At 36.5% G+C, this 68,481-nt stretch overlaps 4 protein-coding genes, 1 long non-coding RNA gene and 1 pseudogene across 11 annotated transcripts; 3 read left to right on the plus strand and 3 right to left on the minus strand.

Moving 5' to 3' along the window:
- The first annotated feature begins 1,219 nt into the window (after positions 1-1,219).
- Positions 1,220-11,349, plus strand: LOC120078597 (uncharacterized). 3 transcript variants are annotated; one of them, XR_016529685.1, is made up of 6 exons: positions 1,220-1,661; positions 1,741-1,824; positions 1,928-1,999; positions 2,083-2,168; positions 2,723-3,153; positions 3,265-5,321. It is a non-coding gene; the product is annotated as an uncharacterized LOC120078597 (long non-coding RNA). The 3 variants fall into 3 exon arrangements; XR_016529684.1 differs by lacking the exon at positions 3,265-5,321 and adding an exon at positions 11,059-11,349 and having other exon boundaries at positions 1,278-1,661; positions 1,905-1,999; positions 2,723-2,818; XR_016529683.1 differs by having other exon boundaries at positions 1,278-1,661; positions 1,905-1,999.
- Positions 11,350-13,208: 1,859 nt separating this feature from the next.
- Positions 13,209-13,876, minus strand: LOC150036328 (uncharacterized). Its single transcript, XM_090313634.1, has 2 exons — positions 13,699-13,876; positions 13,209-13,624 (listed from the first exon to the last, which is right to left on the minus strand). Exons 1-2 carry the CDS (start codon positions 13,874-13,876, stop codon positions 13,209-13,211), a joined length of 594 nt encoding a protein of 197 aa, XP_090169760.1.
- Positions 13,877-34,484: 20,608 nt separating this feature from the next.
- Positions 34,485-39,205, plus strand: LOC120077552 (Outer arm dynein light chain 1 protein). 4 transcript variants are annotated; one of them, XM_090313815.1, is made up of 7 exons: positions 35,446-35,613; positions 35,935-36,077; positions 36,385-36,602; positions 36,692-36,808; positions 36,905-38,114; positions 38,245-38,391; positions 38,484-39,205. In XM_090313815.1, exons 4-7 carry the CDS (start codon positions 36,758-36,760, stop codon positions 39,080-39,082), a joined length of 2,007 nt encoding a protein of 668 aa, XP_090169941.1. In that variant the 5' UTR covers positions 35,446-35,613; positions 35,935-36,077; positions 36,385-36,602; positions 36,692-36,757; the 3' UTR covers positions 39,083-39,205. The 4 variants fall into 4 exon arrangements, with proteins under 4 accessions (XP_038887400.2, XP_090169941.1, XP_038887402.2 ...); XM_039031472.2 differs by having other exon boundaries at positions 34,485-35,613; positions 36,385-36,808; XM_039031474.2 differs by lacking the exon at positions 36,692-36,808 and having other exon boundaries at positions 35,477-35,613; positions 36,865-38,114.
- A 124-nt stretch (positions 39,206-39,329) lies between these two features.
- LOC120077553 (universal stress protein PHOS32-like) lies at positions 39,330-41,719 on the minus strand (annotated as a pseudogene). Its single transcript, XR_016529686.1, has 2 exons — positions 40,524-41,719; positions 39,330-39,600 (listed from the first exon to the last, which is right to left on the minus strand). The product of XR_016529686.1 is annotated as a universal stress protein PHOS32-like (transcript).
- A 7,897-nt stretch (positions 41,720-49,616) lies between these two features.
- LOC150036329 (secreted RxLR effector protein 161-like) lies at positions 49,617-50,180 on the minus strand. Its single transcript, XM_090313635.1, has one exon. The coding sequence runs from the start codon at positions 50,178-50,180 to the stop codon at positions 49,617-49,619; it is 564 nt and encodes a 187-aa protein (XP_090169761.1).
- A 5,489-nt stretch (positions 50,181-55,669) lies between these two features.
- LOC150036330 (uncharacterized) lies at positions 55,670-60,670 on the plus strand. Its single transcript, XM_090313636.1, has 3 exons — positions 55,670-56,032; positions 56,153-56,206; positions 60,485-60,670. Exons 1-3 carry the CDS (start codon positions 55,670-55,672, stop codon positions 60,668-60,670), a joined length of 603 nt encoding a protein of 200 aa, XP_090169762.1.
- The last annotated feature ends 7,811 nt before the right edge of the window (positions 60,671-68,481 follow it).

The following is a 68,481-nucleotide window of genomic DNA, read 5'->3' on the forward strand; positions in this document are numbered from 1 at the left end:
AGACAAAAGTGCAACGCTCAACAAATGGGCAAGGACGACAGAGGGGACCCAATAAACGTCCAATATAGATTGTTCATTGTTCATTTTATATTATATAGATTATTCATATGAGACCCTCCAAACTCTGTATTATATAGATTGTTCAGTCTATAATGTAGAGACGTTCTGATAAATAATCAATACACAGTCACTCGATACTCGATACTTGTTACACGATACTCGACAATACTCGATAAACATTGACTATATAGATGGTCGATTTACATGACTATATACTCGGTGCATGTTACACGATACTCAATAATACTCGATAAACATTGACCATATGATGGTTGATTTACATGCACTATATACTCGGTATATGTTACAAGATACTCGACAATACTCAATAAATATTGACCATATAGATGGTTGATTTACATGTACTATATACTCGATGTATGTTACACGATACTTGACAATACTCGAAAAATATTGACTATATAGATGGTTGATTTACATATACTACATGCTCGGTAATATTGTCTCAGATTTACAAATAGTGTCAAAATTTACATAAATGGTATAGATTTACAAATTGTGTCAAATTTTACATGGAAAGCCCTAATAAAAAAAAATTGATCTGCCCACAACTCGGCATCTACTATATGCAGTTCAAATTCAGTTTGATTTACAAATAATGTCAAAATATTGTGTCAAATTTACAAATAATGTCAATATTTACAATGATGATATAAAAATTCACATAAATAATGTCAAAATTTACATAGAAAAATTGATATGCCCTAATAAAAAAATTGATTTGCCTATAACTCGGCACCATATTGCAACCTGAAATCATGCATCTTATTTTATCATAAGCTCTCAATACTCGATCCGATCACCAAGTACTCAAAGTACTTAGGATTGAATATCCCACAGTTTAATGTATTATCCTGTAGTACGCCTACATTGATAGCCTCAGCTTCCAAGGACCGGGTGCAAGGTCGGGCTTTGCATCATATAGGCCGCAGAATTGTGCCAGTGAAGGGAGAGTAAAGAATAGGGGCACCAAGAATTTTAGCAGATCCTTCGTTGTGATATTGTGACGCCCCCAAAGATCGTAAGGTAAAATCCGTCTTGTTCCCTTTTATTTTTGGGTTTGAAATTACATGGTAAGTAGTTAGGGGATTTTGGAGAATATATATATATATATAGTTATTTAAGAAAAGGAGAAGATAAGTTAGGGTTTAGTGGGCCAAATGGTTATAAATGTGGAGTTAATGAGCCCTCGATTTGCGTGTAGAGAAAATAAGAAAATAAATTCTTTTTTTTTTTTAATTTTTCTCTCCTTCTTCTTCCTTCCAGCCCTCGCGAGCCCTTTTCTTCCCCAACTCTTTTCTGCCAGTCACTTGAGGTTCGACAGGTCGCCACCGCCTCCTCATGCCTCAACCTAGCCACGCTTCGTCTTCGTCCGACGTCCATCGCTCGACCATTGTTCTCCTGCTTCCAGCCGCGCGAGGAATCAGTCGCAAGTCTAGCCGCGTCGTGCGACTGTTGCTTTCCACCAGCCACATCGCGCGTCGACGCTCTTCGCCAGCCGAGTTTCTTTAGTTTTTCGTTCTCGTTCTTGCGTCCGCCATTCGCCAACCTCTTTTGTTCTGCCAAGAACTTGGCTTTTGGTGAGATTTAGGTTTTTTTGGTTTTTAGTTAATGGGTTTTGAATGCTTACCGATTTTGGTCTGATTTAAGTTTACTCAGGATGCATTGTTGCTCAATTCGGGGTTTCAAGATATTTTTTCGATACTGTCCAACAACATCAAAGTTCACTTTGGGTGCCTTTTGGTAAGCTATAAAGGTTGTTCTGATTTAAATCTTGTTTTCCCCAGTTGGTTTTATGAATATTTATGTTAATTGGATTTTAGGATTGAGTTTTAGAACATTTCAGTTTGGCTTATGACCGGTTTGGATTCCGTACTTGGAGCTTAGGTGTAGTTCTGGTTAAGTCGGCATTTTTTGGGTAAGTGGTTTGGAGACTTTTGGTGCATTTTGGGTGAGTTAGGTTGTGTTTATAAGGATTGACATTAAATTGGTTTATTCTAGGGCAATTCAAGCATTTGACTCAAGTCAAAAAGGGATTTGATTGATAGTTGGAGTTTGGTTTCCTAATTGTTCAACATAAATTTGAGGTAAGTGGTTTACTACCGGTTTGCCCTCAATCCCAAGCATGTGTTACGTATTGGTTCCTTAGTTGGAATAAACTATTTTGATATGCATACTGGTCAAATGAAAATTTTGAAAGCTTACGCTTATGCCATTGTATGTCGATGTTGTATGTTGTTGCAAAGTTTGATGGGTGGATAAATTGTGAACTGTTGGATGATCTTGGCATGATTTATTATCTTGTTTGCATGCTTATGTCTGTTTAAGATTCTAGTGACTGTTAGTGTTGCCATTGGGCTATGCACATCGCATGTTGTGAGCCTTCAGGCCACACCCTATGCTTATGTACGGTGTCCCTTTTAGGACCACCACTTATGTTTATGTTAGTACCCACCGAGGTCACTACTTATGAAAGCATGCCTTCGGGTTCGCCCCCTATGCCCATGCCTATGCCTACGCCTATGATGCCCTTGTGCAATTTGGTCCAATGGAAAGACTAACAGATCACTGAGTGGGCCCAGTAGCGGCCCGCTTACTGAGTATACTTTTATGCTCATCCTTTTCTTTTCATGTTTTTTAGGTAAGAGTAAGGATAGACCGGCACATGACAAGAGAGATCCGTGAGCTGGCCATTTGGATGACCTACTGCTTCTACACTTAAGTGTCATGTATTGGAGTATGGTTTAGGAGTTAGGCGTTTTAGACTCTTATGAAATATTCAATGATTTTATTATTTGTTTATTTAATCGTTATTCATTTTATGGTTGTTCACATTTGCTTATTTGAGCATTATTTAAATTAAATAAAATTTTTATCTCTTCTATTTTATTACTCTTTGAGAAAATGTGTTGCCAAGCCTATGCATGTATAAAGTAGCATCCTAAAAACATATTAGAAACTTGGGTCGTTACAGTTGGTATTAGAGCCTAAGTTTTAGGTTCTGTAGACTGACTTACATCGTGAGTCCAACCTGCTCCTTATGGCCACAAATGGATCTTTCATCATCGCCAGGTATGTTGTTTAAAGTCCTTTAGGGAAATATATATGAAATCTTACCTGTTGTGCAGTCGTTTGATGGTTTACCCTGCTAGCGTTTATTAAAGTGTTGCGTGTGGTTACCAGGTATGGCACCACGAACTAGAGGAAGGGGCAATCGAGGTAAGAAAGTAGTTGGGGAACGAGACCCTGACATGCAAGAACCTGAGATGCGGAGCCAAGAGGTGCAGGACCCGCCACCTCATGACCCTTCTAGGTCAACTTGGCAGAAGGTTAGACCAAGAAGCGGACCTTGAGCTTCGACTGTGCCCCCGCCAGAACCGTCATCCTCAGAAATTCTAGTACAATATACGGCTATGGCTACAGCTATTGGGAATGTCATCACGTAGGCCGTAGTAGGACAGCTAAGGGGTATAGTGGCCGAGTAGATAGCTTAGCACGCTCAGTCACAACAGGCGCCATCCTCGTCAGTCCCATTACCACCACTTTAGAATCAAGATAGGGCCACGAATCGGACTGTGGCAGGCCCTTCTTTAAAGGCTGGATACCTATGGGACTTCAAGAAGTATGATCCCCCGACGTTTAATGAGTCCCTGAAAGACCCCACAAACGCAAAATTGTGGTTGTCCACTATGTAGGGGATTTTTCAGTACATGAGGTGTCAAGAGGAGCAGAAGCTGCAGTGTGACGCTTTCGTTTTCATCGATAATTCCAAGTGTTGGTGGCGCTCAGCTGAGAGAATGATAGAAGCCAGTGGAGGCCAAGCCACGTGGGACCAGTTCAAGGAATGGTTTTACGAGAAGTACTTCTCTACTCACGTGAGGTACAACAAGTAGGCTGAGTTCATGAATCTAAAGCAGGGGACCATGACAGCAGAAGAGTATGAGGAGGAGTTTGACAAATTGTCTTGTTTCACCTCTGATCTAATGTCTAATGAAGCAAAGAAGGCTGAAAGGTTTGTGCAAGGAATCCAAGACGGGGTGCAAGGTATTGTGCAAGCTATAGAGCCTCCCACTTACGCTGCAGCTTTCTGAGCGGCAGCACGCGTGGGCTATCCTTCAGGAATAGAGTTCTTGAAGTCCTTGACGGAGGAATCGGCCCCCGGTCAAAAGAGGAAAGTTGAGCAGAAAGCTCTAGGACCTCTACAGAAGGTTCAGAGTACAAACAGGTCTGTAGGGTACGCCCAACGGTAGGCTACTACTTCAAGGGGAGTTTGGAAGGAAAGACCGATGTGCAAGTCATGCGGGAAGCATCATTAGAGACGTTGTCTGATTGGCATAGGGACTTGTTTTATATGTAAGCAGACAGGGCATTGATAACGGGCAGAAATGCACGTTATTACAGCACAAAGTTATAAAACAATACAGGGTTGCGATGATAAAAATATAAAATATTGCGTCTAAAAGCATTAAGTTCACAATATGGCGATTGCATGCGTCCATCGCATTAAAACAGTTAACTTATGTATTTTTATGTAGAATATGGGTTGACACAAGGTGGAAAATGCGATCCAAAAAAATCAACGGTCGAGTGCATTAAGAGATTGCGCTAACGCAAGGCTATGCGATCATTTACGCTCACGATTATCTGCTCAAGAAGGTTGCCGCATAGAGTCGGCGCATCATGGTGGGCGCATCTGGGTGAAAAGCGTAATAAATCACGATGGGATAGAAAGCTGATGACGGTCGATTCCGAATTAAGTTGACAAACCATTAACGAACTACTGTAGCAAGTACACTCAACTTTTCGGTGACAAATATTCGGTGCATCAGATAGAGAATTAATGTCATCCCATCAGTGCAATCATAAGAGAGAAGAAGCCTTTCACCCCAAAGCTCTATAAATACCAGGGGCAACCTTCAGTGAAGGAGTTCGTCCAGTTAGAGAATTTTCCCTATAGATACTTAGCCTTGTTCATAGTTTTCTTATACTTAAAAGGTGGAGCGAGAGAAGGGAAGAGACGCCAGAAGATCGCTCAGGTCAGCTTGAGAGAGAACCTAGGAGGCATGGAAAAACAGAGAGAGGGCTGACTCTTGCGAGAGTAAGATTATCTTTTGAGCAGAGTAGAGAAGAACAGTGTAAAAGCCTTGGGAAGCAAGAGATTGCTACCAGGCTCTTTATTTTTATTCCGCATTGTCATTTTGTATTTCGATTATATATCTATAAAATGGAACTTGCTTATCTACATTTGTTCACTCTCTTTAAAACACACATGAGTAGCTAAATCTATCGAATGGGTTGAGAAGAACTTAGCTAACATGACCTAGGATTTTCATCGCATGCAATCATCTTGTCTTATGTTGCGCCCATCACCCCTTTAGAGCTACTCGAGAGAAAGTCTAAAGAAAGAAATTAAGACTTGAGGGAGTTAAGTTAGAATCTAAACTCGAGAGAGCAAGATTAGATCTGCATAAGCAAGAGATAGAGACTTAGAGATAAGCTCTATTTGTCAACATGCATCGCATGCACCCTAGAGATAGGTTATGGTATTATGCGGTCGCCTTGTATGTGTGTGTGTGTCATTCGTCATCGCATAGACAAGAATAAAGGCTTATGTGTAGGTCCTATAGACATCATCGCATATATCACATGCGTTCTAGGACTAGAAGCAGTAGCATTTGCATTGAGAGATGATTTGCTATTGTATGTGTGTAGCATGATCGCATGACATGAACGCAATCCTAGGAAGTGTTCACTGAATCCCTTCTCAACCCGTTCCCTCACATATTAATCGCATCTTCCATAATATTAACTCTTTTTTTAACTCTGCCGCATACATTTTATACTGTAAATAACAAACCGACAACTCTTTGATTTATATGTTACTGCAAAGTAATCTAAGAATTATTGTCACATATTGTTTTCCTTAGTCCCTGAGTTCTACCCTGGGCTTACCAGGAAACTCAGTAGGATTTATACTTGGGTTCTACTGAGAAAACTTGTTTCACAATGCATTTTCCATCACCACAATCCCTTTCATTATTTCACCGCATAAAATAACGCATCAGGCATACGACGGACCAATGCCCTAGTAGTGGTTCTAGAAGTGCAGAGGGTCAGCCCCCGAGTTCGCATCAAGGTAGTTCAAACCGACAGCAGCAGCAGGGTCGGGTCTATGCCATCAGTCGTTGGGAAGCTGAGCATTCAGGAACAATGGTGATAGGTACGCTCCCAATCCTAGGGCACTATGCCTTAACATTGTTTGACTCTGGCTCATCTCATTCTTTCATTTCATCGTTGTTCATAAAACATGCTATGTTAGTTTTAGAACCCTTAGGTTATGTTTTATCAGTATCTACATCGCCAGGAGAAATTATGATAGTAAGCGAAAAGATAAAAGCATGTCAGTTAGAAATAGCAAATCGTACCCTTGATATAACTCTAATAGTATTAGACATGCGTAACTTTGATGTAATTCTAGGCATGGATTGGTTGGCTGCCAACCATGTTAGTATATATTGTTCTCGTAAGGAGGTAATTTTTGCCCCCCCCCCCCCCCCCCCCTTAGGGAAGCCAGTTTTAAGTTCAAGGGGGCCGGGACAGTAGTTTCGCCCAAGGTGATTTCAGCGGTAAAGGCCAAGAGGTTTATTAACCAAGGTGTTTAGAGTATCTTGGCTAGCGTAGTTGACACAAGAGAAACCAAGATTACTGTAACCTCTGAGCCAGTTGTGAGAGACTATCCCGATGTATTTCTGGAAGAACTTCCAGGATTGTCACCACGAAGGGAGATTGATTTTGTGATCGAACTAGAGTCGGGCACTATTCTTATATCCAAAGCTTCATACAGAATGGCTCCGACAGAATTGAAAGAACTAAAGGTCTAATTGCAGGAATTGCTTGATAAAGGGTTTATATGACCCAGTGTTTCTCCATGGGGTGCACCAGTGTTGTTTGTGAAGAAAAAGGATGGATCGTTATGTTTATGCATTGACTATAGGGAGTTTAATAAGGTGACCATCAAGAACAAGTACCCACTTCCTAGGATCGATGACCTATTTGACCAACTACGGGGTGCTACTATATTTTCCAAGATTGACCTACGATCAGGTTACCATCAGTTGAGGATCATGGACAATGATATCCTAAAAACTACGTTCCGATCCAGATACGGGCATTACGAGTTCATTGTAATTTCTTTTGGTCTGACCAATGCTCCAACGGTATTCACGGATTTGATGAACCAGGTGTTTAGGGACTTCCTAGACATCTTTGTAATCGTTTTCATTGATGACATCTTGATCTTCTTTAAGACCAAGGCGGAACACGAGGAACATCTTCGGAAGGTCCTAGGAACGCTAAAGGAAAACAAACTATATGCAAAGTTTCTAAGTGCGAGTTCTGGCTTCAAAAGATATCCTTTCTTTGGCACGTGGTGTCGAAGGACGGGGTTTCAATGGATCCAGCTAAGATTGAGGTCGTTACCAATTGGCCCTGTCCTACGACGGTCAGCGAGGTGCGCAGTTTTCTGGGGTTGGCTGAGTACTATCGTAGGTTTGTAGAGAATTTCTCTAGCATAGCCATACCGCTGACTCAGCTAACCAGGAAGGGAGCTTCATTTTTTTGAAGCAAAGCTTATGAGGACAGTTTTCAGGACCTCAAGCAGAGGTTGGTTTCAGCACCAGTTCTCACCAAAGCAGACGGCTTTGGGAACTTCGTGATCTACAGTGATGCTTCTAAGAAGGGTTTAAGTTGTGTGCTTATACAACATGGTAGGGTGGTCGCCTATGCCTCCCGCCAGTTGAAAAACCATGAGCGAAACTATCCTACTCACACTTGGAATTGGCATTGGTGGTGTTTGCCCTGAAGATCTGAAGGCACTACTTGTATGAGGAAAAGATTCAAGTTTTCACCAATCACAAGACTCTGAAATACTTCTTCACCCAGAAAGAGTTAAACATGAGGCAGCGCAAGTGGCTCGAGTTAGTAAAGGATTACGATTGCTAGATCCTCTACCACCTAGGTAAGACGAATGTAGTAGCCGATGCTCTCAGTCGGAAGTTGCTCATTCACCCGCCTTGATCACTAAGCAAGTTCAATTGTGTAAGGATTTAGAGCGAGTAGAGATTACCGTGGCAGCAGGGGAAGTCACTTCACAGCTAGCTCAGTTGATGGTGCACCAACCTTGAGGCAGAGGATTATTGTTGCACAGCAAGGTGATCCGGACCTGGTTCAGAAATTTCATCAGGTAGGGTCAGGCCAGGCAAGTGAATTTTCTGTGTCGGTGGACAAGGGTCTTCTGTATCAGGGACGGTTGTGCGTTCCGGCAGATGATGGCCTGAAGGGGGAACTGTTGGCAGAAGTTCACAACTCTCCATTCTTGATGCACCCAGGTAGTACCAAAATGTACTAGGATGTGAAGTGGTATTACTGGTGGCCCAATATGAAAAGGGAAATGTCAACAGATGTTTAGTCTATCAGCAGGTGAAGGCCCGAGGCGAAAGATAGTAGGCTTGCTACAACCATTAGATATGCGAAAATGGAAATGGGAGAGCGTGGCTATGGTTTTCATTACGGGTTTGCCCAAGACATCGAAGGGTTTCTTAGTGATTTAGGTTGTGATCAGACTCACCAAGGTGGCACATTTTATTCCAGGAAAGCCCACGTACGTGGTGAGTAAGTGGGTTCAGCTATATACGAAGGAGATAGTAAGATTGCATGGTGTGCTAGTATCAATTGTGTCCGACAGGGACCCTCGTTTCACCTCCAGTTTTTGGAAGAGCCTCTAGGCAGCCTTAGCGGTTAAACTTCAGTAGAACCTTCCACCTCTAAACTAATGAGCAAACAGAATGTTTGAATCAGATGTTGGAAGACATGTTGCGCATTTGTGCATTGGAATTCTCAAGGGATTGGGACTCCCACTTGTATTTGGCAGAGTTTTCTTATAATAATAGATATCAAGCTACCATTGGCATGTCGCCATTTGAAGCTCTTTACGCTAGAGGTTGCAGGTCTCCTATTTGCAGAGGTGAGATTGGGGAGAGGAAACTGGTGGAAACTGAGTTGGTGGAGTTAATAAATGAAGCCATGCAGAAGATTAGGGATCGAATGCTAGTAGCGCAAAGTAGACAGAAAAGTTACGTTGATGTTAGGCGTGAAGATCTTGAGTTCGAGGCAGGTGACAAAGTGTTCCTGAAAGTGGTACCAATGAAGGGTGTCTTGAGATTCGGAAAGAAGGATAAGCTAAATCCGCGTTTTGTAGGGCCATTCGAGATCTTGAAGCGCATCAGCCCTGTGGCTTATCGTTTGGCCTTGCCATCGTCTCTCTCTGCAGTCCATAATGTCTTTCATGTCTCCATGCTGAGAAAGTATTTAACGGACCCGTCTCATATGGTGGACTTTGAGCCCTTGCAGCTGAATGAAAACTTGAGTTACGAGAAGAAGCCTACGCAAATTGTGGCCAGGGAGGTGAAAGTTTTGCATAGGAAGGAGGTGTCACTGGTGAAGGTTCTATGGCAGAATCATCAGTTTAAGGAAGCAACTTGGGAGTGAGAGGACGAGATGAGAGCACTGCATCCAGAGCTCTTCCAGGATTAGAACTTTTGAGAACGAAAGTTTAATAAGGGGGGAAGAATGTGACGCCTCCAAAGATCGAAAGGTAAAATCCGTCTTGTTCTCTTTTATTTTTGGGTTTGAAATTACATGGTAAGTGGTTAAGGAATTTTGGAATATATATATATATTAATTATTTAAGGAAAAGAGAGGAGGAGTTAGGATTAGTGAGGCAAATGGTTATAAATGTGGAGTTAATGAGCCATCGGTTTGCATGTAGAGAAAAGAAGAAAATAAAATTCTTTTCTTTTAATTTTTCTCTCCTTTTTCTTCCTTCCAACCCTCGCGAGCCCTTTTCTTCCCCAATGCTTTTGGTGAGATTAAGGGATTTTTGGTTTTTAGTTAATGGGTTTTGAATGCCTATCGATTTTGGTCTCATTTAAGTTTACTCAGGGGTGCATTGTTGCTCAATTCGGGGTTTCAAGATATTTTTTCGGTATTGTTCAACAGCATCAAAGTTTGCTTTGGGCGCCTTTTGGTAAGCTATAATGGTTGTTCTGATTTAAATCTTGTTTTCCCCAATTGATTTGGTGAATATTTGTGTTAATTGGATTTTAGGATTGAGTTTTGGAACATTTCGGTTTGGCTTATGACCGGTTTGGATTCCGTACTTGGAGCTCAGGTGTAGTTCTGGTTAAGTCGTCATTTTTTGGGAAGTGGTTTGGAGACTTTTGGTGCATTTTGGGTGAGTTAGGTTGTGTTTTTAAGGATTGACATTAAATTGGTTTATTCTAGGGAAATTTGAGCATTTGACTCAAGTCAAAGAGGGATTTGATTAATAGTTGGAGTTTAGTTTGCTAATTGTTTGACATAAATTCGAGGTAAGTGGTTTACTACTAGTTTGCCCTTAATCCCAAGCATGTGTTATGTTTTGGTTCCTTAGTTGGAATAAACTATTTTGATATGCATACTGGTCAGATGAAAATTTTGAAAGTTACGCTTATGCCACTGTATGTCGATGTTGTATGTCATTGCAACGTTTATGGGTGGATAAATTGTGAACTGTTGGACGATATTGGCATGATTTATGACCTTGTTTGCATGTTTATGTCTGTTTAAGATTCTAGTGACTGTTAGTGTTGCCATTGGGCTATGTACATCGCATGTTGTGAGCCTTCGGGTCACACCCTATGCTTATGTACGGTGTCCCTTTTGGGACCACAAATTTTGTTTATATTAGAACCCATTGAGGTCACTACTTATGAAAGCGTGCCTTTGGGTTCGCCCCTTATGCCTATGCCTATGCCTACGCTTATGATGCCCTTGTGCACTTTGGTCCAATGGAAAGACTAACAGATCACTGAGTGGACAGTAGCGAGCCACTTACTGAGTATAATTTTATACTCATCCTTTTCTTTTCATGTTTTTCAGGTAAGGGTAACGATAGACTGGCGCATGACAAAAGAGATCCGTGAGCTGGCCATTTGGATGACCTACTGCTTTCGCATTTTGGTGTCATGTATTGGAGTCTAGTTTAGGAGTTAGGCATTTTAGAATCTTATGAAATATTCATTGATTTTATTATTTGATTATTTAATCGTTATTCATTTTAAAGTCAGGTTAGGGATACCCCGAACGATAATTTTTTTTTATGGTTGCTCACCTTTGCTTATTTGAGCATTATTTAAATTAAATAAAATTTTTATCTCTTTTATTTTATTACTCTTTGAGAAAATCTGTTGCCAAGCCTATGCATGCATAAAGTAGCGTCATAGAAACATATTAGAAATTTGGGTCGTTATAGATGTACTTGGGCAGTGAGTCATAAAAAAGAATGCCTCTGATATTCATGTCCATGACCAACATAAACCAATATGTTTGTAATTGACTGGGCTATAGATGTAATCGACATCTGCCCATCTGAGTTGATGTTTAGGTACCAGTCTGAGCACGTAATCGATATACGTGTGCTCTTTCTCTCGTACTGTAGTAAATTCTTCCATCATTTTCCCACGTATGGCCTCGAATACTATCACGTATCAGCTCTCAAAATAACTCTTTCGTCGTGTAATTCGTTCTGAATAGGACTTCATTCCTTGGCCAGTGAGGACCTATGTCCACGCTGTCCAACCAGACCATGAACTCATTCATCAAGTCCTCTAGAATAACATGTGTCGGGTCATAGGGGACGATTTCAATCGAACGTTCACCGAGCTGAATGTATTTCTACTTTTTTCCAGTTGCCCTTACCGTGTCAACTGAAGGGTTGTATGGTTGTGTTAGCTTCCTCTTCCTACTTGTTCGTCTCTGTTCCCCCTCACAGTTCATAGGCTCCGTTGAAGGTGGAGGAATAGGGTTCTGGATCTCGGTGGCTGATGGAGGTCATATGACTCAGTGGAAGGTGGAGGAATGTGGTCACTGGTCTCGGTGGTGGGTGGAGGAAGGGGGTCTTGAAATTCTTGATCACGGGACTCAGTGGCTGAAGGAGGGGTTGGGTCACGTGTCACGGGTCTCGGTGGAATGTGGAGGAATGGGGTCAATAGTCTTGGTGGAATGTGGAGGAATGGGGTCAATAGTCTTGGTGGACTCCACACGTAAACCCTATATAATTTACGAATTATGTTAGGTCAAACACAACATGATATAGATTTATATTAGAATAAGTTTAAGATGATGTTATGTACTCGACACAATGATCGTCGTAGGCTGGTGATTGTTTGTACGTTGACCTGAAGGACACTTAAGTCAGACTTCACATCTTTCATGTCGAATAGTACATCGTCCAATTTACGCTCCATCATAGCCACTATCTGATCTATATCACGGAGCAATGTGCGAATGCCCACACCCTTCATGGGCTCAGAATGCACTGTATTCAACTGAGGCGACCCTCATTCCTCAGTTGGGGGCACATGCTCGTTAGTAGGAAGCTCGTGAAACTCGTTATGAAGAGGGTGAATCTCACGCTCATCAGTAGGGAGCTCGTGAGATTAATGCTCATTGAGTTCTGGCTCATGGGCTCGATGCTCGTGACTCTCGTAGTCATTGGAGTGACTATGAACATTCTCATCATGGTGTGATCTATGTGTCTCTGAGGAGGCTGTCTCGGCATTAATGCGCTCGTATACAGGTTGTTCATTGACCCTAGTGTCCCTATACCACCTCTCCTTATTGAACATGATCAATGGTGTGGGTGTGATCCTTGTCTATACAAAACAACGAACAATTTGTTAGTTATATGTGACATTCACCTTAAATCCAAGTAAATTGTGATGTAATACACTAACCTTAATGGACTCAAACACGTCTCACACTATTGTGTTTGGTTGGGAGTGAGTATGTACATTCCTACCTCAGGAATCGAGGTATGACACGTCCATTGAGTCAGGTTGCAACTTTTCTAGCAACCATTAAAATGACCTCGTATTCCCACACCTACCATAATTCATAAACGATTATATGAAAAGCATAAGTAGTAAGTGACATTGACACTACATTAGTAGATCTCCTATGTCCAATGAATGGATATTACCTGTAAAACATGAGGAAAAGCAGGTAGGTTGTAATTGATGATGTAGTTCTTATTGATCTTTGGCCCTTTTTTTGTAGTTCTCGGACTTGCCACTCAATTCTCTTTGTAGTCCAAGTAAGGTCCTCTCCCACAACACATTTCTCAAATCCATGGAATTGAAGTAATCTAAATCCTCCACATCAATTAATAAGTTCTTGTCGACATTGGCCCTCATCTTCTCCCTTCCCATCATAGTCAATTCAATGTAGTAAACCAATGTCATCTTCACAACGTCCATATCATTCTCAAACTCCATCTCTTTGTACATTGTCTCTAAGGTACCAATATGGATGTCCCCTATGAAATTATTCCTCAAGTACCTATTACATAGAGATTCAGTTCCTTCAGCCCTCCCCACAACTACTGGATTAGGTGACCGCCATAATCCCGTCACCAATAGGAAATCTTCTTTGGTGAATGTTACAACTGTACCATTTAAATTGACAAATCATTCCTATGGTCTTCAACCTCCCATAATAGAATGTAATAGACCAATGGACTGTTGAAGATAATGTCCATGTCCACAAATCTCCCAAGTAGAATCTTCCTGAAGAAGGCAAGCTGAGTGGGAGTAAGCTTCTCTTTCACAATCTTGTTAGTCGCCCCAATGTGAGAGGATAGGCTGGTCGCTTGGCCTAGAAAACAATCCTGGGAAGGAATCTTGAATTGTCGAGTCATACTGCATAGAATAACAAAAAACAGGATGTGCGTTCCTCGATGCACGATACAAGGTAATCGATTTTTTGATACCTGATACATGTTACATGGTGTCCCTTACTCGCTACATTACAAGTGACTAAATGGTCAATTGTTGAGAATTCGGTTTGATTTTCCACCTTCATGCATTATCCAACTCAAACCCTAAACTCCAGACGGTCCAAAATAATAAAAATATGAAAACTGAAACGAAACAAACTCGAAGTTCAGCCAAACATGCAAAACATGAAAACAGAAATGAAAACCATGTTGGTCGAGTATTGAGTAACATGATGTAGAGATAGTCGAGTTTTGAGTGAATGAAGCCAAAATACAAAAAATGAGAATAATGTTACTTGATGATAGTCGAGTTTTGAATGAATGATGCCAAACTACAAACAATGAGAAGAATGTTACCCAATGTAGAGATAGTGGAGTTTCGAATGTAGAGGTATTGTCGTCGAAGGATATACAATCGAACGAATAGAGAAAATAGCTTGAGCTCATGGGAAGTGGTGAAATAATGGACTTCAAACACCTTCAAATGGGTCATGAATTCAAAATAATCGAGTATAAAGTAATCGAGCATTGAGTATGACGTGGATATGATCGAATATACACGTCCCGATTATAGCCGTATCGAGTTACCTTCAAAGGGTTATGAATTCAAAATAATCGAGTATAAAGTAATCGAGCATCGAGTATGACGTGGATATGATCGAGTATACACGTGTCGATTGCAGCCATATCGAGTGACCATGAAGTTGGGTATCGAGTGACTGTGCATTGAGAAACGTGTGACCAGTCATCGAGGATCGAGTAAATTCGTATTGGCAGGCGCGAGGGATGCATCTCAAGGGTGAATCGGAAAAATCACATGCTTATGACATAAACAGAAGGCCATTTTCCATTACTTTCTCTACAGGTGACCATTTTTCTTTTATCCGTACAAAAAAAAAATCCTAATTTCACCAAGTAATTATGTCTCAGCATAAGGTAAAAAAGATAGGTTTTCAAAAGTTGGATCAAATATCATTTGGGCCTCTAAAAAATGGGCATTAACGCTATTTCTTAGTTAAAGTGATGATTTATTTTGAATCTCCAATCGCAGATAAAGTAGGGACAATCATTTATATTTTTAATAAGTATATTTTTATTTGTTTGAGAGGAACGAGTCCCAACAGGGCCTAAATCCCTTTGAGGATGGGCATGTCTCATTCCAACTTTAATTTCATGTCTCGATTTTTATCTAACATTCGAACGAATTTATGTTCTAAGAATAATGGTAAAACATTCATAGATGATTAATGTATTTTTACCTGTGAAAAAATACGAATGATTTTAAAATAAAGAGAAATTTTGAAGATATTTTTTAAATTTAGCCTGAGGAATATTACATGTTCTTTGTTATAATCGTAGTCAATCTATCTAAATATAGTTTAAGGGGAGAAATTTTGATTTTCGTTTATGTCCCTTTTATTTGATGTATGTATATATGAGTTAATTTTAACTATCGAGACTAAACGTTTTATAATCACCTTGATTTACCATTATTTTTATTCATTATTGTATTTTGTTTTATCATTTTTTTATATGTTTGTAGTAGTATGCACATGTACATACCCTTCAAGTATTTATATTTTAGAAAAAATGGTTAACATCAACATCATTCCCATGTTTTTGTGTTTTTCTTTTTTATTCTTCTTAAAACTTCTAAAATTTTCAACTTTAGAATTATTATTACCTCCAAATTTCGGAGAAAGTTCAAGAATATAGTTAATTTTTAAAATAATCACAAAAATGGGGTATATGGGAACAAATCTTTAAAAATAGGTAGGAATGGAAAGTATTGACAAAAATAGGGTAGTTTTGGTGGGGAAGGGAAATCGTGTACCCGGTACATGATTAAGCTTTAGTCTAGTCAGCACCACATCAGCACGGATGGTGGACTAGTCAACCATGTATTCGTGGACCAGGTCTACGATTAATTTTTTTAAAAAATTATCTATATATTTAATTGTAAATTATATATTCGTTTTTTCTTTTTTAATCAATTTAACTATTTATTTTCTAATTTTTAAGTAACAAATTCCTTCATTACTAAACTTAATCATATATTTAATCTACAATGAAAACTTAATTATTCTACACTCTTATTTAAAAAAAAATGTGACTTCACTAAGTAGTACATCTCTCTACCAAAAAAAAAAAAAAAAAAAAAAAAGATCTCATGATACTAAAGAAGATTTACAATTAGTTCTTTAATTTGAAAATAGAAGTTTAAATGAAATTTAAAGACAAACCCCTGGCCCTTACCCCATATGGGGTTGTCTTCATGTGCCTCTAAATTAGCTTCGCCCTGTTGTCGTTGTCGTCTACGACGAATACGTCTTCGATCAGAGTCAGCAATATTAAGTCGTCTTGTTTGTTGAATAATAGTTTCTATGTTGACCAATGTTTGGTCACACATTGAACCCAACTCTAGTAAATCGTGTTGTACTGAATATTGTTGTACTTCTTCGATAAAATTATTTTGTACGATGAAAAAATTAATATTAAGCGATATTCATATCATATATTTGGGAAATATCTTATTTTAAATCTCTTACCATGCAGTAATAGTAAGCGCAATCAGGTGTGATAAATTGCCTCGTGATTGAATCGTACTAGGAAAAGTAGTCATCTGATACAACTGGTCCATTTTTTATTTCTCCCTGTGCACAACGATCATGTCGTGCATGCCAGTAGGATATATATTCTATGTGAATTTGACGCTAGTCTTGGTCGTGCTTACCTTTCAAATCAATCTGGTGTAGTTCTAGGAATGTATAGCACAACAAAGGTACCATTTGTCGCAGACCGAACTATTTCAACACACGATCTGGATGATGCCACTCTACTATATGGAAGCATATAAGAGGGCTAACGGTCAACCAGATGCCTTGACCATCACGACAACAATCAGGTAGTTTTGTGTGTATGGTGTCCAATTAATCTGGAAAAAAAAATAATTATACACCCAATTAATCTGACCAAATGTTTTAAATATTCATTTATATATACATTGGTTACCTGATTGTGTATCAGTCTGTCAAATATTTTTCGGTATACTAGCAATATATTTGCTGACTGTTCAGAGACAACTAATACACCACTCCATCTAAAATTATAAAAAATACAATTAATTTATATTCTTACATAAAATGAGAATGAAATAAATATATAAATAAAATAATACCTTTGTAATGACCCGACCCCCTAGGACTTAAGTTAGGTCGTTACTAAGTACATGCATGCATGGAACTTAAAACGACACCCTTTTATGGTGAAATAAATATTAAATAAATAAGGTAAGTTCAAAAGTCCTTCATTAAATTCAAATATTAAAACAAATAATAGGGTGCCCATAAATCATAAATGATAATAATAAGTCTGAAAACAATTCTTAATAGTAAGTTTCAAACAGCAAAACTAAAAGTTAAAAAAAAATGGAAAGAAATCTAAATATCATGAGCGGAAGCATAAAACTAGTCCTAGTGGCTCGATCACGAATTTTGCTTTTCAATCGCCAGTGCATCTCTACCTTTACCTGAAACAACAACATGAGAAAGGATGAGTATAAAATACTCAGTAAGTAACCCCACTACTGGGGTCGGACTAGGCATCTACTATCCTCTAGATGCCTACCCCTGGTGGAACATAAAAACTACTCTAGTCCTCATGGGACACATACATACATGAAAAACTGATTTCTATCCTACTGTAGTTTATTATGCCCACTACCTCTGGTGAATCTCGAAGGAAACACAACCCTTGGTGAATCCCGAAGGAAACACAACCTTGCTGAATCCCGAAAGAAACACAATATCTGGTGAATCCCAAAGGAAACACAATATCTAGTGGACATCTAACTAATAAATAAAGACACTATCACAGTCTCAACATCACAATTATCACAATATGGCTTTTATAACATACATATACACCTCAACATCATGGCTATACAACATGCATATACGCTTCAATATCTTCATATCAAATACAACCTCAGTGAATCAAGTATCATCTCTTACTAGGATGTAAGTATCTACATGCACATATAAATCTTTCAGATTCTCATACATCGGTCATACTATACTATCCGTTTATCATGCTATTGTTCTGTCTTGATATTCATCTATCATGCTAGCATATATCTAGTATCTGGCCCATGGGCAGTTCCAGTAGTAAGATTACTTACCTCGATTTGGAACTCCCAAAATTAATCCAAGCAATGTATCCTTTTATACTTTTCGAAGACCAGAATCCCACCTATAATATAAATTACGATGTTTAATTTAGCCACTCCAGCCTAAACAATAAATCCAATGCTTTCAACTTATTCCTTGGGGTCTAATTGAATTTAAACAAATTACCAAAGGTCCCTAAATTAAGCTCAACAAAGTTGTGGCTTGGTTCGAAGTCAGTTCCAAAGCTCGATTTATTTGCCCAACCTGAATATACATTAAAACCAAAGTTCAATAGTAAGGGCTTCAACAATTACCTGTAACCAAAAAGGCCAAGGTACTAAAACTCACCAAAATTACCAAAGTCAAACCTTTGCAACCTTGCCCAACACGCTTCCAGGTTTTAAAATCCGCTACAACCTGAATCTATGGCCCAAACACAATGGTTTTTTTGTCAAAACTAACCCAAAATCAAACGACATTCAGTATTTTGAAAGAAACCCACAAAAATTACCAAACCTTACCCAACACAGATCCACAACAGTAGGGACTGGGCGGCGCCAGATAGCTGGCTTGACGAGGCGACGGCGGATTTGGTGAGGTGAGTGGCTGGGCAATATGAAGCTAGCAGCGGCTGTGCGACCCAATGACGGTAAGCTTCGGTGCGTGCAGAGGAGATCTAGACGAGCGGCTCGGCTGGGGAGTCGCGACTGAAGGACAACCAAGGACGGTGCTCAATGGGCTCCGACGCGAATGGCTAGGGGTGAGTCGCAACGACTGAGCGGCGTGGGTCTTCTAGAGTGGCGTGAGATTGGTGGTGACTCGGGGGTTTTAGCGAAGCGAGGGTGGAGGCTCGACGGAGACACGACGGCGGGGAGTTTGTGGCAGGTGAGAGGGTTGGGGTTTTAGGGAGCGTGAGGAAGAAGGAGAAGGAAATAAACTTTATTTTATTCTTTTCCTTATTTCACTTTATTTTATTAACTTCCTTTCTTTCCAAACAATGAAATTAATTCCTACCATTAATTTCCAAATTGAATAATTTCAATGTCAAATCCATTAATGACTCGCAATTACACTTGAAGTTCAAAATTTCAAAAAAAATGCCCTCAAATAATATAAATTACTGAAATTACATAAATAAAAAAAATGCAGGGTGTTATAACCTAGCACTAAGTGGACGATGACCTAGTCCTATAACTGGACTTGTGGTGGTATAATTGGAAATCTATCATAAACCCAGACCTGTAGTAGTATCAACGGCCTTGCTATTTCCAACGCTTGTGCATTGGTAGCCCGACAAATTTCTCTATAAAGCCATGAAAGACAGGAACCACCCTACGAGTACGTACCAACATGCTTGAAATCAGACAATAGAGGGTGAAATATGAGATGTACTAGAGTGTTCGACTTGTCAGCGAAAAAAATCCTCCAATAAACTGCATAATGTATGCTCGTGCATACCTACGTACACTAATGTCGTCGGCATCAGTAAGTAATTCTAGAAATTAGGATACCAACCACGGGATACTCAATCTCGAGCCTTTCATATCATCTGGTAGAACGCCCAAGAAACAGTTTTCCAATTATATTGTAAAGAACCTGTCAAAGGTTCTCCATCCACTCGTAACCCAAACTAAATGGCAACATCCTACAACGTAATCGTACATTCCCCATAAGGCAGGTGAAATGTGTGGGTTTCTGATCTCCAACGCTCAATTAAAGCAGTAATGAGGTGCCAATCAAGTTATATAAATCTGATCTGTGCAACCCCAAGAAAACCAATCTGTTCAATGTAGGGAATAATACATGGATCAAATGGGATAGTATGTTATGCAGATGCCTCCCTTCTCCAACAACCCAAAACTACGGTAGAAGAACTATCCTATATTGATTGTGAACGATGGGTATTTTGTTGATATAGTTGTACATAATTAGAAGGATCGAACTCCATTACCTAAGAAGTTCAAATTACATCATGTAACTGGGCTCACTTCTATTATTTCCAAATAATTCATCAAGTTCAACGTCGATATCACTATCTCCATCATTTCTAGGTTCAAGAATAACTAAATCTTCAGGACGCATCAACATATTTATTCAATTTTTTTCAACTGTTATAGTTGATAAAAAATGTGTTAATACGACAAAAAAATTGTTTCTTCTTTTTAAAGAAATCCAAATATTTTCTTAAATGAACCCAACAAATAGCCCAACAAAATCACCCAAAAAATAGCCCAACAAAATCTATAAAGTATAGATTACAAAAATTCAACAGTCCAATTACAAAAAAATAATCAACCCAAATCTATAAAGTATACATAAATCTATACATAAATCAGCCCAAATCATATAAACAAATCATCCCAAATCATACATATCTATCTATAAAGTATATATAAATCATATAAACAAATCTATACACAAATCAGCCTAATTATACAAATTTATAAACAATAATATAAAATCATATAAATAAATCTATAAATCAACCCAAATCAAGAAATCTATAAAAGCCCAAATATACAAATTCATATATTAGGAAAAAAATTAAAAAAAAAGTTTTACCAAAGGCTGATGGCGACAAAGGGTAGATCGGCTCACGGCAGCAGATGGAAGATCGACTCACGGCGGTGGCAACAATAACAAGATTGGAGACGATGGATGGCGGCGAGATGGCGACCAGCAGTAGTGAAAGAAAGAAAAGGAAAAAAAACGTTTCGAATGGGAGGAAGAAGAGGAAGGGCACGGGTTTAAGGACCACTAAGTCGTGTACCCGATACATGACTTAGGGTAATCGTGGACCCCGTCCACGATTACCTGGTCAACGCTGCATGACTATCCATGTGGCAGTATGCGCATGCGAGGTTACAGGTAGTCGTGTACCCAATTCACGATTTAGTTGTAATTGAAGGAACTCTTATCAAAGAGAACCGGTGAGCGGAAGAAAGAACGTTCTAAACACCATTGTGACAGAACATACATATTTACAATCAAACAACAGTAGTTATGCATAAACTTAAAATTATAGCATGCTTCATAAAAATAACACTAAGGATCGAATGAACATACCCTTGAAGAACTTTTCTTCTTGTTTCCCTCGATCTAACAATACAAACATTCCACAGCACGAATGCTCAACAACACAGCAATCTCCTCGAACAGCAACGAGCAACACTTAACCCTCAAACAACAAGCAAACACCACCACGAGGCTACCTTGGTATTCTCGGTGTGAGAATCCAGGAGTTGTAGACTCTGTATGGATTTGGTTGAGGGAAAGAGGAATTGAAAGATCGTATAGATGATCGAGTAAGTGGGAGAAGTCTGGAGTCTATCGTATAGACTGTGTACTCGATCGTTTAGTAATGAGTGTCTATCGTATAGCAAACTCTATGCATGATCGTTTATGCTTTCAAGCTATCGTATAGTTTTTTCCTTTTCTGCATACTATTATTGTTCGATTATCAATTGCTTATAAAAAAAATGAAAACGATTTTTATTTTAGCCATCAGTTACCATAACTGATCATAACTTCCCATTAAGTTGGTTATTAGGAGAAAAAACCAAAACTAATTATCCCATAAATGATTTAATTATAAATAAATAATATATTCATAACTTATAGATTTGATATCACATCTCATGCAATATATAAACCATATTTATTTTTCTCCTTTATGACATTTAATATTAATTCCTCCAATTAATATATCTAATACATTAAATCAATTATATCACATATAATTTAATCAATTTAATTATATCATATATAATCAAATTCCCTCTTGTTAATTTGAACACTTCAAACTAACCCAAAAATTGATTCTCAACATGAATCCATTGAGCTACCAAGGGGACCTTATGAACCTGTAGCTTGAAGCTCCAACAATACGTGAATAACTGACTACACTCTTTAATCACGATATTCACCACTCGTTAACTGTCAGGCACTCCACGAAAGACCGAAAGTTGCACTCTTCGTGCTACAGATATATTTCTGTGTCCATTGGATATAACCAATCAACAATACGATGACCCCTCACAAATCGCTCGTAAGTACAGTCGGGCCAATTTACCATTTTGCCCCTATAATTACATATATCTTCTTAAATACCACTAATTTCTCTAATGAACAATATATCATAGTCCTACTATGAGTAAACCCTTCTCTAGCCAAGAGAAGGTGTGGCACCACATTGTTCAAGCTCCGGAATCAGCCCTTAAAGGAGCAATTTATCTACTTAACCCTGATTCGAAGAAGAAGTGAATTTCGTTTTGTGTAGCTGAGTTCCCAGCTCCCCAATCAGACGAATACCCAAAATGGTAGGTTTGAGTCGGCGATCTGGCCACTCGCACCCATGTAAATCAAAGGACCGCCCTCATAGGCAAGAATTCCCAACTCACTTAGGATTAAGGTTATATTACCTTTGGTCATTCTAGTGAAATGAAAGTCTCTCTCATGAACGACATTATATAACAAGACTAAATATTTCGTGGTCCGGTCTTATACAAACTCTTTTGTATAGAGCATCTCCGCTCGCATGTCTAATATATGAATGGTCAGGATCAGACTATTTGTAGCACTTTACAACACTTGTAACATCTACAAAGCGGGTCCCACTCGTAACATCATCAGGATAAGGTTTCCCTCCTTTATCCATATACTACAGACCATTTAGGTTATCACTTAAAGCACGATCCACTTGTATGTCTTCACATACATGCTTAAATTACAACGATAACTAGGGATCTTAGTTTATTGGTTTGTGGTTAATGCAACTAAAATATCTCATATTTCAATGACTGTAGTGAATAAAATATCTCATATTATTACATCACAAAATGTTTGTTCATACAAGTGTTTACAAACTTGCAGGACCCTACAAGATTCAGGGCATCAACCCCAACTATCTCCTACTTGTCCTAAAGCTAGTGGGGTGTCCAAGAAAAAATACAAGTACAAAACAATAAACTAGGGCACAAAGGCCCAGTACAACAATACTCTCACTTGCCCTAGTCCAACCGCTGACGATCCCGTAGACCCATGCTCTGCAAGTGACTCTCAAACACTGTAGCCGTGAAAGCCTTCCTAAATGGATCAACAACATTATGCGCCGAAGCTATCTTCATGACTATCACATCCCCTTGATGCACAATCTCTTAGATAAGATGGTATTTCTGCTCTATATGCTTGTCGCGCTTGTGACACCAAGGCTCTCTAGAATTTGCCACAGCACCACTATTATCACAATAAAGAGTGATGGTTCTAGACATGTCTGGAACAACTTCCAGATCAGTCAAAAACTTCCTAAGTGAAACGGTCTCCTTAGCAGCTTCACAAGTCGCTACATACTCGGCCTTCATAGTGGAGTTAGCGATGCACCCCTGCTTAGTGCTTCGCCACACTACAGTGAAGGAAATCTAAAACAGAGATTTCCATTAGTAGCGGAAGTGGATCGTTCCAAATTCCATTCAGAATGAACACAACAATTACAGTCTAACTGGAAACTAACAAATTATGCATATACAGAAATTACAACATGCTACAAGAAGAAACAGAGGATAGAGTATGCGTACCTTTGAAGAACTATTCTTCAACTATCCCTCGATCAGTCTCCAATGCATTCAAAGCAGCACTCGAATGCAAGGAACATACCACCACCTCCACGAATGTCTGAATGCACCACGAAGCCAATCGAGTTCCATTCGATCCACGAACGGATTTAGAACACCACCACAAGTGTTACCTTGGTATTCTCAGTGTGAGAATCTAGGATTTGTGGACTCTGTATGATCTTAGATTGAGGAAGATAGGAGGTATACAATCGAGTAAGTGGGAGATATGAACACTGTCTATCGTATAGACGATGTATTCAATCATTTAGATAATGGAAGCCTATCGTATAGACTTTTCTACTCGATCGTGTAGCAATGATAAATAAGTAACTATCGTATAGTCAACTCTTAGCTGATCGTGTACACTTTCAACGCTATCGCTTAATAAAAACTCTTTTTACTTGATAGCCTTTTTCATGAGATTTTTTCGAATAAAATCAACTTCTAAATATGGAAAATCAATTTTCCTTTTATATCACGGTTACCATAAAACTTCCAATAACCTCCCACTCAATTTGGTTATTAGAGAAAAAGAATTAATTATCATATTATTAATATATTATAAATAAATATGATAACCAACTTATCATATTATATTTATAACCTTAGTTTTAATATTTCATCATATGGAACATATAGACCATAGTTCTTTTTCTATTTTATGGTACTTAATATAAATCATATTTATATTAATTCCTCCAATTAATGTCTCTCATACATCATATCAATCATATCACATTTAATTGAATTTTCTCTTATTAATTTGAACAATTTAAACTAACCCAAAATCTAATTCTCAACTTGAACCCATTGAGCTACCAAGGGGACCTCATGGATCTGTAGCTTGAAGCTCCAACGATACATGAATAACTGACTAAACTCTTTACTCTTTAGTCATAAGATCCACCACTGTTAACTGCGTTGCTCACTCCACTACAGTTGCACTCTTTGCACTACAGATATATTTCTGTGTCCATATGACCAATCAATAGTGTGATGACCCTTCACAAATCACTCGTAAGTACAACTGGGCCAATTTACCATTTTGCCTCTGTAGTTACATCTAACTCCTTAAGTACCACTGATTCCTCTAATGAACATAAGTCAAGTCATAGTTCTAATATGACTGAGTCCTCTCTTCTAAAGAGAGTATGTGGCCACTATGTTCAAGACCCAAAATAAGCCCTAAGGGAACAATTATCTACTTACCTCTGCTTTGGGGAAGGATTGAATTCCATCTTGTGTAGCTGAGTTCCCAGCTCCCCAATCAGACGAATCTCATAAAAAGGTAGGCTTGTTGAGTTGGTAATCTGGCCACTCTCACCTGTACTAATCAAAGGACCGCCCTCATAGGCAGGAGTTCCCAACTCACTCAAGATTAAGGTCATGTCACCTATAGTCATTTTAGTGAAATGTAAGTCTCAATTATCAATGACGTTATATAAAGAGACTAATCATCTCGTGGTCCGGTCTTATACAAACTCTTTATATAGGACATCCCCGCTCGCATGTCTAAACCCTAAACTCTTTGTATAGGACACAACCCCGCTCGCATGTCTCCACATGAATGGTCAGGATCAAACCATTTGTATGTTTACAAAGCGGGTCGTATCCGTAATGTCACCAGGATAAGGTATCCCTTCTTTATCCTTATACTACAGACCATTTAGGTTATTACTTAAGGCATGATCCACTTGTATGTCTCACATTCATGCTTAAGTTACATAAAATAACTTCAAATCTTAGTTTATTGGATATGAGTAAATGAAAATAAAATAACATTTATTTTATTAATAACAATGTGTGTACAAAATATTTACAAACTACGAGACCACCGGGAGAATTAGAACACAAATCCCAACATACAGCTCCTCCGTTAAGAGTGAACACTGATCTTGAAGTAGATTTCCAATAATCCTTATTAGTCTGAAAATCAAAGCTCATGTATCCTGTAAGGATCAAATCCTTAGAACCATACACCATCATGTAGTCCATTGTTTTCCAAAGATACTTAAGGGTGTTCTTGACGGCAGTCCAGTGACCCTATCCTAGATTAGACTGATATCTACTGACTATCCTCACAGCGTAGCAGATGTCAGGTCTAGTACATAACATCGCGTACATCAAACTACCAACGACAGATGCATAGGGGACCCATCTCATTTCCTCAACCTCTTGAGGTGTCTTAGAACATTGTTCCTTAGAAAATGTAACTCCATGAAGAAAAGGAAAAGACCCCGTTTGGAGTTCTGCATCGAGTACTTGATCAACATCTTGTCAATGTACGATGCTTGAAACAGTGCTAGCACTTTGTTCTTTCGATCCCGAAAGATCTGAATTCCAAGAACAAACTGAGCCTCTCCTAATATTTCATTTGGAATTGGGTCGCTAGCTAGTTCTTAACTGAAGTCAGTATACCTACATCATTCCTAATGAGTAAGATATCGTCTACATATAACACTAGGAAAACTACTGAGCTGTTGATGATTTTCTTGTAGACCCAAGGCTCATCAATGTTTTGGTCAAAGCCATAAGATTTAATCGCAATATCAAACCTTATGTTCCAAGATTGAGATGCCTATTTCAGTCCATAAATGGACTGATTCAGTTTGCAAACCTTCTGCTCCTGACCTTAGGCTATGAATCCCTCGGGTTGCACCATACAAATGGTCTCCTCAAAATTACCATTCAGAAAGGCAGTCTTGACATCCATTTGCCATATCTCATATCATAATATGAGGCAATGGATAGGAGGATGCGGATAGACTTAAGTATGGCAACAGAAAAGAAAGTTGTCTCTTCATAGTCAACTCCCTCCACCTGGGTATAACCCTTTGCCACAAGTCTAGCCTTGAAGGTTTGCACCTTCCCATCAGCACCCCATTTGCTCTTGTAGATCCATTTACAACTTATAGAGATAACTCCATCAGGTTGATCTACAAGTCTCATACTGAGTTGAAGTACATAGACTCCATCTCGAGATTCATGCCTTTAACCCATTCATCTTTGTCAACATCCTCCATTGCCTTCTTGTAAGACAATGGATCCTCAACCTTGCCATCAGCTACCATAGCCAAGATTTCAGTTAAACCCATATAGAAAACGGGTGGGTTTGCAACCCTCCCACTACGTCGAGGTTCCCTCAACTCTTGAGGTGGATTTGAGCTACTAGATGAACTCCCATCAACAACTCTTGTTGATGCAGCATGCTCTTCAACAACTCTTATTGAAGTTTCAGTAGTTTCTTTGAAAAGTTCACTCAATACAATTTTACTACGTGGACTGTGCTCCCTTATATGATCCTTCTAAAGGAAGGTAGCATTTGTCGATACAAACACCTTGTTCTCCTTAGGATCATAAAAATAACCCCCTTCTATCCTTTTGGTGTAGTCTACAAATAGGCATAGTCTCGAACGTGGTTCCAGTTTCTTAGGATGAGTCTTAAGCATATGTGCTGAGCAACCCCAGATGTGGAAGTGACGCAAACTAGCTTTACGCCCGTTCCACAACTCCAAAGTTATTCTGACAACACTCTTGGAAGGAACACAGTTGAGGATATAAGCTGCAGTCTTTACTACAAAACCCCAAAACGAGTCCAGTAAAGAAGCGTAACTCATCATCGACCAAACCATGTCCAATAGGGTTCTGTTTCTCTTCTCCGATACACGATTCTACTGAGGTGTACCAGGTGCTCAGAGTTGGGAAATGATTCCATGTTCTATCAAATAATTATGGAACTCATAATTCAAAAACTTTCCATCCCAATCAGATCGAAGTGTCTTAATTCGTTTATCTAATGCGTTTTCAACTTCAACCTTGAACTCTTTGAACTTTTCAAAGGATTCTGACTTATGCTGCATCAAATAAACATACCCATACCTCGAATAATCATCAATAAAATTGATGAAATATTCGTAACCTCCCCTACCTCGCACATTCATCAGGCCACAAAGGTCTGAATACACTAACTCTAGAGGCTCTTTGGCTCGATAATCTTTTCTAGTAAAAGGTATTTTAGTCATCTTGCCTTCAAGGCATGACTCGCACACACGTAAAGAATTTTCCTCTAACTCATTTAGAAGTCCATTCTTCACCAATCTCTCAATCCTATTGAGATTCATGTGTCCTAATTGAAGGTGCCAAAATTAGGCATTTTCTTTAAAAGAAACTTTAAGTTGTTTATTTTGAGTTACAGCAGTTTTAAACATTTCTGTGTTATGGAGGAAATTTGTTGCTGGGTCTTAGCACATACAAAGTTTTTTAACATTCTTTACCATCCGTTAACTGTGTTATGGAGAAAATTTGTTGCTAACGGTCTTAGCACATATAAATTATTTTAAACATTCTTTACCATCCGTTAACTATCGGACACTCCACTAATGATCAACGGTTGTACTTTTCGCGTTACAGATATATTTATGTGTCCATTGGATATAACCAATGAACAGTACGATGACCCTTCACAAATCGCTCGTAAGTACAGCTGAACCAATTTACCGTTTTCCCCCTGTAATTACATCTAACTTCTTGATTCCTCGAATGAACAATATATCATAGTATTACTATGAGTAAACCTTTATCGAGCCAAGAAAAGGTGTGGCACTACATTGTTCAAGCCCTAGAATCAACCCTTAAGGGAGTAAATTATGTACTTACCCCATATTTCGGAGAATGAGTGAATTTCGTCTTGTGTAGCTGAGTTCCCAGCTCCCCAATCAGACGAATCCCCAAAATGGTAGGTTTGAGTCGGCAATCTTGCCACTCGCACCCATGCAAATCAAAGAACCGCCTTCATAGACAGGAGTTCCCAACTCACTTAGGATTAAGGTCATGTTATCTTTGGTCATCCTAGTGAAGTGAAAGTCTGTGTCATGAACGACATTATATAACAAGACTAAACATTTCGTGGTCTGGTCTTATACAAACTCTTTTGTATAGAGCATCCCTGCTCGCATGTCTAATATATGAATGGTCAGGATCAGACTATTTGTAGCACTTTACAACACATGTAACATCTATAAAGCGGGCCACACTCGTAGCGTCATTAGGATAAGGTTTCCCTCCTTTATCCATATACTACAGGCCATTTAGGTTATCATTTAAAGCACGATCCACTTGTATGTCTTCACATACATGCTTAAGTTACAACGATAACTAGGGATCTTAATTTATTGGTTTGTGGTTAATGCAACTAAAATATCTCATATTTCAAAGACTGTAATGAATAAAATATCTCATATTATTACATTACAAAATGTTTGTTCTGTTGGGATTGGTGTCCTAATTCTCTAGGAGTCTCGTAGTTTGTAAACTGTACATATTGTTGATGATGAGAAATTAGATGTCAAATTATTCAACAACTAAAATCCCTTGGATGTAATATGCAATGCATGTTCTTAAGATATGCATTGATAGTCATGCGTCGATGGTCATGCATTGGAATGATTATGTGTTAACGAATGTATGCGATGACCATGCGTCCTGTCACAAGTTTTCTTGCTCACGCCAAGTATAACGTGAACGCAAGTTTCTCGGGTGATCCGAGGTTGAACATAGGGACTTGTAGCAAAATCAATGCGGTAATGTGCATGCGGCGGTTTAAATAAAAGAATGTTGGAGGGGTTTCTACACTAACACTACTCCTACTCCTAATTAACAGACAACACAATGAGAATATGAAAGAGAGGTAGATACACGACAACTCTTGACATGAAACAAATGAATAGGAAAAATAGATAAAATGTGGAGATGATTTCATTGCAACCCTTAAGAGTGACCGCAAGGGCAACCTTAGTCAACGCAAGCCATGCGATCATGCTACACACACTAAAAGCCTAAATCTAGGACGTATGCGATGTGTATGCATAAATGTTGAGATGATCGCATACAACCACCATATCCTACTTCCTGGACACAGCCATTATCCTCTCCGTAGGGTGCATACGCTGTGTAATAACAAACAGAGCTTATTCCTAAGTCTTCATTCTTGCTTATGCAAACCTAATCTAGCCCTTTCGAGCATCGATTCTAACCTAGCTCTCGTGAGTCTTAGGTTCTTTCTTTAGACTCTCTCTCGAGCAGCTCTAAAGGTGTGATGGCGCATACATAAGACAAGGTAACCGCATGAACTTTACTGACCTAAGATTATTCCTATCTCTAGTGAACAATGACTTACATTGCTTAATGCGATCAACCACTTACCCTCTCAGGCAGTTAGTTGTTGTTGACTTTACTCATAGACAAGCATTGTGTTCGCCTATAGGCAGGCATTGCTACAGCTTCACACTATGCAAATAAGGTTTTCTCACACACTCACACAACGCACACCTCTCGGTGGTTTGCTACATGCTTCATATCTCTAATCCACACGACTAAGTATGCGATACTCTAGCAATCTCACTAAGTGTTGCAATGAAAGTAAAGATGCTAAGTAAAGAAGATGGAGATGAAATCGAAGGAAACATAGAAATGTATTGAACATAAAATGTATTGATTCCTTAATCACAAAATGTATACAATACAATCTAAGAAAAGAAAGGAAAATGAAATGACCGGCTGGAAGCAAAGACTTGCCAGCGGATGTGCGTCAAGGCTGCTGGTGGTACCATGGATGGGTGGTGGAGTTGACTCTCTCGACATTTAGCTCTAGTCGAAGGCTCCGATCGTCACTCGGAATGTATGAAGGAGGTGAAGAACTCTCAAATGTCTTCTCAGGCATTTTGTCTGGATCACAAGGATCCGCCCTAGGCGAACCTCAGGCGAAAACCTTGGATAACTTGAATTTCTGCTCATTGGCTTCTATTTATAGAGCTTGGATCGCCGACAACATTAATGGACTGCTCTGAGTCTGACATTCGGCGCGTTAGTCCTTTTCTGAATCTCTGCCGCTAACGGCATGGTAGGTGAAATGTCAACATCATCTTTTGATTTTTCCAAGGTAGATGCATTGATGCATTCATTCCACCAACCTTGCATTGATCCCTTTATCATGCGTTATCGTGTAGCCACAATCATTCAGTGACCGCATTCGCTAAATACCGCAACTCTACAAGATGACTGTAATCGCTTGATGAGCGCAACTCCCATGCGATGGACGCATACGGCTGATTACCGCAACATCCATGCATTGATCGACGTGTTCACTTTTGCGATGGAGTGTTTCTCCACATGCGGTCGTCTATGCGGTGGTCCGGTTTTCGCGTTTGCGTCCACTTCCTGTGTCAGCTACAAAAATAGAACATTGAACGCATAATAATGGGTTAGCCGAGATTCATCATGTTGATCGACGCAAGCTCACTTTCTTGTGAATTCCTAGCATAATTGCCACATATACTACTTAACAACCTTCATAATTCTAAGTAAAAGGCCTAAGAAGACATGCATTCCTGCATGTCATCACACCCCCAAACTTAAAATCATGCTTGTCCTCAAGCATGCGTTATACTCAAGAAATTCTAACTCACCTTCATGCTTTCCTTTACGATAACCAGCTTCTCAGAATATAATTTACACACACCTCTGACCATCACCGCAATGCTCTCTTCCACTTTGGTTGCTTCTTCAAAAAGATCTTTTCTAAGTTTAAATCCGGCAAGCCTTTGCTAAAAAAACTTTTTATTCATTCACCGCAACTTTGCGTTTAGCTTCCGAGAATGCGTTCATTCAAAATACTTCAAAAATTTGCGATGACTTATTCAAATGACATTGAACCATGGTTACGCCTTTGTTTTGGCTTACCCCCACGTATGTTATGCGGGCATCCAACTTTGGTTGCATTCCGTGTTCAACTTAACTCTTGTCTCGTTTGCTTTGGCTTGCGCCGGACAGAGGAGTTTCGCTTATGCGTTGATCCTGGCGACTTACCTTCGTTTTGGCTTACCCCCACGTGTGTCATGCGGACATCCAACTACTGATAAGTGCCTTTCACAGGTTAACTCTTATCAACATGGGTTTCCCCATTGCATTGACGGTGGAGTTATTATTCTCAAAACTCGCTTCATTTTTTTTTTCATTTTTTTTAACAAATGATCGCAATGTAATGAACGCAATTCTCCGAGACCACTGCCACCCCTGACTTAGAGGTTGGCAGCGTTCTCACCGCAAAGCTAAAAACAAAATTACAAAAATGTGGTAATAAATGTTTGAGCAGAGGTTTGCATAAAATAAGCCTTAAGACTTTCAAAATTTGAAGAAGCTAATAAAAGTAAAGAACGTCTTGCGTTGATTAGTTAGAAGATGCAGTGATACGTACCATCATAGAAACATCGCAAAACAATGCGATCGGGAAAGAAAGAATTTCAAAAGGATAAGGCATACAAGATAATAGGAAAAGACCTTAGGCGGAACAACACATGCGATCATGCGTTGGAATTCACGCGATTGAAGCCATGCATTGAAGGATGAAAGGAATTCTTCCATTGAATTGCGTACTGAGGAGACTTATTGTTGCACCTACAAGGAACAATCGCACCACAACCAAGGAAGCAACCATATATCTAAAATAACAATAAAAATAAAAATAACCTAAACTAAGAAAGCAAGGTAAAGATAGAGTAGAAGACGTCCTTGGAAAAATAGGAGTGTTGTCACCGCAAGGATTCTTCTATGCAGGAGATGGTTCTCAACTGCTTGGGTTAAGTTGCCTTGACCATTGGAACTTCCAGCAATTGTTGGGCGCATGCGGCCGCCAAGTGCTTAGAATTACCTTCGGCTCTTTTGCGACTGATTGCCCTTCTACCTTGGGGTCAATACTGGCTTTCGGCGCATCGCCTACACTTCAATATTGTTTGTAACCTGGTCGCACAAGTTGCAATACTCCCAAGATAGAAAGTTTGCCTGCAGAGATACAAAACTCAACAAACAATTAGCTGCCAAGTCCCCGGCAACGGCACCAAAAACTTGATGAATAAAATAAGAGTTATTTTATTTGGCATTTACTCATATCCAATAAACAAAGCTCCATGGTTATTGTATGAAAACTTAAGCATGTCTATGAGATATACAAGTGGATCATGCCTTAAGTGATAACCTAAAAATGTTTGTAGTATAAGGATTAAGGAGGAATACCTGATCCTGGTGACACTACGGATACGATCCACTTTGTAGAGGTTTACAAGTGCTGTAAACTACTACGATGGTAGATCTTGACCATTCATGTGGAGACATGTGAGCGGGGGTATCCTATACAAAGAGTTTGTATAAGACCGGACTTTGAGACGAATAGTCTCTTTATATAACATCGTTAATACTTGAGACTTACATCTCACCTAAACGACCATAGGTGACATGACCTTAATCCTGAGTGTTTTGGGAACTCCGGCCTTTGAGGGCGGTCCTTTGATTAGTATGGGTGAGAGTGGCCAGATTGCCAACTCAACAAGCCTACCTTTTTGAGGTTTTGTCTGATTTGGGAGATGAGAACTCAGTTACACAAGATGGAATTCACTCCTTCCCCGAAGTATAGGTAAGTAGATAGATTACTCCCTTAAGGGTTGATTACAGGTCTTGAACATAGTGGTCATAGCTTCTCTTTGGAAGAGAGGACTCAGTCATAGTAGGACTATGACTTATGTTCATTAGAGGGATCAATGGTACTTAAGAAGTTAGATGTAACTACAGGGGCATAACAGTTATTGGCCCAGCTATACTTACGAGCGATCTGTGAAGGGTTATCATACTGTTGATTGGTTGATATGGACACAAAATATATCTGTAGTAAGGAGAGTGTAGCTGTCGGTCTTTTGTGGAGTGCTCGACAATTAATGGATGGTGGATCCCATGACTAAAGAGTTTAGTCAGTTATTCACGCACCGTTGGAGTTCAAGCTACAGATCCATAAGGTTCTCTCAGTAGCTCAATGGATTCAAGTTGAGAATCAGTTCTTGGGGTTGATTTGAAATGTTCAAATTGACAAGAGGAAATTAGATTATATATGATATGATCGGTGTGATGTATGAGATACATCAAGTGGATAAAATAAAAAAAGAGCTATGGTTTATATGTTTCATGAGATGAAATATTAAAACTATAGGTTATAAATATAATATGGTAAGTTGGTTATTATATATATTTATAATAATATTAATTATTAGATAATTATCTCTTTTTCTCTAATTATCAAGTGTAGGATTAATGTAAATGAGATTTACATTAAGTACCATAAATTAGAAAAAGAGTCATGGTTTATATGTTTCATGAGATGAAATATTAAAACTATAGTTTATAAATATGATATGGTAAGTTGGTTATCATATATATTTATAATAATATTAATTATTGGATAATTATCTCTTTTTCTCTAATAACCAATTGAGTGGAAGGTTATTGGTGGTTTTATAGTAATCGTGAGATAAAAAGGAAAAATATTTTCCTAAATTGAGGAGAGTTTCTATTCTCGGAAGGAACTCACGGATTGCTGTCAAGTGAAAATTGTTTTCACTAAACGATAGCTGAAAGAGAGACTAAACGATCGTGGAGTGACACTATACGATAGTTCACTCAGTTTGTCATAGCTACACGATTGTAGGACATTCTCTATACGATATGTTGCCTTCTTCTAAATGTTTGAGCATTTATCTATACGATAGACACTTCTCATCTCCCATTTGCTCAATAGTCTACACAATTGTTATTCCTCCGATCTCTTCCTCTAACTAAGTCCACACAGAGCCCACACTTCTAGATTCTCATATCGAGAATACCAAGGTAACCATTGTGGTGGTGTCCTTACTCAACTCGATTGAATTCGAGGTTTTGGAGGCCGTTCGTTGGGTTCGTGATCTTGGAGATCGTTGAGTTGTTATTGATCGTGTTGTGCTGCCGTCGTTGTGTTCGAACATTCTTGTGTTGCTGTCTTGGAGACTGAACGAGCGTTCGTGATTGAGAGAGTTTGAAGCATGAGTCTTCAAAGGTATGTATAATCTTTCCTTTGATCTTATTGTTAAGCATGTTGAAATTTCGTATTGTGCATGATCTGTAAGTTTTCGTTTCGTGACTGTAATTGTTATTGTTTAATATCGAATGGAATTTGGAACGATCATTCCGCTGCTCATGAAAATCCTCATGTCTGATTTCCTTCATGTTCATACAGGTGTTTACAAACAATAGGATCCTATGAGAATTAGGGCATCAACCCCAATAGTAATCGTGTACCGGATACACGATTAAATGGTAATCGTGCACTGGGTACACGATTACAACACCTATTTTTTTACAATATTTTCCACCTAACCCTATTTTTGTTAATAATTAATAAAATAACATTATTTTAAAAAAATCCCAAATTTTCCACTTTTCTGTAGTGCAATAATTATAGAGATGGGGATCAAACTTCCAACCTCTATATCAATTATCGTTGACCTAAACTCACTTTAACTCTAATTTTTCTACTTAAGATATGCTTTTCTTTTCATTTTTTTTTTTTTATTATTTTTTTAAGAAATAGAAATAGGTATCACCCCCATTTTTTAAAGGTATATATGCCCTCCTTTTATTAATTATTATTTTTCTCGACTTTTTACAACTTATGGGTAGACATCCCCTTCAAGTTTTCATCTCATCTTAGAGCATTAACAAACCAACCATCCATATTTTTTCCTTTCATTTTCCACAAAAAAACTCCCGTGGCTATGGTAAGCCTGAAGAACTGATATCATCATCATCTGGGACCATTAAAAATTTGATATAAATTTTGTATTTTTTTATCGGCCACACGATTGAAAAAAGATAATATTTGAGGGGGAAATGGTGATAAAGAAAAATAATAGGTAAATATAATCAATCGTATAAGATGCTGGTGGAGCAACAAACTTTGCGGCTAATACAAGGTAAGGAGGAGGACCATCAAATCAAATCAAATTAAGGAGAAAAGGAGACAAAGGTATAGTTCTTAATTCTTATGGCTCTTTTAGACTTGTGGACTAGAATTTGCTTTGTTTTGGGAATAATTAAAGTTAATTACATGGGTTAGTGATGAATTAGAATTGCCGACAAGAATCAAATTCCAATTCTTTTGAAACAAATTAAATTCCCAATTTATTATTTCCTACTGATTGTTTTATTCCCTCTAATTTTGTCCTTAATTCTTATCTGATTTTCTGTTATTCTTACTGAATTATTTCCCAGAAAAAAATGATTGAAAATCTGTGGCCGTCGATTTTTGCTCTTAAATCATGGTTGAAAGTTTAGGGTTATCGTTCAGGTACTGTCAGTCTGGCGTTGAATGCAACGATATAAAGCTAAAGAGGGGCCTTTATTTTCGTATTCATTGCCAGAAAAACAGGAGAAAGGGCTTCTCTCTTCCATGAGATTGAAGTTTTTACGTAACTATGTTGGATGAGAAAGGTTAGATCATCGATTCTTCCATTTGTTTTGTGTTTTTTTTGTAATTGCAACTCGTTTTCCTTAATGGGTTTCTCGTTTCATTGAAGATTAAGTCATCTCTGGATTTTGTCGGATTGTAACTCTTCATTTGAGCTGAATCTCTGCCATAGAAGTTGCTGAAATCTTGTTCTTGTTATTGCCTGAATTGTTAGATAGGATTTAGAAACATAACCATTTGCTGTATGCATCTTCTTTAGATTATTTTATCCTATGGATGGTTGTTTGTTTTATGAATCTGTATTTATGTTTTCTCTTGGTTGTTTATCAGGTCTGCATCTCTTCTACATGTATTGGTTCAGGTTCCCCTAGTGGGCAAAAGAACTCTCTTCACTCTGGCAGCTGCAACTAGCTTGAATCCTTCTCGCACCTACAAATGGGTGTGGGATAATGGAGTGATTTCTCTTGGTGTTTTGAGGAAATCAAGATCATCACACATTTGGCGATTGTGTCGTGTTTTAGAGGGTCGGTCGCTCGATTATGGTTAAGGTTATTATTGGCAAAAACTGTTGAAACTATCTATATAATTGCCTATTGTTCATCCCCTTCGTCTTGTAAGGATTAGACCTTTGTTTTAGGCTTGTCATTAAACGAGCAAGTTGATTGCCGTGGATGTAGTTTTCAGTTGGTTCTCCTTCTCCACAATGGTTATATTTTCTTGTTTCCATGCTCACATCCATAACCACAAACTAAAGGTAAATGGGAAGACTCACTTCTGGACATTGACGTATATCACCTTCTATTAATACAGGTTGTGTATAATTGATTTCGTCTGTCCGTGTCATATACAGAAAACGGGCCAACCATCAACCGAGGCAATGCAGAAATCACTCCAAGATCTTTCTCCAAGTAATGTCTCAAAGGATGCTCCTCAGAGTACAACTCCTAATCAATTATTGATAAAGACAGGGAATGCTAAACAAGATACCAACAGAGCAGATCACATGGCTTCCATAATTGAGAATAGCAGAATGGCTTTTGAGACGTGTGGCCTTAAGAAAAGTCAGTCCCTAGGAAGCATGCCATATGGGGATGGTTCAGCTGCTGCAGACAACACCACCGAAGATGGAAGAGTATTTTCCTGTAACAGTTCCCAATGTAGGCTTGAGATTTCAGATTCTGGAAAGGCTCGAGGATCAGGCATCTCTGCTCGGTTTAAAGACGTTGTAGATTCAGACTCTATTCGTGCAAGTTCTGGTCCTGTTATTACAGAAGAAATCTTCCCTACTGATGACCCTCCATTTAGAGAAAGGGAAGGTGCGGAAAATGCTGGTTCTGTGTTATCTTGTGATGATGATGATAGAAATTATACACCGAGTACCACACAAATGATCGTAAAATCATGTTCGATGCCAAACTTTGATGCCTCATCACCTGTTTCTGATGGTTGTTCACCCTGTAATGATTTCCTACTGCCATCGAGATCTTCTGAGGATCTCCAACACTTAGTTCCAAGGCATGGAGAGATCTCACTTAAGGAGATGGAAGTGCAGGTAAATGGATCCCAATCAAGAGAAGATATTATGGATGAGACCGAGAAAATTTATTATGAAAATTTTTCGGATGATGGAAAAGATTCTTACTGCAATGTAGTGCGGGACTGGAGAACATCAGTTGTAGATGATATAAACCCAAGGGAAACTCTACAAGAAGAATCCATGGTACAACATGTCAATGAATTGCCAAGCAATGATTTCAAGATTAAGCGTATTGAGGAGTGGGTCAGTGATCTTCAACTTTGTCATCCATCTGATGAAACAACTGAAGTATATGAATCTGCTGCTAACGAAGTGAAAAGAGTTTCTGGTATTGAAACTAGTTCCAGTGTTGGACGAATCGATTCCAAAGCAACTGCAGGCATGGAAGCTGCTAAGAGATATATATCTTCAATGAATGCAGCAGCCTCTACTGCACAATTGGCAAACCATGGATTGGTTGTGATTCCATTCCTTAGTGCATTCGGAAGCTTAAAGGTTCTCAATCTATCAGCAAACTCCATAGGTTTGTAAGTTTAAGCTCTACTGTTGAGAATTGATTTCTTTCTTGACATTTTCATTATTATGTTGATCAACAGATGAAAACATTAGGATAATGCAGTCCTCTAATAGTTGTATAATACATTATCTTGTAGGAAAAATTACTGCAGGTGCCCTACCACGAGGTTTACATAGCCTGAATTTGTCTAAAAATAACATTGCAACCATTGAAGGCTTACGGGAACTGACACGACTACGTGTGCTGGATTTGAGCTATAACCGGATAGTTCGAATTGGACATGGTATGTTTCCCGAATTCCGAACTTCTTTTGTTTTAAGACCGAAAAAGTTGAGGTAGTCTTGCCTCTGATCTCTCCTTTTAATCTTGATGAAGGCCTGGCTTCTTGCTCATCGTTGAAGGAGTTGTATTTAGCTGGAAATAAAATTAGTGAGGTTGAAGGTCTTCACCGACTCTTAAAATTGTGCATACTCGACCTGCGCTTTAACAAGATCTCGACAACCAAGAGTCTCGGCCAACTCGCTGCCAATTACAATTCTTTGCAAGCCATCAGCTTGGAAGGCAACCCAGCACAGAAGAATGTTGGAGACGACCAATTGAAGAAACAGCTGCAGGGTCTTCTTCCACATCTGGTTTACTATAATCGACAGCCCACCAAAGGCAGTACCTTGAAGGACGGTGCCGACCGGTCAGTTCGCCTAGGTATAAGTGGCCATCAGCTCGAGCATGGCACTAGACCAGATCACAAGAACATGAGGAAGACTGCTCAGAGCCATAGAAGTCAGGGATTAGACTCGCCTAGACGATCCAAACATCGCTATGGAAATGTCCCTGCCCTGCCCCCTACTGGAACTAAAATAAATGGTAGTAATCGACACCACCATCGTTTTGACATCAACAGCAAGCAATTCGAGTATAAATCGAACTCCCATATGCGACGGAGTCGAAGTGAGGGAACCTTGGCAGATCTTTGAGTTAATTAGTTATTTACTGTACTTATCGAATGAGTTGAGTTGTCTGGACTACTCTTTTGAACTGTTATGTTGTTTAGCGTTCAATAATCTCTCAATATGACATCAATATTCAAATTTTCTTCATGCATTTACTTCACTTCGAGTTTTCAGAATGTGATTTTAACTCCGTGAAAATCAATACATTAAAATTGAACAACTTTATTTTAGAGAATTGCTCAAAACCTTAATAGGTACAAAAACACAAGAATGAATACGTAACATGTGTGTACTATACGAAAACATGAAAAGTAGTGTGAGAAGCACACAAATAGAAACTAATATCAGAGAATACAGTTTTTTGTTCTTCAAACAGCGGATATGAAATGTTTTTCACCATGTACAAATGGAAATCTCTAATCATAAAGGTTTTTGTTCTTCCAACAAAGGATATGAAATATTTTCATCATGTACAAACGCCAAACTCTTCAAGTCAACTCAATTCACTCAGCAGTCTTCTCTACCTTTGTCGTGTACAATTTCTGCATTAAAAGTTCCAAGCATGTCAGAGTTTCTAGTGGTTATTGCCAAAAAAAGCAGAATTTTAGGCATAAAAACAGAATATAATCCAATCAAACGCAAAACATTGTTAGCAAAGCATATATTCAGAGCCAGCCTATACATGTACTATATCATATCAAAAACAAATTACAACCATTTAGATGTCAAACAGTAAAATGCGACTGAAGCTTGGCTTACATGGGCAGACTACCGGCCACAACATCATTCACCTCATTTAACCATCTGCCCAAGAGGAAAGACAATAGAAGAATCTTATTATACAGTGCCATGGAACATTTATAAGAACTGCAAACTACCATTACAATAAACTACAAGCCAAAGAAAATATACTTCAAACTTTCAATCTGATCTTGTAAGGAAAGTTAAATGAACAAACAAACCATACTTTACATCTAAGTTTCTAATAGAAAAGACAAAGCTAAATTCATAAGTGACAAATGACAAATCCCAGTTACATCGAGAAGTCTCTAAAACAATGACCAAAAATGGAAGTCTAATATTAGCTGTACTATAATTCCCCTGATTTTCCTCTCAACTCTGCTTAGAACAACATCATAACACAAAATGAGATGCTATCTGATGTTCCAAATTCCAAGCAAACTAGTCCATCGCAGTCCAAAATTATGGACAGACCCACTTAAGAAATGGCGATTGAAAAGACTGCAACACATCGCCCTCACCACCCAGAAATCTAATAAATAGATACAATCTACTTCACAAAAGAAAAGGAAGAGAATCCAATGATGAACAGAAAAGATGGAAAGATCCAATCTCAGGGGAAAAGCTTCCTAAAAAATCAAGAAATTGATGAACACAAAATATTTACCCGATCACAAACATAACACAAATAAGATTAAGGTAAAGAATATTCAAGAACTCGAACCTTTGACCTCCTCGTCAGCATCATGATACTCCTGCTCATCTTCAGGCACAGGATCAAGTTCCACTTCCTCCCCAATAATACTCTTCACCGAGCCGCCAGTATTAGAATCTCCACCACCAGAACCATCCTTTTCATCCGGATACCTAACCACCACCACCGGACACACACAATGGTGAACGCAGTAGTCGCTAACACTTCCAAGTCGGCCCTTCGTAATTCGCTTTGAGGCGCCAAAGCCTCTGCTCCCCATGATAACAGCACTAAGCCCTAATCGTTCAACTTCGAGGCAGAGTCTTTCCTTCATGTCGTGGTCTTTGACTATGTGAATCTTGAATGGAATATTAGCTTCCACTAGAGGTTGAGCCAAGTCACTAGCCTTGGTCGTCGTGAAGTTGTCGAAATCATCTTCCATCTTTCGTTGCGATTCTTCAGCGCTAACCTCATCGCTGCTGCTGTTCCTTTGATGAAGGTCAACTGATCCCCAATCAGCTCCATAAAGAACGCTAGTAGGTCGCACGTGAAGAAAAAACACCAAATCTCCGGGACGGAGGTAGTTCTGAACAGCCCAGCGGACAGCGTATGCGCTTTCATCGCTTAAATCAACAGCAATTGCAATTCTCCGCTGGGAATCCAATGAATGACGCGGTGATAAAAAGGACCCCGGAGACCACGGTTGGATTTGACCGGCGGCATTAGGATTCACGCCGTCGATAACAGTAGACTCCGACTCCGATCGTGAGGGTTGAAGACTCATACTGGGAAATTTGGAATTATGGTGTGATCGCCGGTTGATGGAAGTGAAATTCGATCGGAAACAGATTTTATACACCAGAAAATGGGAAATGAAGAACGGGAACTCGAAATGCAGAGGGAAAATGGAGAATTGAAGGAGGAGGAAGATGGGAAAATGAAGTGCAAACTGGAATTGGTTAAGAAAGCGTTAGAGAATTGACCGACGATTCCTTTTACAACCAAACCCTAACGGTACTTAATTAATTTAATTTCTTCCCTAATCTTTATCATTATCAGTCGCATTAGTTCCTTCTAACACGAAATTTACTTTCTTTTTTCTTTCTTTTTTCCTTTTCTTTCACTGCTTATGGGTTATGAGGTGTTTTTGTGGTTCAGGAGTTATATTTAGATGTACTTAATAAAGACTCTTGTTCCAAAAGAAAAAAGAAGAAGAAGAAGAAAAAAAAAAAACTTAATGAAGATTATCGCATGAAATCCATATTAGAATCCTTCTCCAAAAAAGCAACATTTATATGGAGAATTTGGTAATAAATTAGGAGTTAATTATAGTTATTTAATTCAAATATTACCGTTTTCGGTTGAATTTTTCTCCTACTTTATATCGTTGGATTTTATTTTCATTTCATTTTTTTTAGAATTATAGACTTATGATGTCATAAATCAATTAACTATTCTTATGTAAACAATATCACTGAAGCGAATAGGTGGAAAGTAGTTCAGAGGAGAATGAGTTATTAATTAATTCTAAATTATTATTTTTCTGTATTTTTCTCTTCCAGCATTTTTTTTTTCCTTTTATGGGTCTTTTAGTGTAGTGTCTATTTATTATCTATTTTATTGTATCAAAATAAAGCTAATTATTCAATAATATTATTGACAGCTATGATATCAGTACATAATAAACATACAAGTGTGCTTTGCTTAGAGACTTAAATATGCCTTTTGTTTTCATGTACTAAAGAAAAAATTTCATTTATTTTTCATTCTCATATCATATTCTTTATTCATTACTCGTTTGTTGCTTAATGTTTTATAAATTTTTAAAAGATTTTATATAAAGTTTTAAATATTATATAGTAATACTTTATAAATTTTAAACCATAAATGTTTAAAAATAAACTTTCTAGTTTATACATGTGGGCTTAAAGACATGGACATTAATTTTTTTTTATTTTTAATTTAGATAATGTGATTCACCATTCGACCTATCTAAATTATTGGAAAAGTCTAATTTCAAAAAAAATCTCATAAATTTTGTTTTTAGTACAACAACTATTTCCTTTAAAAAAAAAGTCATGTCAATTATTATTGAATTAAATTTATTTTAACTTTTCATAAATAAAAATATTTGTTCAAAATGACCTATGCAATGGATTGTATCAAATAGACGAACATCATTTTCACAACAATATCATGAAATATATAAAAAAAATAAAAATTTAAAAACAATATATTCACACATCTTGAATCCAAAATTTAGAGAGATAAAATGACGACACGTATGATTTGAATAAATATCATAACTTAAAAAATTAAATTTCATGAAAATTTCCATGATTGATGCACAAAAAAATTTGCACTCATTTGACGGGAAACATTGTAATAAGAACACCTATATATAAAACATTTGACAATGACATTTTTTTTTTCTCTATGGTGGAAAGAAAAAGAAATAACTACATTTGATTTTTGTGTGGGGTACTCAAACATGTGTTGCCTACATTAATCATCATCCATGTAATCCAAACATTTTCCTTTCCTTCTCATTATCATAGTGTTTGACTACTTATTCTAAACTTAATATATATCTACGTACAATTCCATATTTTTCAATTTGTATAATTTTTAAGGTCTCATTTGATAATCATTTAATTTTTTATTTTCATTTTTAAAAATGAAGTCTATTTCATCCATATTTCTTACAATAATTTGTATCTTATGTACCATGGTTGAATTCTTAGCAAAATTCCAAAAATAAAAACAAGTTTTTAAGAAAGCTATTTTATTTAGTTATCAAAATTTTGCTTGGTTTTTTAAACAATTGATAAAAAGTAGATAACAAAGTAATAAATTTAGATGTGGAAGTAGTGTATATAAGCTTAATTTTTTTTAAAAAAAATAAAAGACAAAATTATTACTAAACAGATATAAATAATAATTATTTTTTTTAAATATGGTTTTTAATTCATCTCAACATGTCAATTAAAGATAAATATGTACGTGTGGTAAATTTTTTTAATGAACCTTTTATATTTGTTTTTTTTTCTTCCAAATATCCATCAATATCGATAATTTATTAAATTTTTTTTATCGATATTCTTATAAAATCGAGAGCACGATATTTACACAAACTTCAATATTTAAAATACTTTGGTATGTGCAATGTTCAAAATGTCGATGTTGACGAAAATATGAGGTCTTAATTTTACGAAAATACCGATCGAAGTATCGATAAAATTTCGATTTCGATGGATATTTCAAAAAAAAATATAAAAAATAAATTTAAATCAGGAAATAAACATTTTATGATTTTAATCAAGTTTACATATTTATTATTTTTTTCTATTAATAATATTTTGTTTCTTAATTATTATGTTTTGTGAAATGTTTTTTATGATATAATGGAAATATTAATTTACACCTCTCATGTGGATATCAAACCTATAAAAATATAGAAATATCGATGAAAATTTTGACATATGAATGAAAATTTTATATTAGGTAGGTAGTAGTTAATTTGGACATAAAAATTAATAGGACAAAAAATATTGTGAAGAAAATCATTGTGAAAAGAGTACAAAAAGTGAAATGAGGGCCAAAATTCGGTGGCAGCAGAGCATTCACTTGAAACTGAAAAAGAAGAAAAAACAAATTGGAAAAGGAGGATTGAAGTGACAGAAGATGAAGGACAAATGGGCAAAATTAAAGGGAGTATACAAAATCCATAATCCAACACCAATATAGTAAAGTTAAGAACGTGTTTGGTAATCGCTAAAATGGCTTTTGAAACATTTTAAGTGTATTTTAAATCGATTTTATGAAAAAAAAAACTTAGATAAAATAATTATTAAAATCTTTTTTTCTATAGTCGATTCAAATTTAATTGATTTATAGTTTCTACTATCAATTTTACAATGAGAGATAAAAGAATTCAATTATGTATAATATATTCATGAAGTTCTAAAATATCTAAATTTTCGAATTTTTATTCAATAAGTCATTGGCTCATTTTTTTAAAAAATGACTCACTCAACATTTTTAAAAATGCACAATATATGGTAATGAATAAGAGATTAATCTTGTAATTATATGTCTAATAAAGTCATACCTTTCAATTTAATCAGACATAAAAAAGTTGTGAAACTAAGATTAATTCAACGATAATTTACATGATCTTCCATCTTTTACAATTGTATTGAACAAAAAAAAAGTAAGTTAATAACATATTAGACAAAATTGAATATTAAAAAAATAAATTAAATATGTACAACTATATGAATATGTGAGTTTTAATTAGAAATAGTTATAAATATAACAAAACTTTTTTTTAGATATTGAACGTGAATTAAATTTCTCTTTCTATGCGAATAGTTTGGCATAAATTTTACAGCAGATTAATGTCATATTAGACACACAATTGAATATTAAAAGAAATCTAATTAATTACAACTATGTGATTATGTGATTTTTTATTAGAAGTAGTTATAAATAATAACAAAACTTTTTTTAGATATTCAATGTGAATTAAATTTTTCTTTCCATGCAGATATTTTGGTATAAATTTTATTTCTTAATATGAAAATTCTCTAAATTTGAATATAAAGAATCTCTATCTTCAAATGTTGATTTGAATTTTCAAATCTCACATTATATTACGTTTCTTAAACACATAGGACATGTTTGGATTGACTAGAGAAAAAATATTTTCAAAAAAATTATATTTATTTAAACTCTTTTGATAAAAAAAAATGTTTAAAATATAATTTGAAAGTGTTTCAAATGCTATTTTAAGTGGTTATCGAACACTTAATTTTTTTTTTGACTTATTTTTAAAATTAACACTTGAAAAGTTAAATCAAACACACTTAGAGGCTGTTTAGTTGGCAGACTTTCTACCTGGGAATTGACATAGGTATCTAATTCCTATGTTTGTTTCACAGTTTTCACCCAAAAAAAACTATGGGTTTTCTCATTTCCCATATATAATTTCATTTTCAATAATAGTAATTTATTACTTTATTGTTTTTTTAATAATCAAGTAATTTATGAAGAATAATTTTAATTTGATCTTTCATTATGAACATATAATTATCACTGGTTATTTATAAGAAGTTAATTATTTATTGTGATTATTTTTTATTACTCCATTCATTATAAACATATCATATTTACAAAATACTTTTTAGTATTCTTTATTAATATATCATATTTTTATTTCATTTTCTTCACCTTTTATATAATATATTGTCCATTTAAATATATTTTTTTATATTATTTAATTAAAAATAAAATTACTAATGTTGAACTTAATTAACAATAAAAATGATTAAGTGTTAGATTATAATTAGTATGACGTTCATAAAATGAATTAACTGGTTAATTTTAATTATCAAATTATAAAATTATTAATAGTTATAATTAAAATATTTATATTTATTCTTTAAATTATTAATCTATTACAATTATAATAAGATTTTCATGTTTAATTTCATAAATTAAACACAAACACAATTTATATTCAATAAATTATTAATCTATTACAATTATAATAAGATTTTCATGCTTAATTTTATAAACTAAACACAAATACAATTCTTGTTCATAAAATTCTGATAGTATTATCAAGCACAACCAAACATAGTCATTCTTGATTCCTAGTTATTTTATTTCAGACATCCTTAATTCCTGGGCATTGAGAAAACCTCCATCCAAACGGCCACTTATATTTTGGGAGATGATTGGTCAAGTTAAGAATTTAGGGGTATAATTGTAACAAACCTTACCATTCAAAGGTGAGTTTTGCAATTTTTCCTAATTTTTTTTTAATGATTTTTAAATTTATTATTTTTTTTCAAAAGTATCCATCAACATCAAATACTTCATTAATTTTTTAGTGAAATTTTTATGAAACTCAGATCTTGATATTTACATCATTAAAATTTTGGTAGGTAGTAGTTAATTTCGACATTAAAAATTATAAGGTGAAAAAATAATCTAAAAGATAATTAGAGCGCAAAAAGTGAAGTGAAATGAAGGCCAAAATTCGGTGGCAGCAAAGCATCCACTTGAAATAACTGAAAAAGAAGATAAAGCTCGAAAGTGACAGAAGAGAAGGGACAAAGAGGCAAAATTAAAAGAGAATACAAAGACGATAATTCAACACCAAACATGTCCCCCCAAAAAAAAGGTTCAATACTTAATAGGTCGCGTATTTAAAAAAGTGCACAATATTACACATTAATCTTTTAATTGTGTCTATAGTAATGCCACGCCTTCTCAATTTAATAAGGTTTTAAAGGACTATTTAAAGCGTTAAATTGAAATATTATGTCTGGAATTGATATGTGTAGAATCCTATATCTGATTTAGGGGTAGAGTTATTTGGTTAAGTTCGTATATATGTGTTTGAGGTGCGGAGTTGAGTTCATATGTCTAAGATATCTGATGCAGTTTTTGGAATTCTAAATAATATCTTTAATAATGATTATTTTTATTTTGAAACTTTTTTTTATTAAATAATTATATCAATCTTTGTGTTGTATAAAATATAGATTGTGTTTTTATCTTCTTATAATTTTTAAAGGTTTTTTTTAAAGTTTTTTTTTTAAATTTTTTTTACTTATTTCTTTTTTTTTTTTAGTAATGTACAATAATTAACCTACAATAATGAAATAAAATGAAAAAACTAAGAGAAATCAAGACTTTTAATTCCTAACTTTTTTTCATGACTTTCATCATTATTGTCATCGTCTTCTTTTTCTCATTGCTTTGTATTTTTTACTTTGTCGTGATTTTTTTAATTGAATTTCCTCTATCATCTTAGCATCCAATAGAATGTCACCACATTTCTTCAACAATTTCACTTTGGATTCCTCCAAATTTGGAGGATCATCAGAGAACAAATTTCTATTTTTTACTATTTCTTGCTAGAAAATGTTCAAGGAAAAAATCTCCGTTTTATGATTTTTTTTTTTGTTATGTGTTGTATACTTTTCATCTACATACATACCTTCCAAATATTATTAACACTAATTTGATATGTAAATTCAATTGAATAAAAATATATTTTACAAATTTTTACATATAAATACTGCATGTATTGTAGATAAATACTATTATTTATATAATCAACAACCTCACAACATATTTTAATAGTCGCTACAAGAAATTATGCTTTTATTGACGAAAAAAGTCTTGGGAAAAGTAAAAAAAAAAAACATTGGGAAAGCCTTTCCCAACCATTTTTTAATGTTGGCAAGGTCGTCGAAAAAGCTTTATGGGGAAAACCATATCCCGATGCAAAAAAGTTCATTCGTTGAGAAAAATTGATCTTGCGATGCTTAGAATTGGGAGGATATATGCTGATGCTAAAATGGTAGCGTCGGCAAAAGACACTTTTCTCGACGCCAAAATTGGTTTATTGGCAATGGAATAAATATCTTATACTGATGTCACTTATTTGACGTCGGCAAAGGGTTGAATATTTGATAAAAAAAAGCCTTTTCCGATGTCAAATTCGAGTGATTAGCATTGAGAGAGGGTACTTTTCTTGACGCCAATCTGATTTGGCGTCGGGAGAGATCAATTTTTCCCAACGCCAATCTAGTTTGGCGTCGGGAAAGGTTTCAAAATTTTACATATTTTTGTTGTTTTTCCTAACTCCTTAAAATTTAATGTCGAGAATGGTCTTTTATTTTTTTATTATTTTTATTATTTTTTAATTTGCTGAAAGTAAAACCTATTTTTTTTAAAGTAATAATTGAAAACTACTTAAATCTTACAAATTTAAATAAATAAAATAAAACTAACAACTTTGACATTTAATTAGTTTTCTTACCTATCATACAATTTAGTTTCACAAAATTTATTACAATTACATAATATTCACAAAATATAAACCCCAAAATAACTACAAAATAAAAATCTATGTTACATAATATTCACAAAACATATCTTGAGTTATCTACCTCTTGCTTGAACATAAACCCCGACATACATACAAAATACAAACAAAAACATTAATACAAAACTTAAGCATAGTAATATTAATAACTTCAAATAAAATTTAAACAATCACGATCCTAAACTAAATGCATTTATTCATATACCAATCTCAAATTCAATATAAAATTTAAATTCAATTCAAACTTAAACATAACTATATTTTACCCTTATACCAACTTTAAATCCAACTTAAGAATATTAGTAACTTCAAATAATCTTAAACATATAAATATAATAACTAATAACAACACTTACAAACAAATAACAACATTTAACTAAAATGTGACGATATAAACTACTCCTTATCATCAAACTAACCCTCAACTGTACTTTTGCTATTAGAATTGTGCAATTAGATTATATCCAATCAGAGCAAAAAAAAGGGGGAAAAAAAAAGAAGACGACAAATTATACATAAAGAATGCATAAAATCATTGAAACATAAGGATTATTGTAAACAAATCATTGTAGACAAATTACATAAATTAACATTGCAACATCATGTACATATGCATACAACAGTTGCCAAGAATGGCCATTCCTAAGATGTCCTTAGGTAGAAGCGTGCAAAGAGAAACTTACACATAGATTTTAATGTTGTAAATAGAAGCATATTTCGGAGAAGACCTTCCACAATCGGTACACTCAAAGTGATCTGATCCGTCTTAGTAACCAATCCGTGGCATGTGGATTGAAGTTTTTAGAAAAGAAATGAATAAACCACTTCAATAATAATATGATAAAGAAACAATAGTCGACAAGTTTCAGAATCTGAAGAAAATTCATCAGATAAAAATGAACAAACAAGACAGAAGAAAATATGATAGTACAACTTGAAACCAACATTCTCCCATTTTGTATTCATGACCTCAATGGCGAGGCATAAAACAAGAACCAAATATAAAAATGGTTACCAGAGTGTTGTGCTGCTGAAGATGATGCCTTTGATATGAGTTGAAGATGTATTTATCATGTATCTTTCACCAAGGAACTGTACAATGGTATAAATACTGTATTAACACCCGAGAATAGAGCCTAACCATATCCTAAAGACTCTCCAAAGGAGACCTAGTACACATTCACACCTCCCTCAAACTCAAGGTGGTAAGGTTGGAATCAACTTGAGTTTGTTAAGTAGTTGGAAAAAACGACCAGGAGGCCAAGCTTTGGTGAGAATGTCGCGAGTTGCTCAGCGATGGAAACAGAGCGTAACATCAGAGTTTCACTCAGGAGATGATGACGAACAAAGTGACAATCATTCTCAATATGTTTGGTGCATTCATGAAAAACATCATTATGAGCAATATGAATGACACTACGATTGTCACAGTGAAGTATAGTGGTAGATGACTGAGGGACTCTCATATTAGCAAGAAGCCAACGAAGCCACAAGAGTTCTGACATAGCATAAGCCAGAGCACAATATTCAGACTCCGTACTAGAACAGGAAACAACACTTTGTTTCTTACTGCGCTTAGAAATGAGAGAATCACCAAGGTAGAAACAATAACCAGAGGTAGAACGCCGGTCAGTAGGATCACCAGTCCAATCAACATCAGAATAGCCAGATAAAACCAGGGAAGACTGGGAAGAAAATTGAAATCCATACCCCAAAGTACCTTTGACATAATGGAGGATACGAAGAACAACAGTAAAATAAATGGTCCGAGGGGCAGCCATGAACTGACTAACAATGTGAACAACTTATGCAATGTCAGGACAAGTGACTGTCAGATAAATAAGATTGCCAACAAGCTGATGATAGAGACTGGCATCCTCAAGTGGAATTCCATCAAACGGAGTCAAGCAAACATTGGGATTGAGTGGTGTTGGAGCTGTAGCAGAGTCAATAATACTGGAGCGCACCAAAAGATCTGAGACATACTTTACTTAAGACAACGAATAACTAGCAGAGCTGAATGATACTTCAAAACCAAGAAAGTAATTTAGTGAACCCAAATCCTTCATCTCAAAGTGTTTGCCAAGATAACTTTGTAGATCAGAGATAGCTTGAGGATCATCCCCAGTAATAATCATATCATCAACATACAGGAGAAGAAGAACAATACCATGAGTTGTCTGCCATGTAAATAGTGTCGTGTCATGAGAACTAGACGTATATCCAAGTTGAATGATTGTGGAACTAAAAGTTGCAAACCAAGCTTGAGGGGCTTGTTTCAAACCATACAATCCTCGTCGGAGGAGGCATACCTTCTAGGATGTAAAAGAGACACCTAGGGGTAGTTGCATGTATACTTCCTCAGATAAGGCCCCATTAAGGAAGACATTCTTGATATCCATTTGAAAAAGTGGCCACTGTTTAGCTACAGCAACTGCTAAGAGACGTCGAACATATGTCATTCGTGCCACAGGTGCAAAGGTCTCTTTGTAATCGATCCCATACTCTTAGAATATCCTTTTGCTACCAACCGAGCTTTATAACGCTCAACAGAACCATTAGAGTGAGTCTTGATTTTGTAGACCCACTTGCAACCAATGGGTTTCTTTCTAAGGGATAAGTCAACGTAGTCCCATGTTTGCATTTTGTCGAGAGCCTGAAGTTCTTCTCTTATAACTTGCTACCACAGAGGATTAGTATTTGCTTGTAATACCCCGCACATTTTTTTAGTAATAATGTAATTTCAGTAACTTTATTATTTGAAATTTCAGTAATTGTTATTAGTTGGAGGGCATTTTTGGAATTTTGGACTTCAAGTGTAAGTGCGAGAATTTAATTGTTGGCGTGAAATTATTCAAATTGGAAATTAATGGCAGAAATTAATTTTCTTTTGAAACGGAAAGGAATTTAATAGTATAAAACGGAAAGGAATTAAATGTAATTATATTTATTTCCTTTTTTTTAATTATTATTATTATTTTTTTTAATAAAAAGTCAAACCCCACCCCCCTTTTCTTCCTCACGTTCGTGAGCCTGTCCGATGCTGCCCAAAGCCGCCGCATCAGTTTCTTCTTCATGACCTCCGTCCACCACTGCTCAAGCGTCATTCGCTTTTGCCATCACTGGATCTATAAATTTGGGTAAGATTTCTGCCGTTTGGGTTTATTTTTGGTTGATTCTTGAATACTCATTTACTTTTGGCATCAATTGGTTGATACCCATTGTGTTTTAACTTTGGATTCAAGTTTGTGAAGGTATTGAGGTGTTGTTCAGTGAAGTTGGAGTTTTTTTTAGCGAGTTTTGGTAAGTTTTATGCTTTGATTACCCTCTTGTGGATTAATTTTGGTTGTTGAGAAATTTTGGTAAAGTCATTTGGAAGTGATTTTTTTACGAAGCTACATATGGATATTTTATTTGAGACATTGGTAGTGAAGTATGTATTTGATTCAAGCTTTAATCATGTAAGTCTAATTTCAAATTATGATTAGGGGGTTGATTCAAGAATTTCATTCAAGATGAAGAAGAGTTTGGTTTGCTAATTATTTGGGCTTAAAATTGGAGGTTTGGAAGGTGAATTCGAATTTGACTACACCTTAGGTAAGGTTATCTGGAAATATTTTGTAATATTTGGGTGTTTGGAATTTGGTCTTAACTATTAATTTCATAGCTTTGTTTATGTTTAGGCTTGATGAAGGATTCAAGAATTTCACAAAGATTCAAATACTTTTTGGTTCGACCTAATATCAAGGTAAGTAATCTTACTACTGGAATTGCCCACGGGCCAGACATTAGATATATGCTAGCATGATAAATGTATGTTATGAAAGAATGTTAGCATGATAGATTGATAGTATAATATGATCAAAGTATGTTCTGGTACGAGATCTGAATTATTTATTTATGCACATAGACACTTGAACGCTAGTATGAGATGGTATGTGCTTCCATATGGTTGTATTTGATCTGATGATGTTGAGGTACACATGTATGTTGTAGAGCCATGATGTTGAGGTTTATATGTATGTCATAGATTCGTACAGTGATGATTATGATGTTGATACTGTGCAAATGTCCTTACTGATTAGTTAGATGCCCATTAGATTTTGTGTTTCCTTCGAGATTCACCAGAGGTATTGGGCATACTTAACTACAGTAGGATAGGACTCAGTCTCCGTCTTGTTTCATGTGTATATGTGTCCCATGAGGACTAGAGCAGTTTATATGTTTCATCAGAGGTGGATATCTAGAGAACATAGATGCCCAGCCTGACCCCAGTAGTGGGGTTACTTATTGAGTATTTTATACTCATTCTTTCTCATGTTGTTGTTTCAGGTAAGGGTAGAAATACACCAGCGATGGACAAGCAGAATTCGTGATCGAGCCACTGGGACTAGTTTTTACTCTTCCGCATCATGAGATTTAAAGTTCTTTTCATGGTTCTCTTAACTTTTAGTTTTGATGTTTAAAACTTAAATTTAAGAATTGTTTTTCAGACTTATTTATTGTCCTTTATGATTTATGGGCACCCTACTATTGTTTTAGTATTTGAATTTAATGAAAGTATTTTGAACTTACCTTATTTTTAGCATTTATTTTTCCATAACTGAGCGTCGTTTTGAGTTCCATGCATGCATATATTTAGTAACGGCCTAACTTAAAGGGGGTCGGGTCGTTACAGTTGGTATTAGAGCCCATATTTTGGGTTCTGTAGACTGACTTACTATGTAAGTCCAGATTGTCCCTGTGGCCCATGAACGGATTCCTCGTCATCGCCAGGTTTGTCTTATCAATTACAAGTTTTATGATAGTTGTGCATTAAAATATTTGTTTAGCTTAAATGCACCAGTTATGCTCTAATGCTAAATTAGCGACTCATTAGAAGTTATTATAAGAGGATTATCAGGTACGACACTACAAAAGGTGGAAAATAAAATAAAATAAATTATGAGGTCACTTGGCACTAGTTTATCTCATGGAAATTATGTTAGAAATGAAAAAAATACATATACCTCAGTTTAGAGATCTTAAAGGTTGATGAAACTATGTAGAGTTATGACAGTTTAGAAATAAAGGTATGTATTTGTTTAAGCCCAAGAATGAAATTGTCTTGACGATAATTCATTAAGAACTAGTGTTATGTTTTGTGGTGCAATTGAAGGCGGTATAAATAAATTTCTTCATAGGCCACATACTCAATTATAAGATTAAAAGTTGTTTTATGGATAAGAAGGAGAAAAAGAAGAGACAATGAATTTATTAAAGGTTCTGAGATATTAAAACCAAACATTTCGAGAAGAATTTTAGAAAGGATTCATAAGTCATAATCATTTGGGTAATACTACGACTTGATGAACTAGGTAAAGTATGTGTAATGATATAAAGAATTCTTTTGGAATATCTAGCTAGGTAGATGTCATTAAAGGAAGCTAAAATAGTTGGACATGACCTTGGACTTAAAGGGGTTAAAGCAAAGTGTTATTTGTTTAGGTTGAAGGATTATTTTAGTATACCTAGACTAAACCCAGAGCCTTGTTGTGTTAAGGAGATCAAAGTTAGACAGATTTGAAGAAATAAAAATCTTTTGGAGTTTAAACATATGCAAATTGGTAAAGAGAAATTCTACAAGATGAAAATTCTTAGTGAGAGAGATAAGATTTATGGAGGAGTTAAGTAAAATATAATTTAGTAAAGAGATTATGTTTCACATGGAAAGTGGAAAAAAAAAATAAAAGAAAGGTGTCTTGAATTTAGTGGTTTTATCAGAGATAAATGTGAATGAGAGAAAAGTATCCAAGAAAGTTTACTCTTTTGGAAAGAGAAAGAAATTTAATGTGTTCGAAACTCCTAGTTAAGTATAGTTTGAAGGCTTGATAAGAGGGGTTACAAGGTATTTGTTTTGGTGTAAAAGAAGAATACCTCATTATTATGTGGAACTTTAGGATAATATGTATTAGATGGAAAGATAGCTTATGTAGGTGATTGGTATGGAACTTTGTTTTAACACAAGAATCTATTACCGAAATAGAAGGTTGAGAAGGGATAAGTTAAAATGGAGTTACTAGTAACAGTAGATGTTCGAGAACTATTGATATGTATGTGGAGGCTTCATTAGTTAAGACGTAAAACATTGAGGGCATTAGTAAGATTCAAGGGATTTTGATTTTGTGTGCAAGTGTTGGAAACATGAACTAGCAAGACCATCAATTTGATTGAGAAAAGAAAATAATCTAACTCGAGGTAGACAATAATGGTATATGAAAAAAAGTAAGCTAGATCTTCCAATATAACCATTGGTATAAGGGATAGACTTGGCAATAAAGTTGAGTTGATAGTAAGAAGTTACAAAAAGTGGGTTTGGAGAATTACAAGATAGTATGTATTCTCTTGCATGGGCAATGAGTTAACTAGCTTTAGGGAGTATGAGTAATCCAAGTTAGGACTTATGAATCAAGAAGGTTTTATTGTTAAAAAAAATGACTTCAAGGATCAATTATTTTTATTACGAGGTTATGAAAATGTGTTATCAATTGATTTATGGTTTAGCATCCAGAGACTTCAAAACCTCATTTTCAGGGGGAATTCTGGACTCGTTTGCAGCGGGGTCTAAGTAATGATATATGATTGTTTCAAGCCTAAAGAATAATATGAGGATGACTCAAGCAAGTTTTATAGCTCATGACAGCATAGAGTCGCATGATGAGTTTCTCATGAATGTGAGACTTAATTAGACAGAGTTATTCTCAGACATGTAGACCCTAGGAAAGACATCACAGTTGGTGCTTCTAGAGTAGAAGTAGTTTTTCAGTTGACTAGATTTGTTCTGGTACGTATCTTCAGATGACGCATTATATAGTATGACCAATTTCTTCATTGCACATATGAAGTTTTCCCTGTGACATGGTAGGCTCAGATACGTGTTTTTAGTATATAAGACTTTTTTAACTTCATGACCGTTTTCACAATTCTCAGCTTGGACGTGTAGAAGTGTTGCTGATTTTCAACATCTTAAGTTTCATAGTTATTTATGGAAGGGGTTGTTACACCTCTTTTGGTACTAGTTTTAGCTATGTCAAACGATGGCCCTCATTCTGCATCTAGTTTTTTTTTTTTTTAAGAGTCTCCAGTTAGCATTGAGTACTTGATTGGATTTTGGTACAATTTTTCACCCATAGATTGATGGTCAAATAGAATGTCTGAACCAGATATTAGAAGATATGTTGTGCGCTTGTGCACTAGAGTTTTCAAGTAGTGGGGCTCTCATCTGCATTTAATGGAATTCGCATATAATAATAGCTATCGGACTGCCACTGGCACATTGCCATTTGAGGTCCTATATGGAAAGAGTTGCAAGTCTCCAGTAAACCAGGGTGAGGTTGGTGAAAGGAAGTTGCTAGGTCCTGAGCTAGTGCAGACCACGAATAAAGCAATACAGAAGATCATAGCTTGTATGCAACCAGCTCAGAGCAGAAAGAAAAGCTATGCCGATATGAGACATAAGGACCTAAAATTTAAGATTGATGATAAAGTGTTCTTAAAGGTGGCACCTATAAAAGGTATTATGAGGTTTGGCAGGAATGGGAAGCTGAGTTTGAGGTTCATTGAGCCTTTTGAGGTCTTAGAGCGAATTGGCCCTGTAGCTAACTGATTGGCATTACCCCCAGCATTGTCTTTAGTTCATAATGTCTTTCATGTTTCAATGCTAAGGAAGTATGTGACAGACCCGTCCCATGTAGTTGACTTTGATCCATTGCAGTTGAATGACAACTTAAGCTATGAGGAGAAGCCTGTAGAATTTCTCGCCAGAGAGGTAAAGACGTTGCGCCGCAGGGAAATTTGCTTTTGTGAAAGTCCTGTGGCAGAATCACCAGTTCAAGGAGGCTACCTGGGAGCGAGAGGATGAGATGAAGGCCTAGTACCTGGAGCTTTTTCAAGAATGAACTTTTGAGGACGAAAGTTCTTTGAGGAGGGAAGAATGTAACATCCCACACATTTTTTTAGTAATAATGTAATTTCAGTAACTTTATTATTTGGAATTTCAGTAATTGTTATTAGTTGGAGGGCATTTTCGGAATTTTGGACTTCAAGTGTAAGTGCGAGAGTTTAATTGTTGGCGTGAAATTATTCAAATTGGAAATTAATGGTAGGAATTAATTTTCTTTTGAAACGGAAAGGAATTTAATAGTATAAAACGAAAAGGAATTAAATGTAATTATATTTATTTCCTCTTTTGTTTATTATTATTATTATTGTTGTTGTTGTTTTTTTTTTTTTATAAAAAGTCAAACGCCACCCCCCTTTTCTTCCTCACGTTCGTGAGCCCATCCGACGCGGCCCAAAGCCGTTGTGTCAGTTTCTTCGTCATGACCTCCGTCCACCACTGCTTAAGCGTCGTTCGCTTTTACCATCATTGGATTTATCGATTTGGGTAAGATTTCTGCCGTTTGATTTTGTTTTTGGTTGATTCTTGAATACTCATTTACTTTTGGCATCAACTGGTTGATACCCATTGTGTTTCAACATTGGATTCAAGTTTATGAAGGTATTGAGGTGTTGTTCAGTGAAGTTGGAGTTTGGTTTAGCGAGTTTTGGTAAGTTTTATACTTTGATTACCCTCTTGTGGATTAATTTTGGTTGTTGAGAAATTTTGGTGAAGTCATTTGGAAGTGATTTTTTTACGAAGCTACATATGGATATTTTATTTGAGACATTGGTAGTGAAGTATGTATCTGATTCAAGCTTCAAGCTTAATTTCAAATTATGATTAGGGGGTTGATTCAAGAATTTCATTCAAGATGAAGAAGAGTTTGGTTTGCTAATTATTTGGGCTTAAAATTGGAGGTTTGGAAGGTGAATTCGAATTGGATCATACCTTAAGTAAGGTTATCTGGAAATATTTTTAATATTTGGGTGTTTAGAATTTGACCTTAACTATTAATTTTCAAGCTTGGTTTATGTTTAGGCTTGATTAAGGATTCAAGAATTTCACAAACATTCAATTACTTTTTGGTTCGACCTAATATCAAGGTAAGTAATCTTACTACTGGAACTGCCCACAAGCCAGACATTAGATGTATGCTAGGATGATAAATGTACATTATGGCAGAATGTTAGCTTGATAGACTGATAGTATAATATGATCAAAGTATGTTCTGGTACGAGATCTGAATTATTTATTTATGCACATAGACACTTGAACGCTAGTATGAGATGGTATGTGCTTCCATATGGTTGTATTTGATCTGATGATGTTGAGGTACACATGTATGTTGTAGAGCCATGATGTTGAGGTATACATGTGTATGTTGTAGAGCCATGATGTTGAGGTTTATATGTATGTCATAGATTCGTACAGTGATGATTATGATGTTGATACTGTGCAAATGTCCTTACTGATTAGTTAGATGCCCATTAGATTTTGTGTTTCCTTCGAGATTCACCAGAGGTATTGGGCATACTTAACTACAGTAGGATAGGACTCAGTCTCCGTCTTGTTTCATGTGTATATGTGTCCCATGAGGACTAGAGCAGTTTATATGTTTCATCAGAGGTGGGTATCTAGAGGACATAGATGCCCAGCCTGACCCCAATAGTGGGGTTACTTACTAAGTATTTTATACTCATTCTTTCTCATGTTGTTGTTTTAGGTAAGGGTAGAGATGCACCGACGATGGACAAGCGGAATTCGTGATCGAGCCACTGAGATTAGTTTTTACGCTTCCCATCATGAGATTTAAAGTTCTTTTCATGTTTCTCTTAACTTTTAGTTTTAATGTTTAAAACTTATATTTAAGAATTGTTTTTTTTTTACTTATTTATTGTCCTTTATGATTTATGGGTACTCTACTATTATTTTAGTATTTGAATTTAATGAAAGTTTTTTGAACTTACCTTATTTAATTAGCATTTATTTCGCCATAACCGAGTGTCGTTTTGAGTTCTATGCATGCATGTATTTAGTAACGGCCTAACTTAAGTCTTAGGGGGTCGGGTCGTTACATTGCCTCACGAAAGAAGGTAAGTGTTTGTTGAATTCGTGATGCGAGCTTAGGAGTGTGTTATATAAAGTAATTGGAAAAATAAGTGCACATGTGAATGATGCGTTGACGCGTTAGTGATGCGTTGGTGATGTGCAATGGGACGCGTGACACTCCTCTCTAGGCGTTCAAGTTTTCCTAAATTAGATTCAAGTATAAATCTTACTCAGGTTCCTGGTAAGTTTAAGGTCGAACTCAGGGATTCAGATTAAAGCTAATGCAGAGCTTGCATTGTAGCTGTTGTAGAAATATCCTAAGTGAATGCAGAAATGAGTTATTTAAACTAAGCTGCTGTGTGCGTGCAAGAAGATACAAAAGGGCCAAGTAGAAAACAAGGGGTCGTGTGAAAATGGAGTTTAGTGCAGGGGATATGCGTCGATCTAAGTTAGATGTACACGAGCAAGAATATGATGCGGATGAGATGACTTGCTTATCTCCGTTTATGCATTAGACTTCTATTCGACACTTCTCAATGCAAATGTCATACAATACCCTATCTCTAGGATGTATGCGTTAGTCACAGGATACAATAAAACACTAGTGTGTCTATCTCTAGATGTACCAAGCATTTCTAACTTAATGTTGGCTTGCTTATTCTCTATAATAATTCAAGCTAAAGCAGCTTTTACCAAGTGATTTAGTTGGCTTAAGCGTAAATGGATTTTGCATGAAGTTATAGATGCATCTAACATAAAGCAAGAAATAAACAGTGGCAAAATGAGATAGATGAAATATGTGAATTCATAAAGAAACTGATTGTCTTTACAAGATCAATACTCAATCAAATGAGATGAAGAAAATGATAATTCAGATGAAATGAAAGGAGTCAAGCCGTAGAGTATAATCTCTTGTCCTCTTTGGCTCAATTCTAATTCGTGTACAAGCACTTGTAGAAGAAATGGAAGAAAATTCTCTCTCGAGCTCAGCTTTTTCCACTTCTTGATCGACGGTGGTGGTGGTTTTCTTCCCTCTCGTGTTCTTCTCATCACCGCAACACAGCTCTAAGTCTCAAAATTTCAAAATTATAAATGAGCTAAAGATCTCCTCATCTGGTGGGATTTCTTCTATTTATAGGCGTTGGTCTTCTCCAACTTGATGATGGGGTAGCATTAAATTCTATACTCTGGTCAACCGCCTGACACTCAGATGCTTTTCAGACGCCGCCAGCTGCAGGTGCCCATGCTTGCAAGTGGTGATTTGACACAAACAGTCTGAATCAATGAATCTTCTTGCGTTGAATCCTTCTGACACATGCCCATGCGTTTGATATTGCTTGCGACACTTAGAATCTTTGTTGAAATCCTGCAATATTATGTGTTAGCGCTGCAATATTTTAGTAATAAACACTCTTTCGCATGAGTTTGATAGTGTTCGAGTAATTCCATGCGTTTTCTCTAAGAATGATGAAATTTTATCATTAAAGACCATAATTGTTCTAACTTTTGAGTTACAATAACTTGTATTTCTACAAGTTATCAGTAGGTTCAACCAAGAAACTGATAGTAGAAAAATAATGAAAATCTCGAAGGTGAGTAGGAGGTGTCTTTACCCTAATGGAGCATCGAATAGAAGAGCCAGGGTCCTGAACAAGTCTAGATTCCATAGGTGAGATGGAAGGCTGATCAAGGTCAACAGAGACAGGCACAAACTGTTCAACCTCAGAATCATTAGAAGATGCAGAAGAAGAAAAAGGATCAAACGAATTGTTAGAAACATATGAAAGGTTGAGAGAATAGAGAACATAGTGTGCTCCCAAAAAGTGACATGGTGGGAGATGCACAATATGTTAGAAAGAGGGTCCCAACAACGGAAACCTTTTTATTCAACTCCATAGCCAAGAAAGCAATAGAGATGTGCACGTGGTTCTAATTTGGTATGTTCATGAGGGTAAAGAAATACAAAACATGCAGAACCAAATACCTTGAGGTTAGAGTAATCAGAAGAAGTACTATATAAGCGTTCAAACGGAGAAGCATTTTAAAGAATAGATGAAGAAAGACGATTGAGTGTGTAGACAGAGGTAAAAGCGGTTTCACCCCAAAACTTTGCAGGACAGGAGGCAGATAGAAGTTGGGCCTGGACGGAGTCTAGGATGTGACAATGTTTTTGCTCTGCTTGCCCATTCTGTTGAGAGTTATGAGGACAAGAATACTGAACAAGAGTGTCTTACTGGGAGAGAAAGGAAAAGAGCCTGGAGTCCTTATATTCCAAGGCGTTATCTGTACGTAGAACCTTGATTGTGTGAGAAAACTGAGTGTGAACCATATTCGTAAAATCAATATATATTTAAGATAGAGAAGAATGGTGTTTAAGGAAATATATCTAGGTAAACCGAGAGTAGTCATCAATGAATAAAAGAAAGTAACAATACCCATTGATAGTGGAAATAGGAGCAGGTCCCTAAATATCAGAGTGAATTAAGTCAAAAGGACTATCACTTATAAAACTAGATTGGGAAAAAGACAATGTGGGTTGTTCTGCAAGTTTGCAATTCAAACCGTCAACAAACTTGGAGACATTATTCAAATTGTGACTAGAGATTAAATGACAAGAGTTTTTCGGAAGAAGCATGACCGAGACGGAGATGCCACAAATAGATAATAAAGTCAGTGATAGGGGCAGAAAGAGAACAAATAGGAAGTCGAAGAGATGTGAGCTTAAACAATCTTCCTACTTTGCGGCCCATACCAATTGTCTGTCCCGTCCGCGGATCATGAACTTGACACCCAGTAGAAGGAAAAGACACGGTTAAACCAAGGTTACACAATTTTTCGATGGAGACAAGATTAAAGGATAGATTTGGAACACAATAAGTATTGGAAAGCTATAATAGGGAGGTGTCAACGGAGCCAACATGGGATAGGGTCATGCAATTACCATAAGCAACATAAATGGGAAGAAGATATTTGGCAGGAGTGGGTGCAGTCAGAAGGGAAAAATCAAACGTCATATGGTTGTAACAAGCGGAATCAAGAAGCCATCTATTACTTGGGGATACTGCAAGCATGGAGGAATTGGATGAAATCACCTGTTTAAGCAAGTCTTGTAAGTCACTCATTTAAAAAGTAGATGGGGAAGGTTCAAAGGTAGCAGAAGAGGCAACAATAACAGCAGAAGCAGAGCCCAGATTAGGTTTAAAAGATTGAGACTTGAAGGTGTGTCCTGGGGGTCGCAGTGGTCTTGTAGGAAAATTGTCCAAAATATGACCTCTTTTGTGACAATATCTGCACTTGACTTTTGGACAATCAACAAACTTATGCCTAGTAAGCTTATAGTTTTTACAAAAGGAAGCTTCAAAAGTACCAGGCATATGAATGCTGGCAAGTACAACCTCCAATTGCTGAGAAGAAGTAATGCCAAGATGTTTTTCTTCAACCTGAATTGCTACATCTAGAGACGGAAGGGGACTACAATGGAGCAAAGTAACACAAATCGACTCATATTCTGGACGAAGCCCTATAAGAACCTTAATAAGGCAAAGGTGATCAATACTAATTTTAGCTTGATCCAATTATGTCCAGACTGGCTGAAGTGTAGCCAAGTAATCATTAACAGATTTCCTCGTCTCCTGAGTAAGATTAATCAGAGTGTTGTGCAGTTGATAGTAGTGAGCTAAGCTAAAGGACTAAAACCGGGTAGATAGAAAATCTCACAAACTCTTGACATCATCACACACATCGAACTGAACGTGAATGCTCAGTATAGATGTATTTTCGAGCCAAATGATGATTTGATGGTTTTTGTTGTCTCAATCCTCTAATTATTCAACAAATTTAGATCATGTTCAAGTAATAACCTAAATGATTTGTGGTATGTGGATAAGTTTGGGTGCCTTATTCTTATGACACTATGGATACAACCCACTTTGTAATGGTTACAATAGTTGTAAAGTGTTACAAACGATTTGATCCTAATTGTTCATGTGGAGACATATAAGTGGGGCAACCTATACAAAGAGTTATTATAAGACCAGATTGCGAAATAATTACTCTCTTTATAATGCCCTTAATTGAATAGATTAACATTTCAATAGGATTACCATAGGTGACTTAACCTTAATCCTGCGCAAGTTGCGAACTCTTATCTATGAGGGCATTCCTTTGATCTATATGGGTGAGAGTGGCCAGGTTTATTGACTTAATAAGCCTACCACTTTGGGGATTTTTCGAAGTAAGGAGCTGGGAATATAGATACACAAGATAGAATTCATTCATTCCCATTTTTAGGGTAAGTAGATGAATTGCTCCCTTAAGAGCTGATTTTGGGTCTTGAACATTGAGACCTCATCCTTTCATTGGCCCAGGAGGAATTAGTTTATAGTTGAACTATAAGTTATTTGTTCGTTAGAGGGATCGATGGTACTTAGGGAGTTAAATGTAACTACAAGGGTAAAATGCTAATTTGACCCAATTGTAGTTACGAGCTATTTGCGAAAGGTCGACTTATTGTTGATTGATTATATCCATGGACATAAAACATATCTACAGTACGAAGAATGCAGCTGTGGGTCTTTAATGGAGTGAGATGCAATTGATGAATGTTTATTAATTTAATTATAGAGTTTAATTGATTAATCTTGTATCATTGGAGCTTCTAGTCTGTAAGTCCATAAAATCTCCTTGCTAGCTCATCAAAGGTAAAACAAGAATCAGTTAATTTTGGATTAATTTGAATTGTTCAAATTAAATGACAAAATTAATTGTATAAGATACAATTAATAATAATGTATATAATATTACAATAAAAAGTTGATTTTGAATAAGATTCAAAATTATACTTTATAATATGAGAGAGATTAATATTTGAATAAGATTCAAACATTAATTATACAAATAAGATTAATATAATACTATAGGTTTTAATTAATATGAATAAGATTCATATTAAAACAAAATGAATAACAATGGCACGTGCATTCACACGCTTCCGCTATGAAATTCTACTCCTTCATGTTGGTGGTGCTCTCTCCCTTTTCAGAAAAGAAGATTAAGCACTCACTCAGAATTCCTCAAAGAAAAGCTCGAGAGAGGATGGCAATGGTGGTTTGAGGGGAATTTTGACAAAGCTTCGGGCAATTTCTTTGGGCTATTTTATTTATAAGCGTCAAAATGAAGGTTCTCAGCATCTTTCCAATGATGATCTAACACCTTGCATTTAATTTCATGTCCTACTACATCGAATCCTCGCGTCATAGATTCATTGATTCAGTTACGACTGCCTCAAATTAGCTACCAACTTGCATTTTGACTTGACGTCTACTGCTCACACGTTCGTCATTTTCTTTTATTCATGTTTCTGTTCAACGCATGGTTCTTCGCGTGCAAGATTGAAGTTGATCTCATCTCTTTATGCATCCACAGCTACAACTTTTGTTTCCTTAGTTGATTTTTGCTTCTTTACATATAAATCCTGTATTTAAAGATGTCAACTTTTATAATTTTCAGGATAATGAGTTTTGTAAACGCTTGAATACAAAGTTTATATATTTACATGATTTTCATTTCAAATAAATACATTTTCCTCTAAATTTCCCTAATTATTCTAAATAAAGAGCTACAATAACTTGTATTTATACAAGTTATCAATCATCGAAAGTGATTTTTGTCGGAGTTTGTAGTCGAAGCCTATGAAGGAAGTTGTTGAAGTTGGTTATCAGAGTTTGTTGTCGAAAGTGGGTTGCTGGAGCCCAAAATGGGTCATCGGTGTTGGTCATCGAAATTGGGTCACTGGAGTTGTCATCGAAGGTGGTTATCGAAGCTCGAAAACAATCGTCAGAGTTGCTATTGAAGGTGGTTATCGGAGGCGGAGTTGGTTCTCGGAGTGTGGTAGCGATAGTCGTCAACAATGGCCGATGGGTGGAGCCATTGAAAACATTACAAGGGAGAATTGTGGTAAGTTGTTAGAATATACCTGGTAGAATATACCAACTCAACTCCACCAACATTTAAAGTTGGTGGGCCAAACATTGAGTTGGTATATCATACCAACTTATCTCAACTCTTGTTGGTGAGCCAAACACCCCCAAATTGTAAAATGGGTTTTTAATAAGCTAATGGAACACAAAATTGAGAGTATATTACATGGTAAAAAATCTATTTGTTGGGATTTGGATCTCGTATGCGTTTTTTGTTGTTGTATGCCTCTTGTGAGCCTGACCTTCGACCCACTTCTCCTAGTTTGGTCTTTCTTACATGTGTAATGAATTTTCACATTGGTGTAGTGCGGTGCTGAGCCTACCACACTCTAATGCCTAAAGTGTATATTTTAGCTAAGCACACAAGAAGTAAGGTCAAGACTCTCCTTCAAATTACATAGTATTCCCCTTTGGGTTCAATGAATGAGGATATCCATAATGCACTTCTTTTGATAGGCACCTACGATTACGTGTAACTGGGTGTTAGTTTACAGAAACATTCAGTGGAAGAAAACAGAATCATTATGTTGGGGTTGATGCCCTAAAGTCTCATGTCCTGTAATTTGTAAACAGTTTGTATGAACGCTTGTGTTGTTAATATATGATATTTACTTCAAATCTTTTATTTTGCTCAGTTACTTGTTTTTTTTGCTTTACCACAAACCAATAAATATAAAATTCCTGGTTATCTGTATGTGACTCAAGCATGTTTGTGGTGATATACAAGTAGATCATGTCTTGAGTGATAACCAAAATGGTCTATAGTATATGGATATAGGAGGGAAACCTTATCCTGTTAATGCTACGAATGCGGCCCCCTTTGTGAAATGGTCACAAGTGTTGTGACTTGTCACAGATGGTCTGATCTTAATCATTCGTGTTAGGGACATGCAAGCGGGGGTGTCCTATACAAAGAGTTTGTATAAGACCTGACCATGAAGTGTTAACGTCTCGTTATATAACACCGTTCATGAAAAAGACTTCACTTCACTAGGATGACCATAGGTAACATGACCTCAATCCTGAGTGAGTTCGGAACTCTTGCCATTGAGGGCGGTCCTTTGATTTGTATGGGTGCGAGTGGCCAGATCGATGATTCAAATATACCATTTTGGGGATTAGTCTGATTTGGGAACTGGGAACTCAGCTACACAAGATGGAATTCACTCCTTCCCCGAGGTAGAGGTAAGTAGATAGATAGCTCCCTTAAGGGCTGATTCTGGGGCTTGAATAATGTGGTGCCACACACCTTCTCTTAGTTGGAGAGATGTTCATACATAATAGAACTATATTGTATTGTTCATTAGAAGAATCAGTGGTACTTAAGGAGTGAGATGTAACTACAGGGGCATAATAGTAATTTGGCTCAGCTGTACTTACGAGCATCTATGAAGGGTCATCGTACTCATGATTAGTTATATCCGATGGACACAAAAATATATCTGCGGTAAGAAGAGTTCAATTGTTGGTCTTTAGTGGAATGCCTGACAGTTACGGATGGTGGATCTCGTGGCTAAAGAGTTTAGTCAACTATTCATGGACCGTTAAAGCTTCGAGCCACAGGTCCATTAGATCCCCTGGGTAGCTTGGATAAAGTCGAGAACCAGTATTTAGGTTAATTTGAAATGTTCAAATTGACAAGAGGAAGTTCGATTATATATGTTATAATTAGCTAAATGTATGAGATACATTATTTTGGAGGAAATTAGATATAAATATGATTTATATCAAGTAGAGGAAAAAATACTATAGTAGATATGTGATATCAAACTATAGGATAAAAATATAATATGATTATATTTATTAATTAATTAATTGATTAATTATATGATAATTAATCCAAAATTCACGTTCGGACGTGGGTTAGTGGGATCCGTCGGTTATTATAACTGATGAATTAAAATGAAAAATGTTTTCATTTTTGAATCGTCCGTCAATCGCCCAAAAGATTCCAGAAAGCGCGCATTGGTGAACATCTAAACGATTGCTTACATAAAATGAGAACCTATACGATAGTCACCTTGTGCCTAAACGATTGTCCACCTCGAGCCTAAACGATCACACACTCTTCCCTACACGATTGGATAGCTTCTCTAAACGATCGTATAGTATGCCGATTTTGCTAAATGATCGTATGCCTTTTCCTAAACTAGTTTAGTAAAACCTACACGATCATGTAGCTTCTCCTTAACGATAAGCACTTCTGCTATGCGATAGTGTCGTTTTCCCTCCCACTTGCTTATCGCCTACACGATTCGTGTTTCCTCTTTCCTCTACCAAATTCACCAAAGACCACCCTTTGGGTTTTCACTCCGAGAATACCCAGGGCTCTTTAGTGGTGGTGTCGTCCCCACGGTGTTCGTGTTCGCGGTTGTTTATGCTGCTGCAGTCGACGCTTCCGCTGGGCGTTGGTAGATCACGTGGAGGTTTTTCGCCGCTGTGAGTGCCAAAGATTGAAGATTTTCTTCAACCGTTATGGTACTCTTTCCCTTGTTATTTATCTTGTTCTTAGCATGTCGTTAATTAAGATTTGTTTGCATAACTGTATGTTGAATGTATATTGGTTTATTTCGGTCAATGTAAGATTAGAGCAATCCGAACGTGCTCATGGAACTCAATCCGAACGTGCTCATGGAACTCTTTGATATGATATCCTTCATATTAAGCATTCTAATTCATTAATTTTGACATCAAAATAAGCATGTTCACAGACAATTAAGAGGGTTTCAACACATACCTTTGAAGAACCTCTTGAATCTTGATCTTCAACTGCAATCTCCTTTTCCTTTGGTTGTGAACCACTACAAGGTCTTCCCTACTATTCTCTTGGGCCTTAGATTGAGTTGTGGGACTCAAAACAAGCTTGAATTATGGAAAAATGGAGAGGAGGTCACTGGTTTACCGAGGTTGAAGACCTCCAAAATTTCTCAACAAATTCAGTTAAATTGCATAGGGGTCTTTCAGCTGAAGCTTATGTGATATATCCTGGAATATCATGCAATCCAGTTGCATCAAATTCTACCAGCTCCAATCCAATTTTTTTTGGTAATTCACAACTTACTCAGGATTCAGATCATGTCACCTATGGTCATCCTAGTGAAATGTAAGTCTCTATTATTAACGACGTTATATAATGAGACTAATCATTTCGTGGTTCAGTCTTATACAAACTCTTTGTATAGGATACCCCCGCTCACATGTATCCACATGAATGATTAGGATCAGATCATTTGTACTACTTTACAACACTTGTAACACCTACAAAGCAAGTCGTATCTGTAGTATCACTAGGATAAGGTACCCAGTCTTACCCATCTACTATAGACCATTTAGGTTATTATTTAAACAAGATCCACCTGTATGTCTCTACATACTTGTTTAAATGACATAAAATAACCTAGGATCTTTAGTTTATTGAATTGAATGTATGCTTATAAAATAACAATTATTTTATTAATAACAACTTTTTTATACAATGTTTACAAACTACGAGAATACAAGAGATTTAGGACACCGTCCCAACATTTACAACAATTGTAACATCTACGAAGTAGGCCGTATTCGTAGTGTCACCAGGATAAGGTACCTAGCCTTATGCATATATTATAGACCATTTAGACTATCATTTAAACATGATCCACCTGTATGTTTTCACATACATGTTTAAGTTTCATCAGATAATCTTGGATCTTAGTTTACTAGATTGAATTAATGCAGTTTAAACGTCAATAAAACACTTCTTATTTTATTAGATATGTAATTTGTCTTTACAAACCACAAGATACATGAGATTTATGACATAAACTCTAACAGTCCTGTGCATAAGCAAATTAAAGGAAATCTTATCAAAGAGTACCTATGAGCAGAAAAAAGATCGTTCCAAATTCATTGTGACAGAAATACAGCATTCAAAAACATACATACAAGTTATGCATTTAAGAAAAAATTACGATATGCTTTGAAAACTTAAATACAAAGAATCGAAAGACTCACCTTTGAAGAATTTGTCTTTTATCTTTCTCTCGGTCTCACTAGAAACGGCACCTCTCGCTGTCCTGTGAAGCCAAGCCAATTGTCTACCAAATCTCGTCGCTCCGCAAATGAACAGTCTTCTACATGAACAGGCAGCAACGA

The sequence above is a fragment of the Benincasa hispida genome, chromosome 5, assembly GCF_027475165.1.
Source record: "Benincasa hispida cultivar pf3 chromosome 5, pf3_genome.v1.1, whole genome shotgun sequence".
NCBI classification, from domain to species: Eukaryota; Viridiplantae; Streptophyta; class Magnoliopsida; order Cucurbitales; family Cucurbitaceae; genus Benincasa; species Benincasa hispida.

Excerpts from the sequence above, each read along its gene's own strand:
- LOC150036328 (XM_090313634.1), bottom strand. The coding sequence starts at position 13,876 with ATGACTCGACAATTCAAGATTCCTTCCCAGGATTGTTTTCTAGGCCAA. Across the intron at positions 13,625-13,698 it reads CATGGACATTATCTTCAACA|TTGTAACATTCACCAAAGAA; the intron begins GTCCATTGGTCT and ends TAAATGGTACAG.
- LOC150036330 (XM_090313636.1), top strand. The coding sequence starts at position 55,670 with ATGGAATTCGCATATAATAATAGCTATCGGACTGCCACTGGCACATTG. Across the intron at positions 56,033-56,152 it reads TCTTAGAGCGAATTGGCCCT|TTGAATGACAACTTAAGCTA; the intron begins GTAGCTAACTGA and ends GATCCATTGCAG. Across the intron at positions 56,207-60,484 it reads TAGAATTTCTCGCCAGAGAG|GACAGGAGGCAGATAGAAGT; the intron begins GTAAAGACGTTG and ends AAAACTTTGCAG.
- LOC120077552 (XM_039031472.2), top strand. The coding sequence starts at position 36,758 with ATGGTTATATTTTCTTGTTTCCATGCTCACATCCATAACCACAAACTA. Across the intron at positions 36,809-36,904 it reads TCCATAACCACAAACTAAAG|AAAACGGGCCAACCATCAAC; the intron begins GTAAATGGGAAG and ends TGTCATATACAG. Across the intron at positions 38,115-38,244 it reads TCTATCAGCAAACTCCATAG|GAAAAATTACTGCAGGTGCC; the intron begins GTTTGTAAGTTT and ends ATTATCTTGTAG.
- LOC150036329 (XM_090313635.1), bottom strand. The coding sequence starts at position 50,180 with ATGGCTGCCCCTCGGACCATTTATTTTACTGTTGTTCTTCGTATCCTC.